This window comes from Mustelus asterias, chromosome 1 (assembly GCF_964213995.1).
Source record: "Mustelus asterias chromosome 1, sMusAst1.hap1.1, whole genome shotgun sequence".
NCBI classification, from domain to species: domain Eukaryota; kingdom Metazoa; phylum Chordata; class Chondrichthyes; order Carcharhiniformes; family Triakidae; genus Mustelus; species Mustelus asterias.
The window spans coordinates 92,244,474-92,316,562 of NC_135801.1; the positions used below are offsets into that span (position 1 = coordinate 92,244,474).

General features: G+C 42.1%; 1 pseudogene; it reads left to right on the plus strand.

The window, feature by feature from the left end:
- The first annotated feature begins 20,641 nt into the window (after positions 1–20,641).
- Positions 20,642–20,848, plus strand: LOC144501658 (U2 spliceosomal RNA; annotated as a pseudogene).
- The last annotated feature ends 51,241 nt before the right edge of the window (positions 20,849–72,089 follow it).

Below are 72,089 nucleotides of genomic sequence, written 5' to 3' on the forward strand. Positions count from 1 at the left end.
GGTTAATGGTTGTGATAATAAGATCATTATGTTTTTAATGATATAAGCATGACAATAGAGTCACATGACAAAGAAGCTCCAAGAGAGCAAGATGCAGAATAGAAACAAAAACAGAAAATCTCAGCAGGTTTGACAGCATCATTGGAGAGAGAATAGAGTTAACATTTCAAGCCTGGATGACCCTTCGTCAGAATTATCTGTGTCCTGAGTCTTTCTAAATAGCTCTTAATAAATAGTTTCCTATCTCAAATCTATCTTAGAATAAGCAAAGCCTCATCAAGTTATAAGATAATAAGGTAACAGTAAAACCTCATCAAAATATTGTGGCAGCATAGGAGGCCACAGTTTAAGAAACAGAGGCCACTGATTGGTAACCCATGGGGGAAAATCTTAGAATAGATTGACTGGGCAACAAGAAAGAGCAAAACTGAAACGTACCACAGTGAAGGGACAGAGAGACATGCACAATGTTGATAGCTACTAAACAGCCATTACCTCATTCACAACATTAACAACACATCAAGGCTCCACAGCAAGGACAATGATGGGAGCTCTGGAACAGACTGCTGCAAAGGAACTGAATGGCTTTGGATTTATAAAGGAAAACTCAGAAACATCAGGTCTGTGCCCTTTTACATGCAGCTGGGACCATAGTTGTTGATGTTCTGGCATGACAAGGCATTGAGGAGACCTCGACATTAAACAATGAGATTATGGAGGCCTTTGATAAATACTTCAGCCCTAGGAAGAATCTATTACAAAGAGCAAAATTCAACAAGGGAAACCAAAAGCTTGTTGAATCTGTTGATTCCTTTAATAATGATTTATATTGATTGGCTGTTATTTGTGGTTATAGAGTCTTAAAGCATGAATTTATTTGCAATTGCATTGTTGTCTGTGTGCACAACAACTCACTGATGTTGGTTAGAGGACTGACAGACTTTGAAACAACAGAAGCACTTGAGGTTCCCTCGTTATGCAGTGAGTCGCTCTTTATTGTAGACAACACCATTCACTGGAACAGAGGAAGAGGTTGCAGATCTCTCACTTCTTTTTGCAGACAAGCTAGACAGTGCAGAAATAAAAGAGATTGAAAAAGATGGCCGTTCTCCTGATGAGCTTCTAGACTTTGGTAGGCTCTTTCCTGAAAGAATTCATAAGAATGCAGTAGCAGATGATTCATTGGAAGAAGAAGACCTCGATCTTTGACCCTACTGCCAAAACGTTAAAATTTCTGTTGTCTTTTTTAAGGAGTTTCAGCCAATCGTTGAAGAAGGTATTGCAGAGCTAAATTTGCCTATTTGTCTCACTAATCCACCAATGATATGCATCAACAATTGCTGACTGATAGCAGCAAACTATCCAGAGGGAAAGAGGTGCTTGATTTCAAGTTGAATAAAACCAATAGGCGAAGTTTAAAGCTTATTAATTTGTTTGAATGTAAGCTACAGCTCATAATGCATGTCATGGATACATTCAAATCATCTTTCACTAACGAAACAGAGGCAGAGACCTAAACTACAGAGCATCTGCAGCTGAAGAGTACTTTGCAGTAATTTAATCAAATCCAGGTCTGGAGGTTTATTCACTAAGATAAAGGCAAAATACTACAGATGCTGAAATCTAAAACAAAAACAGAAAATGCTGGAAAAACTCAGCATGACTGACAACCTCAGTGGAGGGAGAATAGAGTCCATGTTTCGTCTGGATGATCCTTTGTAGCATAGTGGTTAGCACTGCTGCCTCACAGTGCCAGGGACCGGGTTTGATTTCTGGTTTGGGTCACTGCCTGTGCAAAGTCTGCACGTTCTCCCCATGTCTGCATGGGTTTTCTCTGGGTGCTCCAGTTTCCTCCCACAAGTCCAAAAGACGTGCTGGTTAGAGGCACTGGCATGCTAAATTCTCCCTCGGTGTACCTGGACAGGTGCCAGAGTGTGGCGACTAGGGGATTTTCACAGTAACTTCATAGCAGTGTTAATGTAAGTCTACTTGTAAGACACTAATAAATAAACTTTTTTAAAAACCCTTTCTCCTCCACCTTCATTCTATGTATTTTATTTCATTGCTTCTTTTCATCTTATTCGTCCAATTCTATTACTTCATATTCTTTTTTTTATTTTTCCACGTCTGAAATCTCGTTCTCCATCTCATCTTCCGAACCCCCCTCCCCACCCCCCCTCCGCGCCACTGTCACATTCCTCGGGTTGCCCTTTGATAATATGCACCTTTGTTCTGCCATTCACACATTGCAATCTCTTAATCTCATTCCAATCTCCCAGTCCAACTCCGGCATCTCCACATCATCTCTTAATGGACGCTCTCAGCACCTTTCTCAGCCTTTATCATCACCATTTATATTCCCTTTGTCCAATTACAGCCCTCCCCAAACCTCCCCCCACCCTCATTGTATAAATCTTGTCCGATTTTCTTTGTCTTCAGCTCTGACGAAGGGTCACCCTGACCCAAAACGTTGGTTCTATTCTCTCTCCACAGGTGCTGTCAGACTTGCTGAGTTTCTCCAGCATTTGTTTTTGTTGCTGGAGGTTAACTCCATTGTTGGAGATGATGCAGCCCTACTTTCTCATTCTGACATCCCATTATTTACAGCAGCACAGTCTCACACTGAAGTAAGAGTGGCAATGATACCACTACCTACAGAACATGTAGGTCCTATCCAAAGAGTAGTAGGGAAGTCGTCTTCACTACCAGATTCATTGCAAACTAAGATATTGAATCCTTTTTTCATCGTCGCTGTAGCAGTGAATTATACAGCTGTGAAATTCTTCATGAAAGTTGAAAATGGCTCATATTCTCAGGCCTTTCCCCAATGTGCAAAGCAGAAGCAGAAGATTACAGAGAGAATGTCAGTTTGTTCTCTTACTTTTCAAAGGGTTTGACGATCGATGTCTTGAAGGTTTCTCTCTTGAATCAGATTTTCATTGATTGGGTTTCACAACTTTTGCAGTCAGGTCATCATAAGGGCCACAGCCCAAAAGAAAAAAAACTGTTCGGGCTAGTATTCTTATTTCCCAGTTTTTACTGGTGTTCCAATTTAAGGTATATAAGACCAGTTTGGACCAGTATTCTTATTTCCCTACTTTTACTTCAGCTCTCCCAATATGTTTGCCTTCCAAGGAGAAGATAGGGGAATGCATACTCCCAAAATGATCTCCAAGAGTTTAGACACTGTTGGAAATTGAAGCCTTTGGTGACGGTGACTTGGCGGGATAGGGAAAAAGAGTAGGAGTTGGATAAATACTATAAACTGTACAGGAGGTTTACCAATATTGGAAACTTAACGTAAATAGTTTAGCAAAAGAATGTAATAGTTTGGGATTATACTTAGGAGAGATGTAGAGCTTGATGTTACCAATAATGTAAGCATGATATCAAGAGACAGATGACCAAGAGGCCCCAAGAGAACAAGACACAGAATAGCCTGTGTCCTCTGCTTATCCCAAGGTCTTTGTAAATAGTTCTTAATAAATAGTTTCAAGAAAAACTATATACTGATTATCTCAAGCCTATCTTAGGCAAAGTCTCATTAAAGTATGGTAAGACAATAATAGTTACAGTAAGGCCTCATCAGACAGGCAGCAGTTGCTATTTAATTGCAGGAAGTTGTTATTTTAAATATAATTGAAGATATGGAGGTAAAAGCAAACTATTACCATCTCTTCTATGCCTTGGCTAATAAAGGAAAGTATCAGAAGAAAAGGAGCACAGACTATGAAAGCAGGAAGGTTATGATAAAATTATATAAAAACTAGTTAGGCAACAGCTAGAGCACTGCATACCATTCTGATGACCACATTAGAGGATAGATATGACTGCACTATATAGAGAGTGCAAAGAAGACTTATGTGGATGCTGCGAGGAATAGAACATTTTTAGCTATGAGGAAAGATTGAATTGTGTGGAGTTGTTTCCTTTAGAAAAAAGTGGAGATTTGGCTGAGGTATACAAAATGATTAGGGGTCTGGATACAATGGATGGGAAAGATCCTTAGCAGAGAGGTCACTAACCAGGGGGCGCTGATTTAAAGTAATTGGCAGAAGGATTAGACGGAGGTTAAGGAGAATGTTTTACACTAAGGGTCACTGGGGTCTCGAAATCTCTGACTAAAGGGTAGAAGCAGAAACACTCATCATAGTTAAAAAATAGTTGGATATGCGCATGAAGTGTTGTAAGCTACAGGACTATAAACTAAGAGCTGAAAAGAGGCATTAGACTGAATTGCTCTTTTCCATCAGTATAAACATGATGAACGGAATTTTGTCTTTCTGTGCTGCAAATTTTCTATGTTTCTATGTTGTTATATTTTGACTTATAACCTTATTCGAAAACAGTGTGAAGATTTTGTCACATCCTTTCCCCCATTTGCACCTGATCTTTTTGTTTGGTTCTTGGACTGTTTGCCACATTAACTCCTTGGCTACATTTAACAATCTTTGACAAAATATTTCCAACCATTCAATTCCCCGTGGACCATAAGTCCATACCACAAATATTCGCTTAGTTTAACAGACTGAGCTCTGAGATACATGGGCTGCAAGTGAGGAGAATGGAAAGACCATCTGCTATAAGTAATCAGTTTCAACCCAGAGCTGATCCTGAATTGTTATGGAATAAAGGGCATCTGGCATTCCTGCTGAGTTATCTAAACTAGGAAAAAGAAATTCTCAGAGTTGTCCTGCCAATTATTCTGTAAGTACTGAAAATGTTTAAAAAGTCTGGTTTTACCCATTAACTTACAGGCATTGGACCTGGAACACTTAATTCTTTCAAGTATCCTGAACAAGAAAGTAAACTCCCAAGCTGAAAATCTCACAACAAAGGCTGTCACTGTCAGATTTTGTAGTGCATCCGTCATATATTACGTAATTCTTGCCACTTGCAGTGCTCGTGTTGGTTTAATGCAGTAACGATAGCAGCTTGTATCTCCACGTATCCCTGTGAAAATACTGTATAACTTTGTTCACACATTTCCCCCAGCTTAACACTGGCAAGATTGAAGCCATGCTGAGTGGATCCTGCCAAAATCTGCACATCCCAGACTTCAAATCCATTCCCAGGTCCAGCTGCTCATGTCAAACCTGTCGATGCATGTTGTTCTGAGTTTCAAACCTCAAATTCTATCCATTACAATGATTGTCAATTTCCCTTTCCGTAACCCTTCGCTACATTTCCTACTGCACCCCCACTGAATCTCACAAGCCTTTGTCAACTGCAGGCTCAACATTTTCAGTGATTCTCACTGGGCTCCTGATCCTGATTCAAGAAAACTCCAACGTATCAAATACCACGCACCTGCATCCTTTAACCATACAAAAAACTTCTCATTTATTACCCAAGTTCACATTAAACCCCATTGGTTTCATTTTTCTCAACACATTGATCTAAGAATTCATGTACTCATTAATATATCCTTCCACAGCCTCTCTCATTAAACAAAAATTCTTTGCATATGGGTGCTGGGCTTGCATTTGTTAACCATCCCTAATCACCTTTCAGAAGGTGGAGAGCCACATTATTGAACCACTGCAATCCATATAGTGTAGATACACTAACACTTGTTGTTAGGAAGGGATTTGATACAGTCAAGGGACGATGATATAGTTCCAATCAGAACGGCGTGTGGCTTAGAGGGGAATTTGCAGATGTATTACCTCTGTAAGTACATTTTGCACCCACTCATCTTTCAAACCAAGTCTAGTGTCCTTCTTTCCATCACTTCATCATCAATAGAAGCCTTCAAACATCATACCCACTTTCTGTATTATCTACTTAAATAGCTTATAAAATCATTTACCACACTAAATTTATTTCTATCTTCAAAAGCCTCCTTCAAAATCTACACCCACCTTCAGCTACTTCTTCTAAGTGTGCTCCTAATCCTTGCTTGGTTCCTGCTCTCTTCCTTTTGTTGTGAATTTTCAGATATTGTGCAAAGTTAAAAGTCTCTAATGAATATTGTAAATGGTTTTCTCTCCAGGAGTACTGTCTCACTTCCTTTCAAAACTGCGAGCATCACCCTCCTCCTCAAAACGACCACCGTGAATGTTTCCACTCTTATCTATCTAATCATACCCACAGGATCTCCATGGGCTGATTGTTTTCCAGCCCCCACACCATTAACTCCAGAGTCAGGAATTTAAACTTGGTCCCCTTCTCTTCCCTATTAACATGCTGTCTCTTGGCAATACCACTTGCAGAATGCATGTCACCTTTCCTATTATTTCCTTTGGCTCAGTGTCCATTTATTTCTGATTATGTCTCTGTAAAATGCCTTACAACATTTTTTTTAACAACAAAAGCACAATCTAACTGTAAGTTATTACTGCTGTTGTAGTCTAAACACAGGCTGGTATTTATTGCAACCCATGATTTTAACATGTGGTAGCTCCATGTTTATTAGATAGTATTATGTTATGGGTGGTACAGTGGTTAGCACTGCTGCCTCATGGTGCCAGGGACCCGGGTTCAATTCCGGCCTCAGGTGACTGACTGTCTGAATGGAGTTTGCACATTCTCCCTGTGTCTGCGTGGGTTTCCTCTGGGAGCTCTGGTTTCCTCCCACATTCCAAAGATGTGTGGGTTAGGTTGATTGGCCGTGCAAAATTGCCCCTTAGTGTCAGAGAGATTAGCAGGGTAAATACATAGGGTTATGGGGATAGGGCCTGAGTGGAATTGTTGTTGGTGCAGGTTCGATGGGCCAAATGGTCTCTTTCTGCACTGTAGGCATTCTATACCGTACCATTGTGCTGCACAGAATCCTACAACCCATCATACATTTAAGATGGTCTGTGGAGCTCCAAGATACAAAAAGAATGTTAACCAGAGGAATGAAGGAATATGGGGCAAAGGTGGATATGTGGAATGAGGTTGTGGATCAGCCATGGTCTCACTCAATGGCAAGAACAGGTTCAAGGGGCCAAATGGCCTGCTCATGTTCCAATGTTCCTCTGTTACAATGTATGAACTTTAAACCTCTGTTTAACATGAGCATTTTATCAAACTTTGCTTCTTTCCAGAAGAACTGAAATCATGGACTTTGGATAAAAGAAAAACTAAGTAATTCTTCCTCTATGTCTCTGATCTGTTTCTTATCCCAGGATTTATCTTGGAATCCATTTTCCTTGTGAGCTATATTGATCCATCAAAAAAAGTGGATAAGTTGTTCATAAAGAAAAGCAGGCCACACTTTTTATTTGCTGTATAAGAGAAAATATAAAAATTACTCAGGGGCCAGTGTAGGGTTCAATCAAAATTGGCGAAGCATGGTTACTGTGGAAAGCAAATCTAAGCTTAAATTTCCAGAAAGCTTAGTTTGAAGTGGCATTGACGAGTGGTCAGATGTCTCATAAGGCAGTTTACCAGATTATTAAACAGAGCAAAGTAAAACAGTATGATTGATGAAGTGACCACAACACGGAGCTTATTTTTTTGAAACTCAGCATTAAAAAAACCTACTGCATACATTTGTGGTGCAACAAATACTATGGTGTAAGGAAGGAATTTAATCCTAGAGTTCTACTGATGTTTGAAAACCACCGTGCTTTCTACCTCACTGCCCAATATTCAAAAGCCACATTTCCATATTATTACCAAAATTGTTAGTCACTCATACCTGGAAATACTCTTGTTGGCATCTGTAAAATTTAGCATCTTGCAATGTTTTGTTATAATTTTCTAAATTACAACAGAGACTACACTTCACATGTACCCTTATGGCTGTCAAGAACTTTCAGAGGGAGGTGATGGCCTCGTGGTATTATCACTAGACTACTTAATCCAGAAACGCAGCTAATATTCTGGGGACCCGGGTTTGAATCTTGCAGATAATGGAATTTGAATTCAATTTAAAAAATGGAATTAATGGAGGACCACAAAATGATTGTCGGAAAAACCCATCTGGTCCACTAATGCCCTTTGGGGAAGGAAATCTGCTGACCTTACCTGGTCTGTCCTACTTGTGACCCCAGAGCCACAGCAATGTGGCTGACTCTCAACTGCCCTCGGGCAACTAGGGATGGGCAATAAAGATCCAGTGGTCTCACTAAAATTGTTATAAAAATGCTAGTCTTTCTTTATCTTTTTATGTGAGAGGCAAGTTGGTGTTGATACCATTTTTCCAAAGGTCATTGCCCAGAAATGATGGATTTTAGTAACAGTAAGAAAGCCTAAGGCTCAGTCAATGTTTATACATTTCTGTTTCCATTGATTTTGGGAGACGATGATAACGTTCTTCTTAATAAAAGCTGACTACACACACCTTAGCAGCAAGACCTCTAATGCGCTGCATCAAGGAATGGTTAGCTGTGAGCATCAATATGTGATTCTTGTTCTTGATCTCATCCTGTACCCTGATGGGGTGCTTATGAACGAAAGAGCTGACATTTCCTCACAGAGAAAGAGAGAAAATTAATGACTTTTCCTTAAAGTTTCTGTCAAGCATTGGAAGAGACTCGGTACAAGGCTAAGCCTATTCCTTTCAACTGGGTTAGTGGCTAGCATGAGCACAAGGATGATGGGTGAATGGAACTTGCTGTGAATTAAGATACCGGTGGCAGGTTTCTGGGTGGACTCAGTTGTATAGAGGGTAGAAGGAGGTAGGCCAGCCGGAAGAACATTGGGGTAGTTGAGTCTGGAGGTAACAAAAACATGAATAATGTGCCATGCATTAAATTGCTTCATTTTACAGGCAGCAATTGAACATGTAGAGCAACAGATATTTGAACAATCAATAGAACTTGTTTTCATGTAATATTACAAAATAATCAAATATTTCCCCATACCTGTTGATCATCTTATTTTCATTTAAACAAAATAATGTCTAACTATTCTCCTGCACCCTAAAAATGTTAGTCTGGGCTAAAACTTTCTGTTGTAGTTCTGCGTTCAAATGTCTGACTGACAAGGCGGTATTTTCCCGTCCCACCCGCCATAGGAATCGTAGCAGGCGGGACACGGACCCTGCAAAGATCCATTGACCTGAGGCGGGATTTTCCAGCCTTGGGGCGAGCGCGGCTGGAAATCCCACCCACAGTGTTTCTAGCCATATTTTTATTCACTTACGGGATGTGGGTGTTACTGGCTGGGCCAACATTTACTACCCATCCCTAACTGTCCTTGAGAAAGTGATGATGATATGCCTTCTTGAACCACTGCATTTTAAGGGATGGGCAATAGATGGGACAATAAATGCTGGCCCTAGAAAGCAATGCCTATATCCCAATTAAAAAATGGGATAAAAATAAAACAGCTGGACCATTTCCCAGGATAATAAACAAAGGTATAATTTATATATATAGCACGTTACATTTCTTATCTAAATTGTGCTACTTGTTCTGCAACACCTTTTTCTAATATACAATACCAAAATGTTAAAATAGTACACAAGTACAGATAACTGTTGAATGGACAATATCCTGCACTAAAACAATCAAACATTACTGCTTGTCAAAAGTGAGAGTCAAGATCGAGACAATCATTTGTACTTACAGGGAATGAATGAGACAATTAATTCTTGGCCACTGATGAGTTATTTTGCATATACAACACAATATACTTTTCAGATGGAAGTAAGCTACCTTTTAATTAATGAAAGTTTGTAAATCAATGTCCAAATGTCATTTCAATTCAAATAAAGAGAAGTTTGGGTTTTGCAATTTGATTGATGTGGAAATATATTTCTGACTCATAACTTTTCTTTGTAAAATCTTCCCCACGCATTGTTTGACAGAAGTCAAAATTTGGGTGCATTCACCCTGTTCCTAATGTAATTTCATTTGCATCATATTGTTAATAAGCTCAATTTATCCTTAAGCATTCATTTAAATATTTAGACACCTTTCTACCCCATTTATTATGGGAGACAGCTTGGGAGTGGGTGGGGAGGATGTGAACTGGATGCTGACCTAATTCTACTTGCCACCTCACTAGAAACGAGGCTGATGGGGGAGGGGGGGGGGCGGTAGGGGGGTGCGGGGGGAGGGTGGGAGTGGGGGGGAATTAAAACTCAGCCTGTTAACTCTGTGGCCGGAATTTTCCAACTGTTCACGCCAGCAGGATTTTCCCATCCGGGTGCAGGGAACAGAGAATTGGATTGTCATCAAATTCTCCACCTTCGCTGCAGCGGGTGGGAGCTTGGAGTGAGCGGATGGTAAGATTGCGCCTGTTTCTCTCTCGACGAATGCTGCCTGACCAGCTGAGTATCTCCAGCATTTTATGTCTATCTAGATTTCAGGTTTGTTATTTTTATGAGATTACTGTCAGTTGCCTCATTATGTATATATATTATATGCAAAAGCATGTTTTTAAAGTTTTGCATTATCAATTTATAAATATTGATTTCTGCCACAAGCATAGGTATTGAACAATGTAGGCACAATTCAGAAAAAAAGATTCAACTTGAAGCTCATCTCATATTACAACCACTTTCAGGAATTGAAAAGATTTTCCTTTCTATCCTGATGAATTGAAAACAATCAAACGAAATGTGAGCTACGCTGCACCAGGATGCTCTGAGTTTTGTAATAAGTCACTGGTGGATTGCATCAAAAAGATTCAAATACAGAACTCCTGTTGTTGCAGCAGTAGCAATGCTGTGGTCCCTCAGTAGAAATTATTGCAAGCAGAGGAGGTTTTCAGGTTTTATGCACATCAAAGTATCTGATGTGTGTAAAACCTGAAAGCCTCCTCATTTCTTTTCCTTTAGGGTGCCTGTTTTGAGAACTTTTAGGGCAAAAATATCTTTGAAGTCTTTGCTGGCTGCAAAGTTTGCAGCTAAATTAATATTTATCAAGATAAACAAGGAAGAGCTGCACTTTTTAAATCAAAAATCTCGAGAAAGGGAAAAAATTCTAGGATTCACAAATGATTTGTGCTTTTCAGTGGAAAGGTATTTGAACACTCAAATATTCCCAGCAGTTAAAATACCATCGGAGCTGAATTTTAAAGTCAGTGTCATCCTTGATAAAATTGCAGTTCGCTCCTAAAGGATGCAAACAAACAGCATAGATTGCCAGACCTTCATAGAATACATGATGCTGTATATATCGATGGATATCACTCACAATTTTTAACAGTTGATCTATGTAAGAGAAGCTGCAAATAATTCTCATAATTCAACACCTTCTGCTTTCCTCTCACCAAAGCTGGTGTGAGATTTTGCAAAATAATGAATATGCCTCATTAACAAATGGTTTTGCATAGAAAACTCATAAGCAGCATACTGCTTATGAAAATGTTTCTCCTGTCAACTTTTATTCATCTGAAGATTTTGTCAAAATTTCATAGAATCATAGAATCCTACAGTGCAGAAGGAGGCCATTCGGCCCATCGAGTCTGCACTGACCAATATCCCACCAAGGCCCTATCCCCATAACCCCATGCATTTACCCTAGCTAGTCCCCCTGACACTAAGGGGCAATTTAGCATGGCCAATCCACCTAACCTGCACACATTTGGACTTTGGTGGAAACCCACTCAGACACGGGGGAAAATGTGCAAACTCCACACAGAGAGTGATCCAAGCCGAGAATTAAACCCGGGTCCCTGGCGCTGTGATGCAGCAGTGCGAACCACTGTGTCACCGTGCCACCCCAAAATATCTTTCATATAAAGACCTTCAGTGTCTTAAAACTTTCTGATTTGAATCCCGGGACCTGTGTCTGCGGGGTTATCAAGGAATGGTAAATTCTTTGGAAATTGTGTAAATATCAAGTATTTTAAAAATGTGCCAATCGCCCAGGGGGTGATGTAAGAGTGTGGCCCTTGGGCACAGCACCAATCTGAAACTCACTTTCAATTAGTCTATTTTTTTAGTTCAGAGACAGGTGTTAATAAAGACATTTCAGTTCCTTGGGGAGACAAGAGAAACTGTGAATGTTCTTCTTAGGGTAAAAAAGATCTGGAGGAGATTTAATAGAGGTGTTAAAAATTATAAAAGGTTTTGATAAGAGTCAAAGGGAAAGAAATGGGGGTGATTCTCCCACCCCAGGCCGGGAGATTCAACCATTTAGTGGGCTTCTCGCTGGGCACCACTACCTCCCTGAATCTCCGTTAACCGAATTTCTGGCGTCGTCAGCTCTACGCCAGAAATGGGCGCAGAGTTGCATAAATTGTTGAAACAAGTATTTAAATACAATTTAAATATCAATAGTGGGCCCGGGACTGAAATCCCCGGGCCCGCTAGTCTCTCCACCCCCTCCCCCCGCCCCCACCGCCAACCGCACCCCCCCACCCCACCCCCCGCCCAGGTGTGTTTCACTCCAGTGGGGTTTACAATAGCTCCCCACTAACAGGGAGTTGCCAGCCTGATCCTGCTGGAGTGAAGGGGAGGACATCAAAGACCCCAGAGGGTTGGAGTCTGAGGCATTGCCACCTTGGTGTACCAACCTGGTTCCCTGGCACTGCCCAAGGAGCAAAGTGCCAATTCCCAGAAGTCATCTTGGCACTGCCCACTGTGCAACTTACAGTGCCAAAGGGGTGGGGCCAATTGGGCAGGGCCTAATGGGACGGGTCCTCTGGGGATGGGGGGTCCCACTGCCACTCTGCACTTGAGATCACGTGCAAAGCGAAGGAGGCCAGCGATCGGGGCTGGGCATCGGGGTGGGGGGGTGATTGGGACTGTGGGGGGGGCTCGTGACTGCGGGGGGTGGGGGGGGCTGCCAGTTGGGGGGGGCGTCATGAGATCGGGGATGCTAGAGGTGAGGGGAGGAGATTGAGGCAGGTTGGGTGCGGAGGTGGGGGGGGGGGGGGGGTTCGGGGGGTGGGGGTTGAGACTGGCCTGGACATGCACAGTGGCCCGGTCAGTGCTATGCTGCCGGTCTCCCCAGTGGGAATAGGTCCAGCCCACTGATGCTTCACGAGATTTATGCTAGTGCACTCTGCAGTGCACAGAATGTGGGAGATTTATTTCAAAAGTCCCGCTGAAAAAACCAGCGTGATTTACTCCAGTTCTTATGCAAATTTGACACTTAGAATTTTTTTGGGAGAATCACCCCCCGTAGAACACTAAGAAGGGGATGGGGTGGGGGGGAGAGACAGCTAAAATCAGGACTGCAGCAAGATGCAGCAATAGTCTCCCCCAGAGAAGCAGCCATTTTTCATGTTTTCTGAACCGGAAGACTCTTTCCCAGGCCACCTTAAACCTGGTTGTGGTAATTATTTTGCTGGATTTAGCTCATAAAGTTATTTCACATTGGAAGTTGTTTGGGAAAAGGGGTGTCTCAGAGTTCAGGTAAATGTAGGCAGTTTTGGGGACCAAGGAAAAGTCACATGTACGATTATATGTGTACAGCCATCGGTATCCTTAAGTGTCGTAGATTTAGTCCTTCTTGTCATATGTGTTTTTCTTTTACTTGTTATTTTAATAAATATTCTTTATTCATTTTTCACACGACTGGACTGTTTCCTCACTGGGTTGTACATCGTTCCTCACATAGTACAAAAAAAGACACAATACAACACTATAAACCAGTGCATCCGTCAAGGTGGCATTGGAGCGTGGCAACTTCTTGCAAGCTGCCTCCAGCATGCCCTCTAATGCCATCTTTTACTCTTGTTCTATGCTCTTAAAACTGGACTCTTTAACTCTTTTAAACTTTCTCCCTGCTGGTATCAGACTTTTGAATGGTCCTATCACATATTAAGCTAATTTTTTTCTTCACCCTATCGGTAACTGCAACACAACATTCTGCAGCCTATCCTTTCCTCTTCCCCTTTGTACTCTATGAATAGTAGACTTCATCTGTATAGCACGCAAGAAATAATACTTTTCACTGTATCCCAATACTTGTGACAATAATAAATCTATCAATCAATTAAATCAATCAATCCCATTTATCTTCTGGGTTTTGGGATACCCTTGCGTTTAACATTAGCATGGTAAATGATGAGGTTTAGACTGGGAACACTGAATACTTTGGAGTTTGAGCAATGCATCAATGAGAAGTTGTTTGGTTTATTGGGTGAAGTTTTATAATTTAATAATTTCAGCATGGAATTTTGTACAATGGGAAATAGATTAAAAACTCAGACATTGACAATCAGTATGTTCAATTTGCAAATATTTCTGACAATGGAAATTAAATGTTTGCACCCGTTATTCCTTTCTATGCCTTGTATCATGCAAAACTCAAAGGTCTGCACAAAATATTAAATTACAACAGGAACTAATATTCAAAAATAGTAAATTGGTTGTAAAGAGCTTTGGGACATCTGGAGGATGTGAAGGATGCTATATAAATACAAATTCAAGTGCCCCTTTGGATTGGGGCCTGGGACACCTTTGAAATAAAGCACCCTATGGAAGAGGTAAGGCATTCTTTGAAATTGTTATAAATAAACATGATTATGCATAAAAATTACATTACCTCATTGGAACTGTCAAACTGCCAAACAATTGTCAAGCAGCTGTCAATCTGTCAGGGGAATGTCAAAGTTGTTTGATTTGATTTATTATTGTCACATATATTGGGATACAGTGAAAAGCATTGTTTCATGCACGCTATAGAGATAAAACATACCATTCATAGAGTACATAGGAGAGAAGAAAAGGAGGGTACAGACTGCACTGTGTTACGGTCACAGCTAGGCTGTAGAGAAAGATCAGCTTAATATATGGTATATCCATTCAAAAGTCTGATGGCAGCAGGAAAGAAGCTGTTCTTGAGTCGGTTGGTATAAAACATCCTTTCCACATCCAACTTGTGAATACCATTCAGATCCTATATACTTCAATCAAGTCACCCCTCACTTTTCTAAACGCTACTGGAAACAAGCCCAGCCTTTCCAACCTACCCTTGTAAGGCAACCCACTTCATCTAGGCATCAGTTGAATAAACCTCGTCTGAACCATCTTCAATGCAATGACATCCTCCTTTAAACAAGGAGATCAAAGCTGCAAACAATACTTGAGATGTGGGCTGGAATTTTCCAGCCATTCACACCAGCGGGATACTCTGATCCTGCTGCAGGCCACAGAGAATTGGCTGAGTGCCAGATTCTTCACTTGCAGCAGCAACAGGGCATGAACGGCCAGAAAATTCCAGCCACGATCTCACCAATACCCTGTAGAAATGAACCATAATATGCTTACTTTTGTGTTCAATTCCTCTCAGAATAAAGGAGAGCATACCATTAGCTTTCTTAATTACTTGCTGTACTTATTGCTCATGCACTAGAACGCCTAGATCCTTCTGCACCTCAACATTCCGCAGCCATTCTCCACTTAAATAATAATCTGTTTTTTTATTCTTCCTGCCGCAGTGAACAACTTCACATTTTCCAAAATTACACTCCATCTGCCAGATTTTTGCCCACTCACTCAACCTATCTATATATCTCTGCATAATCCTCATGCCCACTTCACAGCATACTTTCCACCTATGTCTGTGTTATCTGCACATTTAGCTCCCATACCTTCACTCATCGAAGTCATTAATATAAATTGTAAAAGTTTGAAGCCCCAGCACCGACACCTGCAGGACTCCACTTGTCACATCATGCGAATCTGAAAAAGGCCCATTTATGCATACTCTCTGTTTTCAGTCAGCCAGCCAATCTTCTATTCAAGCTAACATGTTACCCCCTACCCCATGAGCATTTGTTTTCTGCAATAACCTTTGATGCGGAATCTTTACAAATGCTTTCTAGAAACAAAGTGCAGCATGTCTACAGGCTCCCCTTTATGGACAGCACACATTACTGCTTCAAGGAATAAGATCAGATGATTTGTGGGTGGGTGGGAGTGTAGGGTACTAGATGGATCCGTGCAGGGGTAGGGTGGCAGGTGGGTGGGTGTGGGGGGGGGGGGGGTGGTGGTGGTAAGGTGACAGGTAAGTAGCTGAGGTGGTAGAGTGGAAAGTGGGTGGGTGATGGTGTAGGGTAGCAAGCAGGTAGCTGGGGGGGTAAGGTGGCAAGTAAGTGGGTGAGGTGGTGGGGTGGAAAGTGGGTAGGGTGGCAAGACATTGGGGATATCGGGCATGGGGTAGAAGGCAAGTGGGTAAGGGGATATGGTGGGTCGGGATATAGTCATGTGGTCAGGAGAGTGTGAATCAAGGTGTCCAGTGGGGAAGTTGAGGGCCAGTAGCATTGTTACCTTGGAGTTAGAACTGGTTTTAATCCTTTTCACATTTCGTGGGTCGCTATTCAGATAAGTGAATCGAAATTATCCAAAGTCTCCGACTTTCAGAATTTCAGACAACTCCGAATGAAAAGGCATTGCTCATCAGAAGTCCAAACTTCCCGGGCAATTCCAGCATGGGCAGTGCATTATGGTTTCTGAGGGATCTGCCAACGTATCCTCTGGGGTATCTTCAGGGTAGAAGCATCTGGAGATCAAAATTCAAGGGCCAATGCCTGAGGATTTCTTAAAGTTATGCCGACAAATGTAATAGGTATATTGGAAAAAACACTTCAATATACTTGATATTTACTTTATTGATTCAATATAACTCGCAGAAAAATAATGCATCATGGCATCTCAATATGTGGTACGGTGTCAAGTGGTTAGAACTGCTGCCTCACAGCACCAGGGACCTTGGTTCAATTCCCAGCTTAGGCCACTGTCTGTGCGGAGTCTGCACATTCTCCCCGTGTCTGCCTGGGTTTCCTCCGGGTGCTCCAGTTTCCTCCCACAGTCAGAAAGATGTGCTGGTTAAGTGCATTGGCCATGCTAAATTCTTCCTCAGTGTACCCAAAACAGGTGCTGGAGTGTGGCAACGAGGGGATTTTCACAATAATTCAATTGCAGTGTTAATGTAAGCCTACTTGTGACACTAATAAATAAATTTTAAACTTTATGGGACAAACCTACTTAGTCACATGACCTAACTGCCACAAGTGGAATATCAGGCTGTGAAGGGATGAATTCCATTACGTTGATGTCTATTGTGCACAGTTATTTGATTTGATTTGATTTGATTTTTTATTGTCACATGTATTAACATACAGTGAAAAATATTGTTTCTTGCGCACTATACAGACAAAGCATACCGTTCATAGAGAAGGAAAGGAGTGAGTGCAGAATGTAGTGTTACAGTCATAGCTAGGGTGTAGAGAAAGATCAACTTAATGCAAGGTAAGTCCATTCAAAAGTCTGATGGCAGCAGGGATGAAGCTTTTCTTGAGTCGGTTGGTACGTGACCTCAGGCTTTTGTATCTTTTTCCTGAAGGAAGAAGGTAAAAGAGAGAATGTCCGGGGTGTGTGGGATACTTAATTATGCTGGCTCTTTTGCTGAAGCAGCGGGAAGTGTAGACAGAGTCAATGGATAGGAGGCTGGTTTGCATGATGGATTGGGCTACATTCACAACCTTTGGTAGTTCCTTGCGGTCTTGGGCAGAGCAGGAGCCATACCAAGCTGTGATACAACCAGAAAGAATGCTTTCTATGGTGCATCTGTAAAAGTGGGTGAGAGTCGTAGCTGACATGCCAAACTTCCTTAGTCTTCTGAGAAAGTAGAGACGTTGGTGGGCTTTCTTAACTATAGTGTTGGCATTGGGGGACCAGGACAGGTTGTTGGTGACCTGAACACCTAAAAACTTGAAGCTCTCAACCCTTTCTACTTCGTCCCCATTGATGTAGACAGGAGCATGTTCTCCTTTATGCTTCCTGAAGTCAATGACAATCTTCTTCATTTTGTTGACATTCAGATGGAGATTACTGTTGCCGCACCAGTTCACCAGATTCTCTATCTCATTCCTGTACTCTGTCTCGTCATTGTTTGAGATCCGACCCACTATGGTAGTGTCGAGAGCAAACTTAAAAATTGATTTGGAGGGGAATTTGGCCACACAATCATGGGTGTATTAGGAGTATAGTAGGGGGCTGAGAACACAGCCTTGTGGGGCACCGGTGTTAAGGATGATCTTGGAGGAGGTGTTGTTGCTTATCTTTACTGATTGTGGTCTGTGAGTTAGGAAGTCCAGGATCCAGTTGCAGAGGGAGCTGCCGAGGCCCAGGCCACAGAGTTTGGAGATGAGTTTCGTGGGAATAATTGTGTTGAAGGCCAAACTATAGTCAATAAATAGGAGTCTGACATAGGTGTCCTTGTTATCTAGGTGTTCCAGGGTTGAGTGCAGGGCCAGGGACATGGCGTCTGCTGTGGACCTGTTGCGGCGATAGGCAAACTGTAGCAGATCCAGGTAGTCCGGGAGGCTGGAATTGATTTGTGTCAATGACTAACCTTTCGAAGCACTTCATAATGATGGACGTCAGAGCCACCAGACGATAGCCATTAAGGCACGCTGCTTCGTTTTTCTTAGGTACCGCGATGATGGTCGTCTTCTTGAAGCAGACAGGGAACTCAGATTGTTGTAAAGAGAGGTTGAAGATGTCTGCGAATACCCCACCAGCTGATCCACGGAGGATCTGAGTGCTCATACGGGTACTCCATCCGGGCCAGTCGCTTTCCGTGGGTTGACCTTCGAGAAAGCTGCTCTGACATCTGCAATGGTGACCCCAGATACAGGTTCATCCAGGGCTTCCAGGGTGGAGGGCATGCTCTCGCTGACCTCTTGCTCAAAATGGGCGTAGAATGCATTGAGCTCATGAAGGAGGGGTGCGTTGGAGCTGGCGATTTTACATGCCTTCATCTTGTAGCCTGTTATGTCTTGCAGACCTTGCCATAACGAGGGTCGGTGTGGCTAGCCTGGGACTCTAGCTTGGTGCGGTACTGTCTTTTGGCATCTTTGATGGATCTCTTTAGATTGTATCTGGTTTTCTTGTATAGGCCAGGTTCGCCTGATTTGGATGCCTCAGACCTGGACTTCAGCAGTGGATATCCCTGTTCACCCATGGTTTCCGGTTGGGAAACATGCAGATTTGCTTCTTTGGCACACAGTCTTCCACACACTTACTAATGAAGTCAGTTACTGTAGTGGTGTCCTCATTCAGGCTGGTTGCAGAGTTTTTACATACTGTCCAGTCCACTGACTCCAAGCAGTCCCATAGGAGATCAACCGATTCCTCAGGCCAACATTGCATGACTTTCTTTGATGGATTTTCCCGCTTCTGTTTTTGCTTGTAAGCTGGGAGAAGGAGCACAGCCTTGTGGTCTGATTTGCCAAAGTGTGGGCGGGCGATAGAGCGGTAGATATGTTTGATATTTGTGTAGCAGTGGTCTAGGATGTTTGGGCCTCTGGTGGAACAGGAGACATGTTGGTGGTAACTTGGTAGTATGCTCTTGAGCTTTGCCTGAGTGAAGTCCCTGGCCATGATGAACAAGGCCACGGGATGTTTCATCTCAAGTCTATTTGTAGTGGTGTATATTTCGTCCAGCGCAATCTTCACGTCCGCATGGGAGGGGATGTAAACTGCCATCAGAATAACAGAGGTGAACTCCCGTGGAAGGTATTAGGGGCGGCATTTTAGCATCAGGTATTCTAGGTGTGGGGAGCAGAAAGTTGCCAGTGTTGCTCCATCTAGGCACCACAGTGTGTTGATTAGGAAGCAGACCCCACCTCCCCTAGCCTTGCCTGAGGCCACTGTGCGGCCATTCGATGGATTGAGAAGCCCTCTGGTTGTAGGGCACAGTCCGGTGAAGCAGGAGTGAGCCACATCTCCGTGAAACAGAGAACACAGCAGTCCCTCGGTTCTCTTTGGAGAGTGAGTCTGGCTCTAAGTTCGTCTAGCTTGTTTTCCAGAGATTGGACATTTGCAAGGAGTAAGCTGGGGGGGGGGGGGGCCTTGGGACCACATTGTTTCACTCTCACCTGCAGGTCTGCATGTTTTCCACACTTCCTGGAGTGACTGCTTCTTTTCGAGCCTGGGAGACGGTGAGAGAGGTTTGCGGTGTTAAGGGTATGGTTGTATGCAATGAGGTTCTCCGCTCTGGTCGGTATGTGGATAGAGGATTTGTTGCCTTGCTTGCAGTTCCTGCGTCGGTAGTTTGGTCCGCACGGTCGGGGGTTCCAGGTCACTGTCAGGCTGTGTTTTGGCTTCGCCGGTTGTTATATATCCAGACCACGCTCCGGTGTGGACGGGTCGAAGGCCGGTAAGTGGATGATGTCCCTGGGGTCGCGATCGCGGATGAGTCCATGTATCGGGGTCCACTGGGTCACAGCCAGTTCGGGGTCTTTCTTCAGATGTCGGAGGATCTTTAAACCTGCAAGTAAATTTAAAAGAACAGTGTTAGTGAACAGTTTCTCAATAAAACCTATTCATTAAATTACTGTTGAATAACCAAACTTATCAAAAAATAGCAAGATTGAATTCAATGTTTGCATATTTGCAAAGATGTAAGTCCAAAGATGTGCGGGTTAGGTTGATTGGCCAGGTTAAAAATTGCCCCTTAGAGTCCTGAGATGCATAGGTTGGAGGGATTAGCGGGTAAATATGTGGGGGTAGGGCCTGGGTGGGATTGTGGTCGGTGCAGACTCGATGGGCCGAATGGCCTCCTTCTGCACTGTAGGGTTTCTATGATTCTATGTAAGCTTAGAAATTAATACCAGTAATATTAATGTATGAAATCCTTAGTCATTGTTTTAACAAAAGCATTAACGTGTTTTTTTCCATAAAGGAATATCGTTTAAATGCAAGTTGCTGCATTTGTTACAATGGTAAAATGAGGCTCCTGTGCATGGCAGGATGTCTAAAATAGTTTTGTCCTTGTTGGAATTTCTACTGTTTAACTTCGCTTCTCGGCCTTTTGGCTAAGATCAAGTGTAGTCTGCTGATGCTGCGCTTGGCAATGGCCACTGGGTTGCTTTTAAGCTTCATTTTCATATGAAGCAATTTTTTAAAAGCGGCATCTCGGCCTTTTGGCTAAGATGCAAATGAGATCAAGCCTTGGAGGAGGAAGACCTGCGCCTCCTCCAGTCAGCTTGCCTCATGCAGATTAGGCCCAAGACAGGGTAAAGGGTCGCATGCCCTGTCTTGTCAGCCTGGATCGGAAATGTCTCAACTTGTTGAGACTCTGAATTGAACTTGATTTGATTGAATTGGAAAAGTATTAAAAAAAACTTTAGATTACAGAAATTAATAACATCTAGTCCTATAGATTTCAATCAAATTAGTTAATTTTCTATCTATTGATTAAGGTGGCAGGATGCACATTCTAAGTGTGATACAACTTTCCGAATAATAGCATAAGCGAATACATACCAATTCAGTCCAATTATCATTAGCGGTGATTAGAAATAAGATAATCAAATATTCCAAGCTATTTCAACCAGCAGAAAATAATGCCTAACATTAGATGTGATTCTGCGATTGGACAAGACTTGCTGAACAATCTTGAGTGTGCTTTGAATTACATTAACAACTAATTTACGATTGTCAGTAGGTTTGCAATGTAACTCACTTACACATGCTAGAAGCTGTAGGCAAAAGGAATATATCCAGAATTTGCACCATTCTTGAATAAACAAAAGCATGGGAGGACAACAGCTCCCTGGTGCATTCATTACGGCAATGTCTCAGCCAATCAGAGCTGAATTTCCAACCAATCCGCATCCCTTTTCTCATGCAGTATAAACTGTTGTTCCCTTTGAAATTTTGCATTCTTGCGTCTGTCCTGGCGAGTGCAAGATGAAATTCAACAGCATGTCTCTTTTTCCAACAATCCTCAAAACTATTGACTGTCTTTCACTATGATCCAACGAGGAAATTGAAAATAAATTGTCAATAATGACAATGCCAATTCCCAGATAAAGGTATCAGGCAAAGCTTATTTTAGGTATTGAAACAGAAGCATTGGAAGGAATGCATGGAGAACAAAGAAAAAAGGCAAAGATGTAAAACCTTTTCCATTATTAAATAGTATCTGGACACTAATTTTGATGTTGATTAGTGAAGACAACATTTTAGGATGGCGCCTTTTATACATTAAAGGACAATTCAGGTAGGAAGGCGTAAATAATAGAATTTAAGATGGGTGACGTTTTCTTAATCGTTTTCAGGTGACTGTCACTGAAAGAATGGATACTTCTTCAATGTATCCTGAAACTGAACAGAATTCAGGCTGGATTGCTTCTCCATCAGAACCCTGCCAAGCTTTAACCCAGTTAGAAATTCCTGACTCCACAACTGTGTAATTGTCAATTTATGCCATCCCCAGTTCAGGAACTTTGGACCAAACAGACCTATATGGAGCGTTCTGTGTTGTTATCCTTGGTCTATGCAGAGTCTGCTTGTCTCAGCTAAAGTAGCAGTGTTAATTTCAGTGTTCCTGGACCAGGGACAGAAAGTAAAATCACCCAAACAGCCCTGCCACTGATTTATTTCTCGTGAAATTTGAAAGCAAATAAATTGGTAATGTTTTCAGGTTTATTTGAAGGGAGTTCAGTAGACGGGATAGAAAATAAAAATAGATGTTACAATTTTTGTAATTTGCAAACATTTGCTAAGTAACTAAATTAGCTGATTTGTGGATAATATTAATTCATGCATTGACATTGCTGTGGAAGGAGAACAATTGAACGGCACTGCATTTGGTTAGAAGTAAAAAATGGAAAGCCATATCACCAGAAAAAACAAATTAAAATCATCCAATTATGCTCGTTCGTCTAGAGTGAGTAAAATACATAATTTTTATTACATTTCTGTCATTGTGCCATAATAAATAAATAAAGCTAATTCAGTAGTAGAATCTAACCATCAGGAAAATTACATGTCACAAATCTGACTAAATATGGCAGTTTGGCACATCTTGAGTTATGTAAATTGGTTGACTTTATGCACAACCTCAGCATTCCAGTTCAGCATCGTCTGAAGGCTGGTGGAGTTAATTGCAGCATACTGAATGATTTGTTTCCAATCTATGACCCATTAACACTTAAGGCAACACTGTTTTGGATGCATGCCATTCCTCTAATAACTCCTTTAAAAATAACTTAATGCCTTCCTTTTATCTCTTTCCCAACAATCCAGGTGGCCGTGGGTGGGAAGATCAGAGAAAAATGTTCTCAATGTGCATTTAATGAATTGAAAACTGAATGTATTAAATTAATATATTAAATTAAATAAACTTCTAAAGATTAGACAGCATTTCAAAACAGCTTAACATTTTCTTACCATAGTGGACTTTTCAGTTGCATCTAAAAATGCTCTGAGATTTCAATATTCCCTGTTAGAAATTAAGTAACACAAAGTTACACTCAGACACTATTCGAATCATTGAACTTGATCACTTAATGCTAATTTAATATTGATATGAATTTCTAACTCTGCTGTCTTAAAATTACTTTGAGCACCCTTGGCTTATTGAAAATTAAAAAGGTAATTATTTCCAAGGAAGCGATATATTTTTCCAGCTAAAGGAATGAATAATGAAAATTCATGGATAAAATGAGGTAGTTTAGATTAATTCTCGGCTTGGTATGTACCTTCCTAAATTTGCCTGCCATTAGGTGAAATTACAGACCCACTACACACTTAGGGTAGAGGATTAGCATGAACATGTTCAAAATAGGAAACTCTTAAGAATAATGCCAACTAATTTGTATATGCTACTTGGTTTTTTTGGAAAGCTTTCTCCTTTCTTAGCCTTCATTTCTGTTTTTTTCGGAACACGGATTATCTGCTGCTCCCTGATATGTTTGACATGTTGGCAGGCTGCTGTTAAACATTCAAATAAAGATTCAAAGACATTGCATCAGATGAATCTTTAATGCAAAGTGGTGTTATTAAAATTAGCTTTGAGACATGAGCACTGATATAATAAATGTCCTTAAATTGTTGCGGTGAGAAGGCCATTAGCTGAAGACTCAGATGCTTACTTCATGTTCTTCTGGCCCTGGATAGCAGTCCTTAGGTAGATGACACCCCAACCAGCCATGGTTCATAAGTTCATAAGATATAGGAGCAGAATTAGGCCATTCAGCCCAAGGAGTCTGCTTCGCCATTCGATCATGACTGATATGTTCTCATCCCCATTTTCCTGCCTTACCCCCATAACTCTTCAATCTATTACCAATTAAAAATCTGTCTAACTCCTCCTTAAATTTACTCACTGTCCCAGCATCCACCGCACTTTGGGGTAGCGAATTCCATAGATTCACAACCCTTTGGGAGAAGTAGTTTCTCCTCAACTCTGTTTTAAATTTGCTACCCCTTATCCTAAGCCTCTGACCTCTCATCCTAGAATGCCCCACAAGAGGAAGCATCCGCTCCACATCTACTTTATCCATACCTTTTATCATCCTGTATTCCTCCATTTGATCTCCCCTCATTCTTCTAAATTCCAGATAGTATTGGCGTAAACTGTTCAATCTCTCTTCATATGACAAACCCCTCATCTCTGGAATCAATCTAGTGAACCTTCTCTGAACTGCCTCCAATGCCACTACATCTTTCCTCAAATACGGGGACGAAAACTGTGCACAATACTCCAGGTGCAGCCTCGCCAATGCCTTGTATAGTTGCAACAATACTCCCTTACCTTTATATTCTATTCATTCAGCTATAAATGCCAACATTCCATTTGCTTTCTTTATTATCTGCTGTACCTGCATGCTAGTTTTGACAACCTTCAGTCCCATTAATTTCTCCACCACAACCTTCTTACTAATTCAAATTTTCTTCATTTCCTCATTCTCCCCAGTTCCTTGGATCTCTAATTCTGAGAGATTTCCTGTATGTTCCTCAGTGAAGAAAGACACAAAATAATCATTTAGCTTCTCTGCCATTTCTCTATTCCCCATTATAAATTCTCCTGACTCTACCTGTAATGGACCCACATTTCTCTTAGCCAAACATTTCTTTTTTGCATGCCTGTAGAAGCTTTTACTGCCCGTTTTTATGTTTTTTGATAGTTTACATTGATAGAGTATACCTATCATAGTGTATAACTACTGAGAACATAGCTGAACCAGCAGGGGACAGATCCACGCTGATCTCCTGAGGCCCTCTTACTTGAGGCAGCACGGTGGCACAGTGGTTAGCACTGCTACCTCACAGGGACTCGGGTTCAATTCAGGCCTCAGGTGGCTGGGTGAAGTTTGCAGGCTCTCCCGTTGTCTGCGTGGGTTTCCTCCAGATGCTCTGGTTTCATCCCACAGTCCAAAGGATGTGCAGGTTAGATGCATTGGCCATGCTAAATTCTTTCTCAGTGTACTCAAACAGGTGCCGGAGTGTGGCGACTAGGGGATTTTCACAGTAACTTCATTGCAGTGTTAATGTAAGCCTACTTGTGACACTAATAAATAAACTTTAAAACTAAACTTTAAAAAAAACTGATCTGACACTTGCAGCCATCAGCTCCCATACTGACGCTGCATGAAACTTAGAGGTCAGTATAGATTGGGATCTACATGTGAGGAGTCACTGGGCACAAGTGAGCTACAGTCTGTCTAGTGAGACAGGAAAGCTTGTGTGCCAAGTTCCTGGAGCATGAGGTTCTACTGAAGAGGTCTCAGGAGGGGACTTTGATGGGGTTCTCAGACTGTCTCTTATCACTATCAAATGTCATGCAAGTGTCGGCTTTAACATAGCAGAGGGCTTTGACAGAGCTCGGAAACCCATCCTTTCCATCATGGAAGTGATGGCCAAATTCATACAGCACTTGCAGAGCCACCGCACTGCACGGATGAAAGCCATCCACATCTCACTGTTGCAATGGAAGCTCAGATTGAGGTCTTGTGACAATATTTGCTGAAATGCTGATCACATGCAGACTCTCGCAGCAGCCCAGCTGTCTTTACCCTACCAGGTGGGTAGGATTGGTGTCCTGCGGGTGACAGCAGTGATCTAATGGAGCAAGAACTCCTTGTCCTCCAGCATGGTGACAGCATTCATGCTTTCACCACTGCCACTCTACCAGTGCCCTTGCTGTTGCCTCTCAGCCAGCCAGCCAAGCTTCTTGTTGCTCATGTCAAAATGGTGCAGTCTGAAACCAGGCTTCCAAGGCCCAAGGAGCTCAAGATTGTCCTGCAAAGCCATCTGCAGTCCAGAAAGTTGAAAGTCAGCAACCTTCTACTATCCTGCATCCACTGGGGTAGCAGTACATAGGAGCACTAAGACCGGCAAATTCACATGCCAGACAGGCACTAGGGAAATGTACAAGTGAATGATTCACATTTGTTTGTATCATTAAATGTGTTGTTAGATAATGATCTTTAATGATAAAGGTCTTTGTTGGTGTCTTTAACAGCAGAGTTTTGACCAAAAGCACACTGTGAAGGGATGTTGCAGAGGAATGGGAAAGTGGGATGTAGTGATGCAATGATGCTGAAAGGATACCATCATAAGTTAATTAGAATTTAAGTGGTGCTCAGAGGCAGCCCATCTGGAGCAAAGGCATCTTCCAAAGATTCTCCTTGCCTCTTCTTCTCTCTCCTCCTCCTTCCTCCACACAAAACACTCCCTCTCTGCAGCCTCTGCTCCATCCTCCTGTTATGTTACCTCTCACTACTGAGCCCCTCACTACTGAGCGCCTCTCACTACTGAGCTTCACTCACTACTGAGCGCCTCTCATTACTTAGCCTCCCTCACTCCTGGCCACTTGCTCAATGAAACAACAAAACCATCCACTGTTTGTTAACTACTCTATTCCTATTCTCCCTCGCTGCCTGACAATACATTTACGTCTGGAGAAACATTATGTGAAGCTCTGTGAAATCAGGGTTGGCCTTCAGAAGCAGCACTCTAATTGTTCTCAAAAGTCTCTCAGGTAATCTGGTGACACCGAGGATGCTAACTGAAGAACCTTGTTTTGTTTAGCTGGCAGTTGGCAGTTTTTACATGGTGCATGAATGATGTGGAGATGCTGGCGTTGGACTGGGGTAAACACAGTAAGAAGTCTATTTTGGTATCTTGTCTGCTTTCTTGCATCTTTGTTTCGGTATCTAGACTTCTTACTTCTGGTGCATGAATGACAGACAACACTAAATGGCTGCCAAAGAAGCTTTGAAATATGCAATTTTAGCAAAAGCTGTCTGGAAGCTGTTCTCCTGGCTCTACAGAGAATGTGTTGGTCTTGATTACTAACAGTTTTAAACATCAAGTCTAGAAAGAATCATAGAAATCATAGAAACCCTACAGTGCAGAAGGAGGCCATTCGGCCCATCAAATCTGCACCGACCACAATCCCACCCAGGCCTATCCCCACATATTTACCCACTAATCCCTCTAACCTACGCATCTCAGGACTCGAAGGGGCAATTTTTAACCTGGCCAATCAACCTAACCCGCACATCTTTGGACTGTGGGAGGAAACCGGAGCACCTGGAGAAAACCCACGCAGACACGAGGAGAATGTGCAAACTCCACACAGACAGTGACCCGAGCCGGGAATCGAACCCGGGAGCTGTGAAGCAGCAGTGCTAACCACTGTGCTACCGTGCCGCCCAATCTATTTTCAAAAGATTGTGCATTTGGTTTATTACGGCACACATTTTATATCATGTGGCAAATATAATGTCCTGATCACCATAAGTTTGACAAAATTGAAATCCTATTGGACAGCATTGATCTAAATCACTTTATCTGGGAGTTGGATGGCTGGCCCTTTAGATAATGCCAGTGAGAGTCCAGCTGGGACAGCTGCTTGACATCACAATCTGGTGAATGAGGATGCTTCCAATGCACACAAGTCATGCTTGGGATACTACCCTTGTCAGCATGGGGCACTGACCATGTCAGAGCATCCAGAAGCGCTGCTGTAATCTTTCTGAGGGTCACTAGCTTCCATTGAGCCAATTCCAGTAGCACTATTGAGCCTAATTTCTATCTCAAACTGTCAATCAATTTTGAAATACAACCCTGACTATCAGGAGGGATTAGTCAGGATACCTTTAGCAACATTTCATGAGTTTGCCTAGGACACATCTAAATCAGTGGAAAAGATAACCAGGTAGATAAAACTGGCTACCGATTCACTATTGTCCATGTTGTTCTATCATCCAAAATGAGTTGCCCTGCAATGATACCTAATGGTCGTGGTCATTGATTCCTTATACTATTAAAATAATTATTAAAGTTCTACTCTGCATTACTCTTTGATCAATTTGGCTATCTTGAGTGACAACTAGCCCACTGGCTTCACAGAGAGATTTGTTTTTAAAGCACTACCACATCCTCAAATATTGATATTCTTTGAATGGATGAAGAAATGATAACGCGGAAGAGTACTCTAGACTGTAATTGAAGCAAGCAGTCTGATTGTTCGACTCAGCCGGTGGTCTTGTCCTTCAATGAAACTGTCTGCCTTCAATTCTAACCTGCACTCCGACACAGCCAGGATTGCTCATTCTGTTAAATGTTTCACTTTCAGAAGAGACAGAGGAGATGAGATTCATCTTGTAATGGAACTAAGTATAAAGTTGGATGGGAACAAATCAGGATTCCAAGTGAGGATGGCATATTCATCTCGGCGGCACAAAGTGGAAAAGTTATTGTGGGACTTTCTAACATCATCATTTTACAGATGAAAGACATAGCAGAGTCAGGTGAAGCCATTGGCACTAAGAACAAAGTGCACTGGACATCAAACTGAAAACCAGACATGTGATTCTGATCTGTCTTTTTAATTACCGTGGCACGCATGATATTATTTTAACTATATGAAAACTAACAAAATGCAATTTGATCACAGCCAATTTAACAAAGATTAGAATGTGATTTCTATGCTGTCATTTAATGTGGCATGAATAATATCTGAAGGGTAATGGCCCTATAAACAGAATAATGCAACTGTAATTTCGCAAGTGGCAAGAAATCAATCATTTGTTTGGTGCCCTACCAGATGTTGATCCCTAATTGAATAAAAATGTGTTACCACTGACAAAGAGTGTCTTTAAATAGCCGGGAAAACTGTTCACACATATTCTCACATTTGCAAACAAGGGGCACATGTGCAAGAAGCATACTTCAAAGTGATAATGGATCAGGAGGCACTCAAGTGACCACAGCAAATGCAAAACTCCCGGTGGGGATTAAAAAGAAAGGGTTGCGTGGAATTCAACTTCAAAGTGATGCCCAGGACAAAAAAAGGAAAATGAACTTCCATGCCAGCTATCTTAGCATCAAGTTCTCTGAAGTTAGAAGAGGGAAATTTCAGACGAGTTAAGCGATTGTGGCAGGAATAAAAGAAAAGAAAACATAAAGAGTAGCCAAAGACCACATGTGTGCAAGTACACTGCAGCAGTCTTGCAGAAGCAGATTTGTGTTGGCATATCTAGGCTGCATGGAAGCACAGATGATTATATTGGGAATTTTTAGTGAAGTATGATAAAATTGCTATAACTACCTTGCTGACATGTTTTAAAACTGTCAGCTAAGTAAGGCTGCTTAGGATAGGGCCTAATTTGGTCACTGCTGTTATAACACTTGTCAGCAATGGGTGGAACACCTTACCTCCTGTTCTGTTTATGGGTGATGCTTCACTGTTTTATCAACAAAGTACACCCTGATACAACTAATCGAGCAATGAAAGGATAGGAGACACTGGGCTGAGTTCTGCTTTCAAACAAACTTAATGTTTTTAGTTACAACACAAAAAGACCCAGAAAACACCAGACATTAAATATACGGCCGAATAAACAAAATCAGATTTTCCTTCCGGCATTCAGTTCCAGTCACTTAGCCCGTAACAACTACCCAATTAATATAATACCTGCTGCTCCCCAAGCACCGCCTGATTCAGCCTGTGACTGCCTCCTACATACTGTACCAAGCATTAATTAAAATGAATTGGTTGATAAATGCAAATGGAAATTCCTACAAACAAAAATGTGCAGACCAGGTGAGACAACTGCGAAAAATCTAGCAGACCTCAAGGTTTGAAAAACATAATTTTATGTTTTCATATCGTTTCAGTGCCTTATTTACTTTGCTTCTTACAGGAAAAACATGCCCACAAAAATCTCACATTTCTTGTAAACCGTTTACAAGGTGGCTAGACTGTAGCTGTTACGGATATGCTGTTTTTCTGAAGTCTTATTTTTGATTTGGTATCTTTATTACCTTTATTGTCGTGGCATGGTGGGATGGAGGGATGAGGCAGGAGGGCAGGCCTGGGTTGAATGCTCTTCAGAGGGTCAGTGCAGACTCGATGGGCCAAATGGCCTCCTTCTGCACTGTAGGGATTCTATGATTCAAGAAGGGCAACAGTGATAAACCAGTTCATTACAGGCCAGTTAGTCTAACGTCAATAGTAGGGAAATTATTAGAAAAAAGCCTGAGAGACAGGATTAATCAACACCTGGAAAAACAGGGATTGATCAGGGATAGTCAGCATGGATTTGTTGGTGAGAGATCCTGTCTAACTAATTTAATTGAGTTTTTTGAAAAGGTAACTAAATATATTGATGAGGGTAGTGCAGTTGATGTGGTTTACATGGACTTCAGTAAGTCCATTTACAATGTCCCATATGGAAGGCTGGTCCAAAAGGTTATATGGGTTCCAAGGTAAATTGGCAAATTGGATCCAAAATTGACTTGTCAATTGGAGGGAAAGTATAATGGTAGAGGACTGTTTTTGTGATTGGAAGCCTGTGACCAGCGGTGTACCATAGGGATTAGTGCTGGGACCTTGCTGTTTGTTATATGATATATATATATTATTAACGACTTGGATGTGAATGTAGAATGTATAATTAGTAGGGTTGCAAATGACACAAAAATTTAAGGTGTTGTTGATAGTCAGAATGATATTGATCAGTTGGTAAGTTGGGCAGAACAATGGCAGATGGAATTTAATCCTAATAAGTGTGAGGTGATACATTTTGGGAGGTCTAATAAAGATAGGATATACACAATGAACAGTAGATCCGTAGGGAGTATTGAGGAACAAAGGAACCTTGGTGAAAAGGAAGAGGGAAGCTTATGTAGGGATGAGGAAACAAGGTTCAGATGGCTCGACTGAGGGTTACAAGTTAGCAAGGAATGAGCTGAAAAAGGGGCTTAGGAGAGCTAGGAGGGGACACGAGAAGTCCTTGGCGAGTCGGATCAAGGAAAACCCCAAGGCTTTTTACTCTTATGTGAGGAATAAAAGAATGACCAGGGTGAGGTTAGGGCCGGTCAAGGACAGTAGTGGGAACTTGTGTATGGAGTCAGTAAAGATAGGCGAGGTGATGAATGAATACTTTTCTTCAGTGTTCACCAAGGAGAGGGGCCATGTTTTTGAGGAAGAGAAGGTGTTACAGGCTAATAGGCTGGAGGAAATAGATGTTCGGAGGGAGGATGTCCTGGCAGTTTTGAATAAACTGAAGGTCGATAAGTCCCCTGGGCCTGATGAAATGTATCCTAGGATTCTTTGGGAGGCAAGGGATGAGATTGCAGAGCCTTTGGCTTTGATCTTTGGGTCCTCGCTGTCCACGGGGATGGTGCCAGAGGACTGGAGAATGGCGAATGTTGTTCCTCTGTTTAAGAAAGGGAATAGAAATGACCCTGGTAATTATAGACCGGTTAGTCTTACTTCGGTGGTTGGTAAATTGATGGAAAAGGTCCTTAGAGATGGGATTTACGACCATTTAGAAAGATGCGGATTAATCCGGGATAGTCAGCACGGATTCGTGAAGGGCAAGTCGTGCCTCACAAATTTGATAGAATTTTTTGAGGAGGTAACTAAGTGTGTTGATGAAGGTAGGGCAGTTGATGTCATATACATGGATTTTAGTAAGGTGTTTGATAAGGTCCCCCATGGTCGGCTTATGATGAAAGTGAGGAGGTGTGGGATAGAGGGAAAGTTGGCCGATTGGATAGGTAACTGGCTGTCTGATCGAAGACAGCGGGTGGTGGTCGATGGAAATTTTTCGGATTGGAGGCAGGTTGCTAGCGGAGTGCCGCAGGGATCAGTGCTTGGTCCTCTGCTCTTTGTGATTTTTATTAATGACTTAGAGGAGGGGGCTGAAGGGTGGATCAGTAAATTTGCTGATGACACCAAGATTGGTGGAGTAGTGGATGAGGTGGAGGGCTGTTGTAGGCTGCAAACAGACATAGATAGGATGCAAAGCTGGGCTGAAAAATGGCAAATGGAGTTTAACCCTGATAAATGTGAGGTGATTCATTTTGGTAGGACTAATTTAAATGTGGATGACAGGGTCAAAGGTAGGGTTCTGAAGACTGTGGAGGAACAGAGAGATCTTGGGGTCCATATCCACAGATCTCTAAAGGTTGCCACTCAAGTGGATAGAGCTGTGAAGAAGGCCTATAGTGTGTTAGCTTTTATTAACAGGGGGTTGGAGTTTAAGAGCCGTGGGGTTATGCTGCAACTGTACAGGACCTTGGTGAGACCACATTTGGAATATTGTATGCAGTTCTGGTCACCTCACTATAAGAAGGATGTGGAAGCGCTGGAAAGAGTGCAGAGGAGATTTACCAGGATGCTGCCTGGTTTGGAGGGTAGGTCTTATGAGGAAAGGTTGAGGGAGCTAGGGCTGTTCTCTCTGGAACGGAGGAGGCTGAGGGGAGACTTAATAGAGGTTTATAAAATGATGAAGGGGATAGATAGAGTGAACATTCAAAGACTATTTCCTCGGGTGGATGGAGCTATTACAAGGGGGCATAACTATAGGGTTTGTGGTGGGAGATATAGGAAGGATATCAGAGGTAGGTTCTTTACGCAGAGAGTGGTTGGGGTGTGGAATGGACTGCCTGCAGTGATAGTGGAGTCAGACACTTTAGGAACATTTAAGCGGTTATTGGATAGGCACATGGAGCACACCAGGATGATAGGGAGTGGGATAGCTTGATCTTGGTTTCAGATAAAGCTCGGCACAACATCGTGGGCCGAAGGGCCTGTTCTGTGCTGTACTGTTCTATGTTCTTGGTGTAGAAGTCCATAAATCCCTGAAGGTGACAGCATAGGTAGATAGAGTGGTGGAGAAGGCACATGGGATACTTGGCTTCATCAGCCGGGTCATAGAATATAGGAGCAGGAAGGTCTTGGTACAATTTTATTTAAAAATTGTCAGGCCACAGATGGAGTATTGTGTGCAGTTCTGGTCACTACACTATGGGAAAGACGTGACTTTACCGAAGAAGGTGCAGAGGAGATTCACCAGGAAGTTGCCTGGGATGGTAAGCTTCAGTTATGAGGAGAGATTGGATAGGCTGGGTTTGTTTCCCCTGGAGCAGAGGAGGCTGAGGGAGTATCTGATAAAGGTGTACAAAATTATGAGATATATATAGGGTAGAACATAAGAATCTTTTTCCCATGGCAGAGGTTTCTAAGACAGAGGGCATGGTTTTAAGGTGAGCAGTAAGTGGTTTAGAGGGGATCAGAGGAAGATCTTTTCACCCAGAGCATGGTGGAAATATCAAATGCCCTTCCTGAGAGGGTGGTGAAGGCAGGTGCTCTCTCAACATTTAAGAAGCATCTGGAAAAGCACTTAAATTGCAAAGACATGGTAGGCTCTGGTCCAAGTTCTGGTAAATGGGATTAGTGTAGATTGGTATTTGATGGTCGGCATAGACATGTTGGGCCAAAGGGCTGTTTCTTTGCTGTATGACTCTATGAATCTATAAAGTCCGGCTTGTTAAGGAAACTAGAGAAATGAAGAGAAGTTTCAAGAAGTCTGGAGTTAACGGAAGAGAGGAAACTGAAAACCAGAACAGATAACTTTTCAGTAAAGTCACAGAGAGTTGAAAAGACATTGGATCGTGAGAGGCCAGAAAGACACCTGCAGTAGTGTTAAATTTTGAGAGACATTCCTATAATTTGAGGCTTTATTTGAAATAATTGTGGAACCCGGTTGTTGGATCTTGGAGTTTGTATAAAAATCTTTAAGACAAAGGAAACCTTAAGGGAGAAGTGCAAACCCTGAAAGTGAAACCTTGATGGAAGCTGTGGAGGGAAAGTATAATTTAAAAGAAGATTTGAAAGTGTGATTTTGAAAATTGAGATGCCAGGCAACTCTTCCAGGCAAGGCTTACAATTTTTATATTCTGTCCTCCACCCATTTAGCATCCAGTATTAAACCCATGTAGTTTTTTAATGAACAAATTCATTTTTTTTCCAAACCACGCAGCTTCACTTATTTAAACTTGTTTAAACCTACCTCGATACAGAGAAAAATCTTCTTTTGCTCATAAAGATTTGTTATCAGCGGAACCCTGTACACACTGCAAAACTGCTTTTCCCCAATACTTTGTCCCTTTCTTTCAGTTCCAAAACCAGTATTTGTTCATAGAATCCCTACAGTGCAGAAGGAGGCCATTTGGCCCATCAAGTCTGCACCGACTCTCTGACAGAGTATTTTACCCAGGCACTATCCCTACCTTATCCCCACAAACCCCCACATTTACCATGGTTACTCCATCTAACCTACACACCTTGGGACACTAAGGGGCAATTTACCTCGACCAACCCACCTAACTTGCACATCTTTGGACTGTGGGAGAAAACCGGAGCACCCGGAGGAAACCCACACAGACACGGGGAGAACGTGCAAACTCCGCACAGTCACCCAAGGCCAGAATCGAACCAGGGTTCCTGGCAATGTGAGGCATCAGTGCTAACCACTGTGCCACCATGCCGCCCCATTTGATGTTTCCTGATGTGAGGGTTTCCGTTCTTGCTGCTTTTGCTCCTCTTTGTCAAACTCATGGAGGTTATTTGCTTTTACTCGCTGTCGGTATGTGGACATCACTGGGAAAATTGGCATTTATTGCCTATCCACGGTTGTTCTGAGATGATGATCGTGGGCCACCTTTTACAACACTGTGGGATTTCGATACAACTGTGCCACTTCAGAGGACAGCTAAGAGTCATGCATATTAGTGTGGATAGAACAAGTAAGGACACTAGGTTTCCTTCCCTAAAAAAATACATTAGTGAGCCAGTTGAGTTTTTATAAACATTTGACATGTCATTGCACCAGCTCCTGTAATTACATGGGACCCTTGAAATACCTTAAGAAAAGAGCCTCCCTGCATTAACAAGATGCATCTTTAGCTCCTGTTTAAAAAGATAATTTCTCTTCATAAAATGTAGCTGGTTTCATAATTACAATAAATAAAAAAATTCCCAAACATACTCATCATAGAATTGTTTTGGTGAATTAATAATCCCCAATGCCATTGCTCAAGATTCATTGCTGCCCCACATGTAAAGTTCATTATTTCTTATATGATACCCTTCCAGGAGAATTAATCAGCGCACCATTATTTATTTTTCACCTTATCTGCAATGCACCTCGAGACCAGTGTGTCACTGCTGTTCTCCTGCATTATGTCAGCACCATGTTTGACAGGGTCAAACATTATTTCTGATTGATGGTCTGAACCTGAAGTAATGACCTGGACAGAATGCATTGCTTACTCCATGAATCTGGATCCCATCGACCAGCATTTAATTTTATGCACAGTTGATCATGAAAGAAATACATTATAATGACATTACCATGTCTTGGGACCAGTGTAGTGCATTGTAGCACTGATTTCTGAATAATAAAGAAAAGAGATGTACAGATATGTGCTGAGTACACTGTTGCAACGATGAGAAAACAAGGGCAATCAGTAAAACGTGCCCCATGAGTTTGAAAAGGCACAACTTGAGTTCAAATGACTTAATTTAGTAATCCATAGAATTACATCATCTTTTTGAAAATAACAATTATCTCTGACAGTCACTGAGATACCAATGAGACACACTGTCTGGTTGAAAAGTAGCAGAGGAGACCTGTGAAATGAAGAAGGCAGCCTTGTGGCCTGCTTCCCACGAGAATCAGGGTAGTCACCATTTAGTTACTCAGTGCTGTTAACAGGCTGAAGGACCTGCTGGAAATGAGTAGGAACTTCAAAGATTAATGCAAGTGAGGATTTAACTAAATCAATAGGACCCAAATTGCATTTGAACCCAGAAAAAGCAGGAAACTGCTACAGCTTTCCTATCAGGTAAAGGTAATTTCCTGTCTGGATGATACAAATACTCTCCAGTGGAAAATAATTTTTCTGTGGAATCAGACAGAGCAGGAGGGTTACCCCGGGGAGGGACCAACCACCCCTGCCTTGTACTAACTGTCCTTTTTGCTCCCACAAGACCCACAGAAACAGTGACTCCCCCTCCCCATGAATTACACGCTTGTCACAAGCTTTAATTTAGTGTAGGACAATCCAATTTTCTGCTCATGACGTAGGTTAACTGACACTTACTTACCGTTTCAGATAGGCAACTCACTGGCAGCATGTAGCTAAGTGCCCAACAGTTAAAATTCAAGCATGAATATTCTTTCCTCAGCTTTGCCAGCCCAAATTCCACTGGAGTTAAAATCAACCCCAAATGTATTTTGTATTTTATTGATGTGGAATTGCCAGCGTTGGAAAGGGGTAGGCACAGTAAGTAGTCTCACAACACCAAGTTAAAGACCAACAGGTTTATTTGGTAGTACGAGCTTTCGGAGCACTGCTCCTTCATCAGGTGGGGGACAATGCAACCTCCTCACCTGATGAAGGGGCATTGCTCCAAAAGCTCATGCTACCAAATAAACCTGTTGGACTTTAACTTGGTGTTGTGAAACTATTTCTTGTATTTTATTGTATTTTGTTTCCATTGTCACAATTGTGCCTTACAAACCTATGAGCTAAATATGAACTTATTAGTAGAAACCCAAAGTGGACATCTTTCTGTCAATCAAAATGGAGTTGAGAGGTCAGGTAACCTTTATTCTGCCAATACACAAAAAGCTGCAAGGACCCTGAGTTATTCTCCAAGTCTGTATCTATCTTGATGAAATCATTAAACTGAAAATGACCTTTCTGAGAAGTCATCAAAATGCAAACAACCCTTCCCGTAGTTATTGAATACAGTTCTCAAACTAATTAGAAGATCGGTTTTATAATACTATTTGCAGACTCTTCAATTCCAAATGTGAAGTCCAGAAAATGGGTGTGAAAAACTCTTATCGAATCAAGATGGTATATGAGTGATTCTCAAACTTCATTATCTGGAAATAGTCCAACCATCGGAAACTATGGGTGAAATTTTACCGCCACATCTGCCCTGGAATCGGGGCGGGCACGGCTCGCAGAACGGAATTCTCTGCTGGCCTCGGGCAGGTTTCTACGAGTCACGCCCAAGCGAGGTCATAAAATCCCAGCCTATTTATGCACTCAATGGAAAGAGGTGTTCTTGTCCTATAACAGAAACTAGGGCGGGGGGAGGATTCTCCCATTGCGACCCACAAATTTTCTGGTGGGTCAGGTCGGGAGATGCGCGTGTCGGCCATTTTGTGAGATTCGCGTATGCGTTTCTGGTGCATGTGCATCTCCCAGAGCGAGAACAGGTGCAGTCGGGACCACGCTAGAAATCAGAGGGAAGAGAGGCAAGTGGGGGATTTTAATCTGTTTTTAATGTCATTATCGGGCCCGGCATGGAACGTACTAGGCCCAATAGCATTTCACACCCCGCCAGGAGTATTTCACTCCAGCAGTGTTTAGAGTAGCTCCTCGCGTTTGGGGAACTAGCGGGAGACCCCACCGGAGTGAAGTGGGGGGGCAATTGGGGCCCTCCAGGTAGTCAGACGGTGGGGAGGTGGTGCCCCCTGGCAGTGCCAGCCTGTGTCCCTGGCACTGCCCAAGGAGCAAAGTGCCCATGCCTACGGGCACCTTGGCAATGCCCTGCGGGCATCAGACAGTGCCAAGCGGCCTATTGTGGGCGGGGCCTAGGGCGATCAGTGGGGGTAGGGGGTCCTGCTGCCACTCTGCATTGGGATTTGGTCTGGGCTGGAGGGAGGCCAACGATCCAGGCAGCCTGGGAGGTTGTGCTCTGTTGAGGGGGGGTTCTGCCTCCTGTTGGGGGGGATCTGTCTCTGGGGGAGGCTGGTCTGCCGGGGGGGGGGGGGGGGGTCAGCGGGGATGAGGTCTGCTGTGGTGGGAGGGTGCAGGGGGAAATCGCCACTGTTGCGGGGGGGGCTTGGAGATCGGGGCGCTCCGGGGCGGGGAGGTTGGGCCTGGCTGGGGAATTGTCGTGGGGGCCGCGATCAGGCCATGGTGGTGTCGGGAGGGATCGAGCGATCAAGCTGGCCAGCAAACGGGGAGACTGACAGATCGGGGCCACTGTACTTGCACGGAATTCCGGAGCTGTCAGACTCCGGCGTGACTAGGCTCCGCCTCCCCGGGTTTTGAATGATATTCATGACTGGGACCTCTGCATTGCACAGAGTGTGGAGATTTGGGTCTGAAGTTGCACTGAAAAAATAGTCGTGATCTAGACCAGTTTTCTCGCCAATTCAGCACTTTTGGGAGAATCGTCCCCCAGGTTTCTTTTGGGCGGCACGGTGGTACAGTGATTAGCACTGCTGCCTCACAGTGCCAGGGACCCAAGTTCAATTCCAGCCTCGGGTCACTGTCTGTGTGAAGTTTGCATGTTTTCCCTGTGTCTGCGTGGGTGTCCTCCGCATGCTCCAGTTTCCTCCCAAAGCCCAAAGGTGTGTGGGTTAGTTTGATTGGCCATGCTAAATTACCCCGAGTATCAGGTGGGGTTATGGGGATAGGGCCTGGGTGGGATTGTGGTCGGTACGAATGGCCTTCTTCTGCACTGAAGGGATTCTATGATACGGAGGTATAGTAAGATATATTCTTCTCAGAGAGAAACAGAAACTTGTAGACCAGCGAAGGAAAAAGACCCTGTTTAAGAAAAACCAGTAAGCAGAGACTCAAGGTTGACCTTGAACTCTCTACCTGAGAAACCATACCAGCACTACACTACTGCTCTTTGACTGAAGTGGAACAAGAGAAATCTGCTGATCTGAACATCAAACAACAACAAATCCGTCTTCCTGAACCATCAGACATTTTTGACCAATAAAAAAATTATTAGAAGCTTGCATTGTTTCAAAGCTTCACCCCAGGGGAAAACAAGTATAACAGAAAATTCTTGAAACCCAAAGACCTAAATGTATGCTGCTTCTGTAACCAAAATCTTTTCTTCAGCGTGTTTGTGTCTGTATATGTGAGATTTTGGATGTAGTGGCAGATATATTTGGGTGTTGGGCAATAAATATTTATTTTTCTTTAAAAACTTGCAAGAATGGCCTCCTGCACTGTAGGGATTCTATAATTCTATAAAAACCTGTCATTTGTCTGTTCATGACAGTAGCAGAAGTCAGGGATTAAAACATTGTTTTTAAAAAATCATGCTGCCTTTGGTTAGTTGAGAGGTGGAGGAAAAGGGGAATCTTTGGTATCATCTCACCCCTGTAGATAGCACGATCATTTCATTTTACTAACAGCTGAACACAACAATATACATCATTAAATAGCCCTGTTTTAGTCAGATTTAAATATTTCCCATCATAAAGCAATGTCAAAAGCCAGTTTTCATGACTTAAATACTACATTCATGCTTGTCTTGACACAATGTCATTGATAGTACACAATTTGAGCATTCCTGAAAAAAGACTCATCTTGTCGAAGCTTTCCACCTTGCACTCATCAGGCCAATCACAAGAATACCAGGAGAAATAATAACTTCCTACTGTATGAGAAGACGGTGCTAATTGGTTGGCAAGTGGACTCTGACTGTCAGTTACCATTAACTGGTGCATTCTTCATAGTAACATCTCTACCAATCAGAGTACATGTGCCAACCAATTATCACCTCAACTTTCCCTCAACTCCTTGATGCCCCCCCCCCAACCTTCCAACTACCCGAATACTGCCCCGATCTGATCCAACCTTACTATCCCCCCACCGTCCAACTACCCCAATACTACCCCGATCCGATCCAACCTTACTACCCCCCCCACCCAGCCTGACTATCCCACACCATCCAACTACCCTCCAACCCAATCTAACTAGCCTCCAACCTGACAACACCTCCCACCCCGATCTGACTACCTCTTCACTCAACTACCCAGTTACCCACTACTGAACTCATACACCTCAGCCAGCTTCCACCCTGCCTATCTTCCAATCTACCCACATGCCCACCCTGCCCACTTAGTTCTCCTATCTACCCATCCTACTCCTTCATCACTAACATGCATATGGACATTTAAACTTACAATACAGCAGCCAGTGCCCTAAAAATGTGGTGTGCCATGCTAATTCTCTTTGCTGCTGTCTGTATGGATTCCTGCACTGAGGGAGTTCTCCTGCATCGTGACTTGGAAGTCTGGACTTTTTTTTTTACATATCCAGATATGTGGGTCTGAGCAGCGTCCAGTGAAGTGGTTCCCACATTGACTGGAAGATTTGAGCCCTTGACCTTTTTACTCATTTGGACATTACGTGGGTAATTTTGTCCGGCCTTCAATTCCTGACTGTATGCAGGTAAGTAAGATAGACTATAATCTGCGACCGCTCATAAACAAGGTCAATTAGATAAAATTATACAGAAATTTCAGCAACGCAATCTGCCATTCAGCCAAGCTAGTCTCCGACAATGTTTACACTCCAAAGATGCCTCTCCCATTATACTTAATAAACACTGTCAGCATACTGTTCGACTCATTTCTCCCTCATGTATACATCTAGCTTCCCCAAAAATGCATCCGTGCTATTTGCCTTAATATTCCTTTGGTAGCAAGTTTCACATCCTAACCACTCTCTGAGTCGAACGTTTCTCCTGAATTCCTTCTCAGATTTGTTCGTAACCATCTTATATTTATGACTCTTTATTTTGGACTCTTGCACAAGTGGAAACATAGTTTGTTTAGCTATTCTATATAGTGCGAGCTGCTGTTGCTCTTAAGCAAAATAAGTAGGAGATAATACGATCTGATATTGTTCATAAACAAATTATGGCATTGAAGTGCTGTATAATTGTATGTTTAAACGATAGCACCAATGAGCTGTAATACATATCCCCTTTACCTTAGATCTTTTTCTTCCTGTCACAGCGAACTCTCTGCGGACATGTTCACTGTCCCTTCAGAATGAAGGTTCACATTTTTGTAAAGTCTTTTTCCAGCTGTGAATTGCTTTTCTTGCTGACGGTGCTGTCTGTTGCCTTTTAGGCCAGATGCCAATATGAGGGATTTGTACCATTTATGTTTTTGTTGATATAATCAGAATTCCCACAGCAGGAATAATCCTTCCATAAAGAATACTTTGTCACTAGAGCTTTGTTGTTCCACGAAGAACCTATCGCACAACTACCTTTTATCAAGCCCTACAGAGGCAATGTAAGTAATCATTTTGGAAAATATATTAATCCTGTACATTAAACATAATAGTTTAGAGAGTCTTCCTGTCTGACAATTGACAAAAAGATGGGCTATGAATGATTCAGAAGGAGGTAACACTGAGAATATTAAAGCTGTATGCACTAAATTTAATTCACCTCTCTTCCTGAAATTGTGTTACTTTACTAGAAATTGCAATGTGCACTGCACCATATATGTTAACTTAAAGCAGTCAAATGTTATTTCATTATGAGCTATTCATTATGGTTTGCCACATCATGAACCGATTGTGCCAATGTTATTCCAATGGAATCTGATATTCGTAATGTTACAAATCACAACACAAACCCAAATGTTAACTGTCTCTGTCAAATCTTTGAAAAAAGAGATGCATAGTGACCAAGCACAAGTAGGGAGGGATAGCATTGGGAGGTGAAAATAATCCAATCCAACCTGATTAGATTAATTTGGTATGATCTAATTCACTCCATTTATATGGTTTCTATGATCTAAAATGGAGCGGGGGTATTGTCACATATGGGAATCAAAATTATTTCTAGCCATTCTGCAGCTAGGGGAGGATGGAGATTGCCTCCAGCCTTTCCAAAAGATTAAAGGCTGAGACTGACTAACAAAAACGAACAGTAAAGCAAGTAGAATGTGTGGGTAAGTGATGCAGTGATGCAGCACCCTTCGTTTGAAGGCTAAGGTGATGGTCAAGGTCTAAATGCACCTCTCAGTGAGAGGAATAAGGCCTGAAATTAAGATAAGTTTTAAATGCAAATTCTGCTTCTTGTCAGAAGCACTTCCAGCAGTCACAGAACTCGGAACTGCCATACTCAAACTGAACCCTTCAAGCCCACCCTAACAAACTGCCTAACAAAAGAAAACCGGAAACACACTTGGCCTGAAACACACTCAGGAGCAAGCATTTTATAGCTCGCATTATGTATTATTCCAGTCAATTGCCTGATTAATGAGCTTAGATACCCCCATTAATGGCATTTGAATAATGCAGACGCGCTCCTGATTTTTAGCCCCACCAGCCGGTCATGTTATCCAGAACTGGTGTGATGATGTCCAGAGGAATGTCAGGGCCAGAGCAGCATTTTGAGTCACATGAGGGCCATCAGAGTGTGGGCGCGAGGGAGATGAGTGAAGCCCTGATAATGAGGTGTTTCAGCTAACCGTTTCGAGACCTCTCACAACCAACTTTACGGAGACACTATCTAACGCCTGCCCAACTCTATTAAAGAAACACTTGCGACCTCTGAAAGCCAAGAATCAACACACTCCATCAATGAAAGAAGCCACACACCCAATAGACAGGGAGATAGCAGCACTTGTGGCATGGATGGACTCCTCCACTGTCCTTACTAGGGTATGAATACTCTCGGAAAGCTCCACCAGACCTTCACACACCTCCATTTGGACATCCACCATCGGCTGCCTCTCAGGCAGCTCCAGACACTTATCATCTGCCTGCGGGCCAGCATCAAGTTGGGTTCCCACCCTTCTTTGAGTGTCAAAATCCTGGACTACTCCAGCCTCCTGGTCTGGTGATTGTGCAATGCTCAAACCATTGGGTTCTATGGAGTCAGCTGATGCACACATCTCCACAGGTGCTGGTATCTGAGCCAGTGCTAGCTATGGAAAAAGAATGAGAACCCTCAGAGTTCCCCTCTTTTTCCTCAGATGTTACATCAGATCCTGGCTGATGGTATCTGCTGGGGCTGTTGCCTGACCTACTTGGATATGCATGGATAGATTTAATTCAACAATGAGGAGGAAGATTGAGTAAAAATAGCTGCAGCTCAAACAGGAACCTGCAACATATCATGGAGATCACAGAAATGATCATCTCCACCCATTGTAACACATATACTCAACCGATCCCCCTATTCATGCCACACTCCGTCACCCCTGATGCTGAGAGAGGATACCCAGGAAATTCAACAGCCCCACCATTACCTCCAAACTTTCCTCTTCCAGCTGATTTGACCCCCTGATAACTGGTCGGAAACTGAATGTCATCCTCCATCTTTGTAAACACTGTCAAATTCAGTACTTCCCCATCAATCATTGACTTTTGACCGATGCTGTGGATCCTCTCCTCCTGTAAAGGCAATTGGTTAATATCTAGATGGATTAACTCCTCAGGTAGGTACAGAGATTCTCTGCTTCTTCTGCGCTGCAATTCGCGGCACTGCTCCCTTGTAGGTAAGCTTCCCAGCCAACAGGTCCCTGCCCACAAAAACCTTGCAGGGTTTCAAGACACCTTCAGTCACATTGTGGCCATCCAGACACCAGTCATACACCTCCCACATTCACCACATACATAGCCTCCACAATTGCGCAGATACATTGAGAGCTTGGATCCTCGCTCACCCTTGCAGGTTGTAGCCAGGTCCTGCTTTCTTTGTCAGAAGAGGAGGTCACCTCTTGCCATCCCACGGGAGGAGACAGCCTGGAGGTGAGCACACAGGGAGTCATCAATAAACTGTGGGGATGTCCGTACTGCATGGCTGCCAGTGGTTGGATGGTGAAGTATAAATGGTTAACAGATGGGATAGCTAATGTATGAAATAGATGATGATGTATCACTGACACTACTCAGTCATGTTTTGGACTCTGAGAGAAGTTGGAATCTTGCCTGAGAGCTATGTGTCTACTCTGTAATCTGTTTAGAAGTAGTACTAATAAACAAGTGTTCAGCAGATATCAGAATATATCTACAATTTGTCTAAGAACCAAGTCCCACATCTGGAGGACAAGACTGAAGGACCTAATATCAGAATAGATGACCTTTCTCCATGCCCTTGTGATTTGTGAGAATTTGTCCTCAATGACCAGTGATTTTAAATGTTCCAGGAAGTCCAAAGCTGACAGGATCACCTTAGCCCATGTACCTGCAGCTGAATATCAGTGCTTGCCCATGCATTGCTCTTGCTGTTCTCCGCAAGGACGTGTCTTGCGCTGCATCCACTTGTTGACATTGAGGGAGAGATTATTGCCACCAAGTTTTCTATCCCCTTCCTGTACTCCGTCTCATCATTGTTTGAGAACACATCCATTACGGTGGTGTCATCAGCAAACTTGAAAATCGAGTTGGAGGGGAATTTGGCCACACAGTCACAGGTGTATAAAGAGTATACCTGCTTCTGGTTTAGTTCAAGTCACCCACTTCCACAATGTAAAGGAATTAAAAAATTGAAGACACGAGCACCTATGGGAAGGCAAAGGAAGTGGAGGATAAAGTGAGGCCAGATTTAAGGCACAGAAAGGGTTACAGAGCTGGAGAAGCTTACCGAGAATGGAGGGTTAAGGCCAGGACAGGATTTGAACATGTTGGTAAATATTTAAATCGATGTGTTGGTGGATCAAGAACCATTGTAGCAACAATTTGTATTTATATAACGTATAATCACAGGAGATTGTACAACTGCTTAAGTTGATATTAGGACAGATGTTCAAAAGATATGGTCAAAGAGGTTGACTCTCTGGAGTGTCTTAAAGGAGGAAAGAAACTTACAGAGTTACAGAGGTTAGTGCAGCAACTCCAGAGTTTAAGCTCTTCATAATTGAAGGCATGGCCACCAATGGTGAAGCAATTAAAAACTGGGGATGCTAAAAAGGCCAAAATTGGATGAGCACAGATATCTCAGAGGGTGATAGGGCTGGAGGAGAACAAGGACAGTGGAAAGACAATGAATCTGTGAAAGTTAGGAGAGAGTAGCAGAATTTTACTTGGCCCTCAATTATGGACAGTGGAAGATGGGAAACCAGCCCGAGTGTATTGGAATAGCCAAGTCTTTTGATAACAAAAGCATATTTGAGGGTTTCAGCCAGAGACAGGCTAAGGTAGGGCTGGAGTACAAGGAAAAAAAGACTTGGACTTCTATAATACTTTTTATGACCACAAGACATCTATTCTAGGGCTAGGCGGGATTTTCCAGTCGTGCTCGCCCCGAAACCGGAAAATCCCGCCTGAGGTCAACAGACCTCTGCATGGTCTGCCCCCTGCCCACTACGATTCCTGTGACGGGAGGGACGGGAAAACTCCCCCCTTGGACAAGTAAAAGTTACACACTGAAAGCAGGTGAGAAACTTTGCATCAGGCGTGGAAAAGTGGGCAAAAACATTATAAGCCTCACTGCAGTTGGTAGAACTTGCCCCCATCTCTGAAATCAAGCAGTGAAGAAGTGTTCAACTGAATAGTCTTGAAGATTCACTTGTGAGCCAAATGGTGATGCATATGAGTGTCATTGGGACTGATGATTTGAAAAAGTATTATGTATAAGCCTATACAAATAAGTTAACAACAAAAATCCTTATTAATCTTATTCAGACTTGTGTCCTGAAGGAGAAATAAATGTCGAAGCATGTGTGTCATGGAGCATCAAGGTGATTGAAAAATCAGTGTGAGCTGTGATATACTTCACAGTTTGCAGCAGTCTGAGGGTTAATTTGAAATTGGGACATATCAGACAACGAGGAATTATCATATAACTTTCATGGGATCTGCAAGGGTCATGATCTCCCTAAAATTAAAAATAAGATCAATGTTTCCAATCCATTTACCCTCAGGATAGGAATCAAATTATGACTCCCACCCCTCAGGAAATCTGAATTATGAGTCGCCCAACCATCAAGAAATGTCTGTGCCAAATACATTATTTTACTTTCATTTTGAAATCTTTGCAAATGATGATATTAAATTTTAAGTGTCCAGTATATATGGAATAACACAGAATTATGAAACAATAATCCAATCAATGATTCAGGTGTCGTTATAAATGCAACTTTATGTTCAACATTTGAACCCACAGATTGGATTACAGCCTTTTAATTCAATTGTAATATACATTACAGCTTCTAAATGGTCTGCAACTTCACTTTACCATTCTTCTCATCATTTCAGTTCTGTATTATCACTATCTTTTTCAATTAAAGACACCCCACGAAAGCAACCTGCAGGTCTGCTGTAAGCCCTGAACAAATATTACATTTTGTGGCATAGGACCTAAGTGTGGACTGAATTTACAAGGCAGGATTAGGTGGAATGTTGAATTTGTGATAAGGATTTGAAGGTATTATCTTGGCATGGTGACACAGTGGTTAGCACTGCTATCTCTCAGCGCCAGGGACCAGGGTTCAATTCCCGGCTTGGGTCACTGTCTGTGCAGAGTTTGTACGTTCTCCCTGTGTGTGCATGGGTTTCTTCTGGGTGCTCCAGTTTCCTCCCACAGTCCAAAAGACGTGCTGGTTAGGTACATTGGCTATGCGAAATTCTCCCTTGGTGTACCAGAACAGGCACCGGAGTTTGCCGACAAGGGGATTTTCACAGTAACTTCATTGCAGTGTTAATGTAAGCCTACTTGTGACAAATAATTTCTTTTTTAAGGTGTTATGATTTTTTTCCTATAGATTCACAATGTTTTATATTTTAAACTTGTAGCTCATTGTTAAAAACAGTATTGCAAGTTCCTGTAATATTTAATGCGTATTTCACATTCAATATGAAACACGGAACTAGAAATTGTTAACCATACTAGCAAATTATTAAATTAAGCAAATAGACAGGTTAATATTCCTGTTAAAAAAATAACTCGAGGAATGTCATACAAGCATGCAACAACAAATAAAATATCACTATATGTAATTATATAGCACCTTAAACATCATAAAACATTCTTAAACATTCACATGAGTAAGATGAAGTAAAATTAGCCATCAATCCACATTAGGCATTATTGTCAAAATCTTTGTCAAAGAGATTGGTTTTAAGTGGTGTCTCACAGGGAAGAGGAGAGGTAGAGAGGCAAAGATTAGGGAGGAAATTCCAGAGGTTGGGACTTAAGCTTGCAGCAACTCTAATTTCTAGTTTAAATGTTATTTGTCCATGTTTTGAATTCACACATGTGAAAATGAAGGAATATATTCAGGACATATATTTACCAAGAGAAGTACATCAAAAAAAACAACCAAAACTTTCCATTTGCTAAACACACCTTTTTTATTTATTACTCTTAAACTCCCAGCTCAGGTACTATTTTTCTGCAGTCCAACCAGTCCAAAGGTATGCAGGTTAGGTTGATTGGCCATGCTAAATTGCCCCTTAGTGTCCCAAGATGTGTAGGTTAGGTGGATTAGTGGGGTAAATATGTGGAGTTACGAGGATAGGGCAGTGGGTGGGTTTGGGTAAGATGCTCTGTTGGAGAGTCAGTGCAGACTCAATGGGCTGAATGGCCTCCTTCAGACTGTAGGGATTCTATGATTCTATGTGGAGCTGCTCACTGGTTTATTTTGCAGATTTCATCAGCTCCCAGTATATAGGGAGGGAGGCCCAAAAAGGCATGTGGAAAGTTAAGAAAGAAGATAAAAATAGGAATATCTTATTGGTAATAGAACAGGAAATGCATTTATGACTTCAACATGCTGGCAATGGATGCTATAATGGCTCTCAATATTAAATTTACTTATCACTTGAATAATATTACCTGTTTTTAATAAACTAACGGATATGAGATTTTTATGTGGCTCAGGATCACAAGATGAGCCTGAGATAATGGCATCATATGTCAAAGGGACCGCTGGAAGCCACAAATAAAACAGCCTAGGGAATTTGGAGTTTCTATTTTTCTGGGCCCAATTTAAGAAGAAATGCTTAACCCAAATTTTCACAATGACAGAAGGCTGCACCCCTGAGTCAAAATGGTGCCAAAGCCCAAATTCCAGAGGTCCTGCCCCCAAACCCAGCAGCTGCCTTCAAACAGATACAATTTTTGTTATTGGGATGTCCAAAACATAACTCGTGGGCTCAAGTACCCTTAATAACACCAGCCATTAGGTGATGTAATGTGTTACTGGATTTTTAACCTAAGCGACCAGTCCAGCCAATAAGGGTTCAAGTCTCACAATAGTTTTAGGTTAACAAATCTGAAAATAAAAATCAGTGACCATGAAAATTGTTGTCAAAAACCCATTTGGTTCATTAACATTCTTTAGGAAAGGAAGGTTGATGTTCTCATCCAATGTGGCACCCTCTAAAATAGCCTAGCCAGTGATACCCACATACTGAGTATAACAGTAACAATGTAATTCTCATAGGAAGATCCATTCCTAAGTTGCAGTTTTTAAAAGTTTTGGTTTTATTTCTATCAAGTTGTCCCTATTGTGTCACTGACTATCTCAGTAATCTTGCAACTTCACATTGTAAAGTTATCCAGCAGGATATGCTGCCTGAATTATACAGAGCCCTGTTTCCAAAAATAACATATGGTAAACATGTTAGTCTGCCTATATTCTAATACCTACATGCCCTCCCTGATTTAGACTTTTTATTTCCCAGTGTTCCCTATCAGAGGTAACCACATCTGCTGGCTCATATGGGGGATGAAGTGGAAATGGTCGAGAACTTCAAGTTTTTAAGTGTCCAGCTTGGTATGGCTCCTGCTCTGCCCAACACCACAAGAAACTACAAAGGGTCGTGAACAAAGCTCAGTCCATCATGCAAACCAGCCTCCCATCCATTGACTCTGTCTATACTTCCCGATGCCACGGAAAAGCAGCCAGCATAATCAAGGACCACATCACACCGGACATACTCTCTTCCACCTTCTTCCGTCAGGAAAAAGGTACAAAAGTATGAGGACATGCACCAACCGACTCAAGAACAGCTTCTTCCCTGCTGCCATCAGATTTTTGAATGGATCTACCTCACATTAAATTGATCTTTCTCTACACCCTAGCTATGACTGTAACACTACATTCTGCACTCTCTCCTTCCCTTCTCTATGTGTGCTATGCTTTGTCTGTATAGCGTGCAGGAAACAATACTTTTCACTGTATACCAATGCATGTGACAATAATAAATCAAATCAAATCAGTTCCTCATCAGAGATAATCGCACTGGCTGGTTCATAGTGATCGCAGCTCTATCGGCTCTTGGTACTTGCGCCTCCACTCCACTCATCTATCTCTTGAATGTTGGCAACTGGACCTCCCTGCTCATATTCTTACCACTAGGCATTACCACTCAGATCAATATCTCCAATTCATTAGCTCAGAAATATATCATGAAAATCCATTCATATTTTAAGACCTTAACACCACTTTAATTAAGCTCTCCAGGGAAACTCAGTGTAACATAAATGATCCACGTTCAAAGTGCAATAAAAGGAGATGGCATTGATCATGAATACTTCTGTGTCATGTTTTCTCACTTGCAAATGAAAAGAAAGATAACCAAGATGTGATGACACCATTTTGAGAATCAATAATCTCATTTTGTCTTCCACAATTGTCCATCATAGTTTCCTACATTACAAGAGTGACACTTCAAAATTATTTTAATGGTGGTGAAGGAATTTGGGACGTCAGGTGGTCATAAAGGGCTCCTTCTATCCGTATATTTGCAATGATAACCCTACTGGAAAAGTGCCAGAAGTTTGGTAACTCTGAATTTGGTTTTGGCATGGTTGGTTTTGAGTCAGAATGCTGTGGGTTCAAGTCTCCTTGAGCACAAAATTCTGAGGTGCAATACTGAGGCCGTGTTGCACTGTTGAAGATGCTGTTGTTTGGATGAGATGTTGAACTGAGGTCTCGTCCACCCTCCTGAATGGATTTTGAAGAAGAGCAGGCAAGTCATTCCTGGTGTCCTGGCCAACATTTAGTCCTCAATCAACATCACACAAGCAGATTATCTGGTCATTATCACAGTGCTGTTTTGGGAACTTGCAGAAATTGGCTGCAGTTCCTTCCTGACAGCAGTGCAAGTGCTTTGCTGAAAAGCACTTTGAGATGTCCAGTGGTTGTGAAAAGTGCTGTATAATCCATGTCTTTCTGGGGTTTTTTATTTCACTTGTCTTTCTCCTGTAAAAGATGTACCTTATTAAAAGTGAATGAGGAAGCTGCTCTTACTTAGTTCTGACATTGATGTAAGGGTTGGAACCAGAGGAAACCATTTACCTTTTAGCTCTGAGGAAGAGTCATGCAGATTCAAAACATTAACTCTGTTTTTCTCTGCACTGACACTGCCAGATCTGTTTAGTTTTTCCAGCATTTCAGATTTCCAGCATGGGCAGTATTTTGCTTTTATTTTATGACAAACGAATCAACAGCAGCATGAGGAAATGTTTTTTTACTCAGCGAATGATTAGGATCTGGAATGCACTACTTGAGAGTGTGGTGGAGGGAGATTCAATCCTAGCTTTCCAAATGGAATTGGATGAACACCCCGGACATTCTCTCTTCCATCTTCTTCCGTCGGGAGAAAGATACAAAAATCTGAGGTCACGTACCAACCAAATCAAGAACAGCTTCTTCCCTGCTGCTGTCAGACTTTTGATCAACTCGCACTAAGTTGATCTTTCTCTACACCCTAGCTATGACTGTAACACTACATTCTGCACCCCCTTGTTTCCTTCTCTATAAACGGTATGCTTTGTCTGTACAGCGCACAAGAAACACTACTTTTCACCATATACTAATACATGTGACAATGATAAATCAAATCAAATAAAAACCTAAAGAAAGAACATTTTGCAGGCTTACAGGGATGGATGGGGATGACACTTGGCAAATTGTTCTCGCAGAGAGCTGGTATGGGTATCACAGGCCGTACAGCTTTACTTCTGTAATAAAAATAAAAGCAAAATTCTGCAGATGCTGAAACCTGAAACAAAAGCAGAAAATGCTGGAAATTCTCAGCAGGTCTGACAACATCTGGGGTAAAAGAATAAACCTAACATTTTGATGTTGGCTCTATTCTTTCCCCACAGATGCTGTCAGAACTGCTGAGATTTTCCAGCATTTTCAGCTTTTCTTCTGTGCTGCAATTATTCTAGGATTCGATGATTCCATGATTTACTGAATGTGGAGAATTGGGGTCCAGCCAGGAAAACATTGGAATATCCAAATCTGGAGGTGGCAATGGCATCGATGAGGGCTTCAGCAGTTGTGGGCTGAGGTGGGGTGGAGACAGATAACATCACACAAGAGAAATGAATGGTCGTTGTGATAGACAGCCAAAAAGGTCAGTAACTCAGCTCAGGGTCAAATAGTAGGCAAGTATTATCTAATGCCTCCCCCCCACTCTACGCCCCCACCCCTCCCCCCATCCCCTCACCAGGAGTGGTTCACCCCAGCGGTTTTTACAACAGCTCCCCAATAACAAGGAGCTGGCGACAATGTGAGACCACTGCACATGCACCGATCTCAGCACTGACAGATTGGCGCATGCGCAGTGGCCCGCTCAGTGCTATGCTGCCACCCTCTCCAGCGGGAATAGACCCCACCCATTGATTTTCAATGTGAATCTTGCTCGGGCACTCTGCAGTGCTCATAGTGTTCATTTTGAAACTCACGCTAAAAAATATCAGTGGAAGTTACTCGCACATTCGACACTTAAAATTTTGGGGGGAGAATCGCCCCCGTGGTTTCTGCTTTTGCATTCTGTGGGGCAAGTGTGGGTGGGATCAGGAGGGACGTGAGGTCAGGAAGACCCAGAAATGATGGTAAGCACGGGTCTCCAGGAAGAGTATTGTCAAGATGATGTGGTATATGCTTGTGTAATATTAACCTTTATTTAATCGGCCAGTCAAATATACGTTTAACTTCTTTAAAGATATTGACTTAAGATGGCTGCCACAGATCACCTGAAATGTCTGGTATCACAAGTTGGTCAGTTTCTGGAAGTATCCAATGTGAATTACAATTAAGACAGGGCAAGGCAACTTCCTTTGGAATCTCACACCTGCTGATATCAAGAATTATTTCAAAGATCAACTGCAAATTGTAACTGGCTCTCATTATTTATATTTCTATCACAACACCTTTCAGGCAGCGACAGAAAGTCTATTTGGACAATGGCTGTATGGAAGGTATTGATGTGTCTGTCCTTCCTCTTTCATCAGAAGGAAGAATAGTACATTCAGAAGTGATAGCTGAAACATTAAATAAACCAATCACCTCGGCTATTACAATAGCCAAGGTCTGACCAGGCTAGAGTTAATCAATTACCTTCTGTACAATACCCAACTTGCAATGGAGAAAGAGGTAATCAGGCCAGAATAACCAATTGATATCTTTTATTATAACACCCATGTTGCTAAAAAAAAACAGTCTAGTATTAATATCTCTCCCTTCTATCTCAAATTCAGATCATGGGTGGGATTTTATGCACCTCCACGGTGTGTTTTACAGCAGGATCATCCAGTCCCACCCCTGTCAATGGGGTTTCCCATTGTTCATAACCATGGCAGAGGGTCGCCATTGATGGGACTGGAAATCCTGCCGGCAGGAACAGCCAGGTGGAACACAAAGGAATAAATAATTAGAGCTTATCAGAAAGTTATGGCGATTGCCATGGAAGATTTTACTTTACATATTGTTGCGAAGTTGGGTAGAGGAATTTTAGATTGGGAGGTCGGTAGTTAGGATTTGGTATTTGTAAAAATTGTAAAATGCTAGGGGGGAAAGCATTGCGTGGTCCCGTTAAAAGGTGCTGTTTTTTCTGTGCTTCGAGATTTAAAATGCAAGTACATAGAGAGCCCAAGCAGCAGTTTTTACCAAGGCAACAGGCTTTTGAATTTAGCCAATCAACTTGAATCAGGCACTTACATATCCAAAACCTATTAAATTTAATTCTGATGGTTTTGACAACCTAGGACCAATCCTATTGTGGGAAATGTTGATATATCATCACGGGTATAAAAGAAGGGGGACAGTGGGACAAAGGGGAAAGTACCTGCCACCTGCCAGAGATAACAGCTCTCAGCTTTCAGCTCTCGAGACAGACAGAATCGCTGACTCTCATAGCTTCATCTATGTTTTAGAGAAAGCACCATCAAGATAGCGAAGGTACCAAAGAAGAAAGAAGTTCCAGTCAGAAGAATCAACAGAGAAAGCCCAGAATATTCCGGAAGACACAAAGCCTGGTTGTAATTTAGAGAGTGACTAAATTATTTTTTTGTTAATGAGTGGGAATTGTGTTTATTTGGAGAGCATACCATTAGAATCCTGTTTTATTCGGGGATAGTTAATGGCTAGAAGGGAGTTATTCAGTTTGTTAATAGTTTCGTTAATTTGTTCACTGTTAGTTAGATAAATTAAATTGTTATTTGTTGATTTTAGAGTGAGTGTCAGGGATTTATTTTTTTATTTAACCACTAGAAGTTACTGAAGAACAGGTCACACCACTTCACGCACACGTTTTACACATTATAGGGCAAGGTACTCCTCTTTGGGTGTTAGTTCTCAGAGGGGGGATCCATCTCCGCTTTGTAACAGATTGGGGGCTCAGGTCCAGGATTTGAACAGCCCGAGGTCTTTAAAAGGTGGGCCGGTGAGTGGGGGGTGGGGCTGGCCCAGAGACATTCAGAATGCCAGCGATAAGGGGGTGGGGTGGATCGAAGGGGCAGCAATGTGCTGTGCTGGTCAGTGATCAGGAGGCCAGCAGTGTGGGGCTACGGCGCATGTGCTGATTCCGCTTTGACAGATCGGCGCACGTGCAGTAGCTCGCTCAGCGCTATGTTGCCAGCCGCTTGGGCATAGATACGTCCCACCCCCTAATTTTTATTGTGATTCACGTTAGGGCACTCTGTGATGCTCAGAGTGTGGGAGATTCATTTTGAAAATCCTGCTAAAACAACCAGATGGATTTACTCCAGTTTTTCCACGAATCCAACACTTAAAATATTTTTGGGAGAATCCCGGCCTATGTTTTAAAATAAGGACAATTGTGAGGGCATGAAATCTGAGCTGACTAAAGTGAATTGGCTAACCAGGTTAAGGGACATGTCAATAGAGGAGGCGATGGCCTAGTGGTATTATTGCTCGACTATTAATCCAGAAACTCAGCTAATGTTCTGGGTCCTGGATTCGAATCTCGCCATGGTAGATGGTGGAATTTGAATTCAATAAAAAGTATCTGGAATTAAAAAGCCTAGTGATGACCATGAAATGATTGTTGATTGTCAGAAAAACCCATCTAGTTCACTAATGTCCTTTAGGGAAGGGAATCTGCCATCGTTACCTGGTCTGGCCTACATGTAACTCCAGACCCACAGCAATGTGGTTGACTCTCAACTGCTCTCCAAAGGCAATTAGTGACAGCCAGCAACGCCCATTTCCCATGAATGAATTTTTTAAAAAGTGATGCCGTGGAAAACATTTAAGGGGATATTTCATAATGCATGGAGTAGATACATTCCAATGAGTAAGAAAATGTCCAAGGACCATCTGTCTAATCGCCATCTGTGGTTAACTAGAAAGGTTAAAGACAGTATCAAATCGAAAGAAAAGGTATATAATTGTGCAAAGACATGTGGCAGGTCAGAAAATTGGACAGAATATAAGGAACAGCAAATAACGGCCAAAAGATTTATAAGGAAATTAGAGTATGAGAGAAATTTAGTTAGGAATTTAAAAAGTAAGTAATAGTTGTTTTATATATTTTAAAAAGTAAAGTATGAACAAAGTGAGCATTGATCATATAGAAAGTGCATCTGGAGAATTGATAATGGAAAACAAAAAGATGGAAGATGAACAGGTATTTTGTATCAGTCTTCACTCGGAGATACAAGTAACATCACAAAAGCAGTTATAAACCAGGAAATGGAAGGGAGGGAGGAACTCAGAAAAATTACAGTCATCAGAGAAGTATTACTGAGTGAATTGTTAGAACTGTGGGCTGACAAGAGCTCAGATCCTGATGCGCTTCATCCGCGGGTCTTAAAATAAGTGGCTAGTGAAATAGTTGATACATTGGTTGTAATTTTTGAAAACTTCCTAGATTCAGGGAAGGTTCCATTAAGTTCGAAGATCCTCTTGTGGGAGAATCTAGATCTATGGGTCACTATTTAAAAATAAGGGTCACCCATTTAAAACGGAGATGAGGTAATTTTTTTTTCACTCAGAGGATCATGAGTCTTTGGAACTCTCTTCCTGAAAACATAGTGGAAGCAGCGTCTTTGAATATTTTTAAGGCAGAGGTGGATAGATTCTTGGTAAGCAAGGAGGTGATAGATTATTGGGAGTAGGCGCAATGCAGATTTGAGGTTACTATCAGGTCAGCCATGATTTTATTAAATGGCAAAACAGGCTTGAGTGGCTGAATGGCCTACTCCTGCTCTTTGTTCATATGTTCGTAACAGTACCTTTAGACTTTTGAGAATCAGTATTCAAATCATAATAGAATTGTATAAACCAAACAGCGCAGGAGAGGCCCTTCAGCCCATCAAGTCTGCACCAACACCTTAGAAACACCTGACCTCCCACCTAATCCCATCTGTCAGTACTTGGCCCACAGCCCTGAATGTTATGATGTGCCAAGTGTTAACCCAGGTACTTTTTAAAGGAGTGAGGCAACCTGCCTCTACCATCCTCCCAGGCAGTGCATTCCAGACCATCACTACTCTCTAGGTAAAAACGTTTTTCCTCACATACCTCCAAACCTCTTGCCACTCACATTGAACCAATGTCCCCTTGTGACTGACCCTTCAACGAAGAGGAACAGCTGCTCCTTATCCATTCTGTCCATGGTGTCTCTCCAGGAAAACACTGGAGCTGCTGTATTCTTGAAGGCCATTGTGTTGGAGAGGGCCAGTTAGTTCAGTTGGCTAACCAGTTCGCATATAGATCAGATTAATACCAACAGCACAGGAGTGGATCACTGTTCCATCTGAAGTAGATTTGGTGTCTCCTCTGCATCCTACACACAGTAAAAATGGCAGCACGTTTCCATGTCTTAGCATATAATTACCAAGGATCTGCCTTCAGGCAGAGAACTCGAAAAGAAGATCCAGCTGGAGATAACTTGCAATTGGTTGGTAGTGACTGAGCTGCAGGTTGAATCTACTTTAATGCTTATGCAAATGAATCAATAAGCTAAAGGGGATCTGAGACACCTCCGAACTGCAAGGCAGGTATAAATGATTTAACAAAACCTGGAATTTAATTGGAAAATGTTGTGTGTGGGAAACAGTTCATTTTAAATGAGATGAGAAAACTAACTTCTATCTTTGCCAACAGGATTTGCACATGTTCACAGAAATGTGAAGGATGACAATAGTGAAAATGTAATCGATCAACTAATGGTTTCCATTTGTTTCATCAAATATTCATTTCCTAAGGAAACATTGATCTAATTGCAAAGTTATACCCGTGGTGCGGTCATTTAAGCTGCCAAAGTTTGAATTCATTTGCAAAATGTTTGAAAACCTGTCCTATATTTTAAATTAAATTTGGGTTGATGACTTTGTCCAACAATGTTTGGCAGAATTCGTATACATTTGACCAGGCACATTACACTTCCAAATTTAGGATATTAGAATCTTTGACAAATGATTTTACGTTAAATTGGTTACAGCAGCTTTCATAAGTCCATAGAGTGCATTATACTGCTATTAAACATGCAGAGTGAAAATAGAATAAAAGGAAGTTAGAGAATTATAAGTTACAGTTACAGAATGGAATCCTGTTTTAAACAAATGAAATCTAAGATTTAAATCAATTCGAACTTTTCATATCACCGCCTGCTTCTTGAAATCTGTTTTGCAATGTGATGATTTTCCTTATAGTTTTACTATTAAACAAATGGAGTAAAGTCCATTTGAACAGATGAATATAGATTGATGTACAATGTTAACATGTGTAGATAGACCTGAAAAATTCTATCAGGCCTGCAAATGCTCAGGTTAGTGTTGGAGGGTGGTGCATGGGAGCTGTTCGGGGAAGTGGCAGGGTTGCCATTAGGAATGCTAAAGTTATTCACAACTCCCCAGATATTGAAGTAGACAACAAGATCTGGCCAACAATCAGGCTTGAGTTGATAAGTGGCCTGGAACTCTCTCTCAAGACCACCTTCTCAAATAAATGCAGGCCTTGCCAGCAACCCTCACATTCTGGATTTACGTAAGGGAAATCATGCTTGACAAATCTAATGGAATTCTTTGAGGTAGTGATTAGTGGAGTTGACCAGGGAGACCCGGTGGATGTGGTTTATTTAGACTTTCAGACGGCTTTCGACAAGGTCTCACACAGCAGATTACTATGTAAAGTTAAAGCACATGGGATTGTGGGTAGTGTCTTGAGATGGATAGAAAGCTGGATAGGAAGTAAAGAATTGGAATTAATGGGTTTTTTCCAATTGACAGGCAGTGACTAGTGGGGTAACACAGGGATTTGTGCTCGGACCCCAACTATTCACATTATTTATTAAAGAATTCATCTCATGTTTAATTTTCCATTTGATCGTGAAAAGAAAATTGTTGCAAAATTTGTTGAAATGGGAAATATCTGTGGAATGTCACATGATAGCCCAAATCACCAAGGCCCCTTTGAAAGGCTGTCTTTCTACAAGATAGCCTGGTGCCATTCTAAAAGGTACATCTATCTGTTTGAGGGCAAAGTATTTTCTGTACATTTAAGAACAGAAAGAGCCATGGTGTGCAATGCTGAGCTGACATAATGTAGACCAAAACTGGAGGTTATGGAGGAGATATACTTTAATAATTTGCTGATGACACCAAGATTGGTGGAGTAGTGGATGAGGTGGAGGGCTGTTGTAGGCTGCAAAGAGATATAGATAGGATGCAGAACTGGGCTGAAAAATGGCAAACCGAGTTTAACTCTGACAAATGCGAGGTGATTCATTTTGGTAGGACAAATTTAAATGTGGATTACAGGGTCAAAGATAGGGTTCTGAAGAATGTGGAGGAACAGAGAGATCTTGGGGTTCATATCCATAGATCTCTGAAGGTTGCCACTCAAGTGGATAGAGCCGTGAAGAAGGCCTATGGTGTATTGGCGTTCATTAACAGGGGGTTTGAGTTTAAGAGCCGTGGGGTTATGCTGCAACTGTACAGGACCTTGGTGAGACCACATTTGGAATATTGTGTGCAGTTCTGGTCACCTCACTACAAGAAGGATGTGGAGACACTGGAAAAAGTGCAAAGGAGATTTATCAGGATGCTACCTGGTTTGGAGGGTAGGTCTTATGAGGATAGGTTGAGGGAACTTGGGCTTTTCTCTTTGGAGCAGAGGAGGTTGAGAGGAGACTTGATAGAGGTTTATAAGATGATGAGGGGAATAGATAGAGTGAACGTTCAAAGACTATTTCCTCGGGTGAATGGAGCGGTAACTAGGGGGCATAACTATAGGGTTCATGGTGGGAGATATAGGAAGGATGTCCGAGGTAGGTTTTTTACTCAGAGAGTGGTTGGGGTGTGGAATGGATTGCCTGCAGGGATAGTGGAGTCAGAAACTTTAGAAACATTTAAGAAGCTATTGGATAGGCACATGGAGTACTTCGGGATGATAGGGAGGAAATAGCTTGATCTGGGTTTCAGACAAAGCTCGGCACAACATCGTGGGCCGAAGGGCCTGTTCTGTGCTGTACTGTTCTATGTTCTATGTTCTATAACCATTCAACTAAGGATAAAATTGAGATCATGGTGAAAAAAAAATTAGGGAAGACCCAGGTACTGATATTGTGACTGAGCTCAGCAACTGTAACAGGGGTGTCCATAGCCTTCATATTATTGGATGTGTTGAGCGTGAATAAAATTCCTCCCCCCCAACCACCCCTCGCTCCAACCCCCATCACCCAACCCTAGGTAAAATCTATTTACAGAGACTATGCACTTAGAACTTTAATTCCTTGCACAGAGACAGCAACCTGGTATCTCTTGCAACTTTAATTAATATTCAAACCCAATCATAGACGAGGGTCCTATACTTTAGCATTCATAGTTCCATTTTTCACATGTAATTATGTAAAGGTTTCCCTATGGCATTGCCATTCACAACTCCCCAGATACTGAAGCAGACAACAAGACTTGGACAACAGTCAGGGCTTGAGTTGATAAGTGGCCTGGAACCATCTCTCAGGATCACCTTCACAAATAAATGCCTTGGTTAGAAAGCTGGATAGGAAGTAAAGAATTGGAATTAATGGCCTTGCTAGCAACCCTCACATTCTGGATTCATGTAAGGGAAATCATGCTTGACAAATCTACTGGTATTCTTTGAGGATATAGCTAGTGGAGTTGACTAGGGAGACCTGGTGGATGTGGTTTATTTAGACTTTCAGAAGGCTTACGACAAGAGCTCACACAGCAGATTACTATGTAAAGTTAAAGCACATGGGATTGTGGGCAATGTCTTGGGATGGATAGAAAGCTGGTTAGCAGATAGGAAGCAAAGAGTTGGAATTAATGGGTCTTTAGCGATTGGCAGGCAATGACTATTCAGATCTGTGCTAGGACCCCAACTGTTCACATCATATATTCATGATTTGGACAAGGGAACTAAATATACTATCTCCAAATTTGCAGATGATACAAAGTTGGGTGGGAGAGTGAGCTGTGGGGAGGATGTCGAGATGTTTCAGTGTGATTTGGACAGGCTGAGTGAGTGGATATATGCCTGGTGGATGCAGTATAATGTGAATAAATGTGAGGTTATCCACTTTGGTGCAAAATAGGAAGGCAAGTTATTAGTTCAATGGGTGTAAATTGAGAGATGTGGACACTCAGCGAGACTTTGGTGGCCTCATGCATCAGTCGCTGAAAGTCATCGCAAAGGTCGAGCAGGCAGTAAAGAAGGCAAATGAAATGTTAGTCTTCATAGCGAGAGGATTTGAGTATGGGATTAGGGATGTTTTACTGCAATTATATAGAGCACTGGTGAGGCCATACCTGGAGTATTGTGTGCAGTTCTGGTGTTCTTATCTGAGGAAGGGTGTTCTTGCTATAGAGGGAATGCAGCAAAGCTGATTTCTGGGATGGCAGGTCTGTCATGTGAGGAGAGACTATGTCAGTTAGGATTATATTCACTGGAGTTTAGAAGAGTGAGAGGGGATCTCAGAGAAACTTAAAAATTCTAACAGGGTTAGACAGGGTAGATTCAGAAACAATGTTCCCAATGGTGGGGGAGTCCAGAACCAGGGTTCATAGTTTGAGGATAAGCGGTAAACCTTTTAGGACTGAGGTGAGGAGAAATTTCTTCACCCAGAGAGTGCTGAATCTGTGGAATTCACTACCCCAGAAAGTAGTTGAGGCCAAAATGTTGTGTGATTTCAAGAAGGAATTAGATATAGCTTTTGGGGCTAAAGGGATCAAGGGATTATGGGGGTAGGCGGGATCAGGGTATTGAATTTGCTGATCAGCCATGATTGTAATGAATGGTGAAGCAGGCTCGAAGAGCGGAATGACCTACTTCCGCTTCTATTTTCTATGCATATATATTTCTATTCCAAGAACAAATAATAAAACAAAATCCCAATCAATACAGAATTAGGGCCAGTTTTTTTGTACTGTAAGCATTATACCCGTCTGAACTGTGTTATGCTACAACAAAGGAGATTGTCATCCTGTTCATGCAATAAGCCCAAATTCTAAAGGTGATAGTCCATTATCTAGGCCAGTGGTGCATCACAGAGTTTCTATAGCCTGAAGACTCTCGCGCAATGGAGCTGTTAATGAGTTTAAAGAAGGACTTATAGCTTACGAAGATAATTAGAGAAGAGGGATGTCATTAGTTCATTTGATGCTTACCTCCATGGAAACCATGGTCCTGCTATTCCAACAAAGAGTTCTTCCTGATCTAAGCTTTGATCTTGACTTTAACTTGTTTGTGCCCATTGCCTTTGTCTTCAAATAATTCTCCAGATCAAACTCTTCTATCCCACTGATAATCTTGTACATCTTCATACCTCTACAATAATTCCTCTTATTCAAGACAAAAGAATCCAAGTTTCCTAACATTTTCTCATAATTCAGTTCTCTGGCACACAGTTCCGCTTGATAGCCCTTCACAGCATTGCTGCCAGAGCTGGGATGCTTTTCTTATGCCTCAATGAGCAGAAGTGATTGCAGTGCTACTACAGAACTTCAGTGATTATAATGCCTGTCCTACATTGATCTGATAACACAGCTCAACATTTTGTTTACTGTGTTAAAGGCTACTCTACAATGGGTAGAGTACTGATTATACTCTACAGATTGTACTCTACAATCTAGCAGATTGAGTAACAACTGATTAGTTTACTGTTATTCAAAGATCTCTTTCAGCCTCCAGCAAGTCCAATGTCACTCATTGAGTAAATAGCCTGCACAACCAAAAATAGATGATTTGGTCATTCATTCTTATGCTATATGTTGGATCTTCTATGCACTACTTGGATATTGCATTTATCTACATAACAACAGCCTATTGCTAACAGCTACCCCTAACCCCTAACCACCAACAACCCCCCTACTCACGCCACCGCCATCCAATTTATCATGATCACCACATCTAACCAATTTGCATTATGTTTTTGAATGCAGGTCGTTGATATGGATTAGAAACAATATTCAGGCCAGCAACAACAGAAGATCAGATTATTGTTGTACTTCTCCCCTGTCTGGTATCACTCCGCTGCTACTTCCTTTCTTTCAGACAACTCTTTATCCATGCCCAAATTTTACTACCTTACTTATCCACTTTATTGTCTTAAGATGTTGGAACAAACTGTCAGATAAAACTTGACTGAAGTCCCCAGGAAATTCAGAAATTGTACAGAATAAACTTTCACTTGTGGTATCACCTCCTAATTGTCCACGCTCTTTCCTCTTTCCCTTAGAGTTGCCCCTTTTAAAGTTGTACGGCTGGGTCTTGTCAAATGTAATCATGTTTTGGTCGCTGTCACCCAGGGATGTCACTACTTCGATTTCCAGTGTGTTATCTGGGTCATTTATCATTGTGCAGTTGGACATTAGTTACTTATTGTATTGTTCCCAAAGCACGGGGCTGGAAAGCAGTCATACATTGCATTTTCCAACTTCGATTCTTAATCATCTAAACCAGAAAGCAACTTACTGAAGATTACCTACCAGCAATGAAACTGTGACTGCGACAAAGTAGTTAGACACAACTCAGAGTTAATTCAAACAGCCACTATGAGCTATTTGGTGGGGATATTGAAAGCAGATTGAGTTTAAATAAACAAGTTTGTCCAATTTAAACAAACCAGAACATAATAAACCTCATGCCAGGTTTGATTTTTTTCAAATCTGCACCCACGTCAATTCTTACATTAAACTGCTTCAAAATCATAATACTCCCATTGCTTTTGTGTTTAATATAATGCTTACATGGATGCTGATACTATCTACCCAAGTATCAAAATAGGTACATATGTATCAGAATAGTAGAGTGAGATATTGACTCAGGCACTGGTAGTTTACAGAGGGAACAAGATAATGGGAGCGATTTTCATATGTGATTGGTAAATGAGCAGGCATTAGGCAGGGTAAACATGCCACTCATTAAAATCAGCAGGGGATGAGTGTGATTTTCCCTCTCACCCATCATATAAATGTATTAGGTAAGCTATCAGAACTGAGCACAATTCCTGTGGACAATTCACTGTTTTGGAGTAATGTGTTGCTTCGAATGGGTTTGCTGCAGCAACTAAAAGGAAGTACATTTTTGGTGTGGCATAGAGAGAACGACTGTGGAGTAAGATGTAACACGGGTTCAGGACCTACAGCAGCAACTGCAAGTTCTTTCAAATTGAACACCCACAGGTTACAAGAACTTTTTTTCAAAAGGCACTAGACAGCTGTAACCGATGGCAACTGTGAATTCCCTGAAATAGCAATCTAAATGGCTGCTTCCAGATTTGTCCTGTGAGTGGCTGAGTAACTGGCAGTAGTCAGCTGGTGAGGACAGAAACTAACATCAGGATGTAAAGATATCACGAGAGCCTTATTCACGTGCATTGATAAAGTTCCTGAAGATCTGGCTACCAGGTTTTCAGACATCTGTCTGAAAACCTGATCACAAATGAAAATAATAGAAAATAGGTAGCATTAGCAGCTTGTTTATATCCAAATCATTAGCACTTAATATTTTGATTGTAAATATGGTAGTCACTGGACTAGTAATCCAGATACCCCAGGGTGATGCTCTGGGGATCGGGGTTCAAATTTCACTACAGCAGATGGCGGAAATTGAATTCAATCAATAAAAATCTGGAACTAAAAGTCTACTGGTGACCATGAAACAACTGTAAATTGTTGTAAAAACATGTCTGGTTCACTAATGTCCATCAGGGAAGGAAATCTGCCATCCTTACCTGGTTTGGTCTACATGTGACTCCAGAGCACAGCAATGTGGTTGACTTTTAAATGCTCTCTGAAGTGGTCTAACAAGCTACTCAGTTGTATCAAACTGTGAGAAAGTCAATAAGGCATGAAACCAGACTGACCATCTGACACCGCCATTACCATCCCTGGGTATGTCCTGTCCCACTGGCTGGACGGGCACAGCTGAGGTGGCAGTGGCACAATGTATACAATCAGGGGGGAATTACCCTGGGAGTCTTCAACATCCACTCCAGACCCCATGAAGTCTCATGGTACCAGGTCAAACATGGAAAAGGAATCTCCTGCTGATTACCATGTACCATTCTCCCCCTCAGCTGATGAATCAGTACTCTACCATGTTGAACACCACTTAGAGGAAGCACTGAAGGTGGCAAGGGTGCAGAATGTAGTCTGGGCAGGGGACTTTAAAGGCCATCACCAAGGATGGCTTGGTAGTACCGCTGCACACCAGGCTAGCTGGGTCCTAAAGGACATAGCTGCGAGACTGGGTCTATGGAAGGTGCTGAGGGAATAAGCAAGAGGGAAAAACTTACTTGACTCATTCTCACCAACCTGTCTGCTACAGAAGCATCTATCTATGACAATATCGGTAGGAGTGAACACCATATAGTCCTTGTAGAGACAAAGTCCCATCTTCACATTTAGGATACCGTCCATTGAGTTGTGAGGCACTGCCACTAGATTTTGAACAACTCCATGAAGCACTGTGGGCCATCAGCAGCAGCAGAATTGTGTAGAACTACAATCCATAACCTCATGGTATATCCCCCACTCTATCATTACCTCCAAGCCAGGGGATCAACCCTGGTTCAATGAACAGTGCTGGAAGGCATGCCAGGAGCAGCACCAGGCGCATCTAAAAATAAAGTATTAACTTAGTGAACTTACAACACTGGACTAATTGACTACTTGCATGCCAAAATGCATAAGCAGCAAGTGATTGACAGAGCTAAGCAATCCCACAACCAATGGATCAGATCTAAGCTCTGTAGTCCTTTCACAACCAGCCATGGATGGTGGGGGACAATTAAACAGTTTATTGGAGGAGGAGGCTCCACAAATATCCCCATCTTCAATGATGGAGGAGCCCAGAATATCATTGCAAAAAAAAAGGCTGAAACATTGGCAAGAATCTTCAGCCAGAAGTGTCAAGTGGGTGATCCATCTCGGCCTCCTCTGGAGGTCCCCAGCATCACAGATGTCAGTCTTCAGCCAATTTAGTTCACTCCACATCATATCAAGGAATGCTAAAGACACTGCATACTGCAAAGACCTGACAATATTCCAGCAACAGTACTGAAGACTTGTCCTCCATAACTTGCCACACCCCTAGCCAAATTGTTCCAGTACAGCTACTACACTAGCATCAACCTGCCAGTGTGGAAAATTGTCCTGGTACGTCTCATACACATAGAGCAGGACAAATCCAACCTGGCCAATTACTGCCCTACCAATTTCCTCTTGGTCATCAGTGAAGAGATGGAAGGGAGGATCATCCTTCCAAGCAGCACTTGCTTTGCTATAACCTGCTCACTGACGTTGGGCCCCACCAGGGATGCTCAGCTCCTGAGAGCATTACAGCCTTGCTTTAAACATGGATAAAAGAGCCAACCTGCAGAAGTGAGTTGAGAGTTACTGCCCTTGATATCAAGGCAGCATTTGACTCTATATGGCATCAAGGAGCTCTAGCAAAACTGGAGTCAATGGGAATCAGGGGGAAATCTCTCCGCTGGTTGGAGTCGTACATGGCACAAAGGAAGATGGCTATGGTGATTGGAGGTCAATCATCTCAGCTCCAGGTCATCACTGCAGGAGTTCCTTAGGGCAGTGTCCTGGGCCCAACCATCTTCAGCAGCTTCATCAATGACCTTCCTTCTGTCATAAGATCAGAAGAGGGGATGTTCGCCAATGATTTCACAATGTTCAGCACCGTTCGCGACTCCTCAGATACTGAAGCAGTCCATGTCCAAATGCAGCAAGAGCAGGACAATATCCACGCTTGGGCTGACAAGTGGCAAGTAAAATTCACACCACACAAGTGCCAAGCAATAAGCATCTACAACAAGAGAGAATCTAACCATTCCCCTTTAATATTCAATATCGTTGGGGTTACCATTGACCAGAAATTGAACTGGTTTAGCCATATAAATATAATGGCTAAAAAAGCAGGTCAGAGGTTAGAAATCTTGCAGTGAGTAACTTTTGACTCCCTAAAGCTAGTCCAGCATCTACAAGGCATAATCCAGGAGTGTGATGGAATACCTTTCACTTGCCTGAATGAATGCAGCTCCAACAAGAAGCTTGACACCATCCAGGACAAAGCAGTCAGCTTGATTGGCACCTCACCCCAAACATTCACTTCCTCCACCAACGATGCACAGTGACAACAGTGTATCCCATCAACAAGATGCACTGCAGCAATTCACGGCCACAACCATCTAGAAGGCCAAGGGCAGCAGACACATGTGATCACCACCTTCTGAAATTTCCCTTCCAAGCCACTCATCATCCTGACTTGGAAATATATCACTGTTCCAGTGGACTGTGGACTGCAGTGATTCAGAAAGCAGCTCAACACCATCTTCTCAAGGGCAATTAGGGATGGGCAATAAATGCTGACATTGCCAGCAACACCTACATCCCATGAATGAATAAACAAAATAAAAATTTCCGCTGGAAAAACCCGACCAAAGCATAACATCTAACATTGATTTTTGTTAAAAGTTTGCTGCAAAATTCCAAGCAAAATTTAATTTATCTTTCTAATTGAACAAATATACATCTCTTGCGATGCCTGGACAGCAGTTGCATAAAGAAAAGAAAGTTTCAATATACTATTATTAGGTAAGGTAATTAACTTCAGTCATGCCATTATGTCGTGAGCGGGAGTTCTTCACAGCGTCAGGGACCTGGTTCGATTCCAGATTTGGGTGACTGTCTGTGTGGAGTTTGCACATTCTCCCCGTGTCTGCATGGGGTTCCTCTGGGTGCTGTGGTTTCCTCCCACAGTCCAAAGGTGTGTGGGTCAGGTGGATTCGCGGGGCAAACGTGTGGGATTATTGGGATTGGGCGGAGCGGGAGGTGGGCCTGGGTGGGATGCACTTTTGGAGAGTTGATGCAGAATCGATGGGCCGAATGGGCTCCTTCTGCATTGTAGAGATTCTATGATTTGCTTCAGAAAACAGAACCAGTATTAATATATGGCAGGTGTACGTTTTACTTAGTGTTGCTGTAGAGTCCATTCAATTGGTGGCTGGAAATTTTAACTACATTGAAGAGACAGAAATGGGTGTCATATCATTGCTTAGGTAACAAAGTAACATCAGACTGAATGATGCTATGCTTGCAAAGGATAGCTGCAACTTTTCAAATTTATGTAGTGATGAACAAATCCGATGTCATTAAGGATCATTTTCATAGTTCAATTATTGAATTTCACAGTTGCGCATTGGTTAAGCTCTGCACTGCAGGACCTTTTATCAAATCAGACAAATTAAAAATATTCTATTAAAACAAATTATGTTTGAGAGGAAGGTATTCCTTTCCCTTATAAAATATATAGAGCTCAGAGTATTTCTGGTACCTCATGAGTGGATTTGAACATTATTATTCATCTGCTACTCAGTAGTAGTTTAGTACTCTACCAGAAGAATGTGGAGGCTTTGGAGAGGGTACAGAAAAGATTTACCAGGATGTTGCCTGGTATGGAGGCCATTAGCTATGAGGAAAGGTTGGAGGAACTTGGTTTATTCACACTGGAATGACAGACGTTGAGGGGCGACCTGATAAAAGTCTACAAGATTATGAGAGGCATGGACAGAGTAGATAGTCAGAAGCTTTTTCCCAGGGTGGAAGAGTCAATTGCTAGGGGGTGTAGGTTTAAGGTGCGAGGAGCAAGGTTTAGAGGAGATGTACAAGGCAAGTTTTTTACACAGAGTGTGGCGGATGTCTGGAACTTGCTGCCGGGGGAGGTATTGGAAGCAGATACGATAGTGACTTTTAAGGGGCGTCTTGACAAATACATGAATCAGATTGGAATAGAGGGATATGGTCCCCGGAAGGGACTATGAAAACATGAAGTTTTAGTTCAGACGGGCAGCATGGTCGGTGCAGGCTTGGAAGGCCGAGAGGCCTGTTCCTGTGCTGTAATTTTCTTTGTTCTTTGTTCTATTCCCATTGATTGTAAAACCTACATTATTAATTATATCACATTTAACATAGGTGCAATATTTCCACTTCTGAACAGCAAAGAATGTTAATTTCTTTAAAATTAAACGAGTTAATGCTAAACTCGTGAAAGAAAAGAACAAGCTTGTCTAATTATTTTCCTTTGCTTAAAAACCTGCAGCTATTTTCACATTTATCCGGCTCTGTATAATTAGGCAATTTTGTATGTGGTTGAGAAAGCAACATGGATCAAATGTGTCCAGAAGCCGACTGAACCTCCAGATCCATCACTTTCACTCTTTGCCTTGAATGATCTAAATAAGATGGAACACAGTTTACGATGGCTGTGAGAAATTGAAATGCATCCACTTTTTGAACAGAAGTGGATACACAGGGTAGACTGTGGCATTATGGTGATGTTACTGGATAAATAATGTGTTCATTTCCCACCTTGGCAGCTCGTGGAGTTTAAACCTGGAATTATAAAGTTAGTCTCTGTAATGGTGACCATGAAACTGTCATAGGATGTTATAAAAACTCATCTGTTTAACTAATGCCCCTTCAGGTAGGAAAATATGTCATCCTTACCTGGTCCTGATCTCACCTACATGTGACTCTGGATTACAGCAATCTGGTTGATTGTGAAAGGTACAAGGCACTCAGTTCAAGGGCAATTAGGGATGGGCAACAAATGCTGGCCTTGCCAATGATGCCCACTTCCTAAAAAGACAGGATTATGCCAAAAGCAAAATACTGCAGATGCTGGAAAAATGGAAGGAGAAAGCAAATATGTTAGAAATACTCGGCAAACCTGGCAGCATCTGTGGAGAGAGAAAAACACTTCCAGTTTCAGGTCAATGACCTTTTTTCCGAATTGGGAAAGGTTAAACGTGTATCAATTTTGAAAAAGGTACAGGGACAGGGAAAGGGGAAAGGTGATATGTGGAAGACAGGAGAGATTAAATGATATGAAGGATGGAAGCCGAAAGGGATAATAATAAACAAGAAAATAAACCAAAAGAGGAGTTGTAATTGGGAACAGCAGAGCCATTACCAGTACCTGCTATCTGGAAAATTGGGAGCAACGGTTGTGACATTAAAATTTTTGAACTCAATGTTTTGTCTCGAAGGGTATATTGTACTGATTGAAAGTTGAGGTGTTAACCTTTAGCTTCTATTAACTTTCGTTGGAACAGTGTATAAGGTAAGTCAGCGAGTGGGAGTAGGATGCAGACCAAGTACGGGTGTTCAGCAAAGTATGGCCTCCTCAACATCGATGGAACTGCATCGTGAGCAGAATACACAGCATACCTCATTGAAAGAAATACGAGTTCATTGTTACATCAACTGTAAAGTGTGTTTGGATTCCTGGATGATGGGAAAAGGTGAGGTGAAAAGGCAAATGTTGCACCATGCATGGGAAGTTGCAGTGAGTATGTTAGGGTTATGAGTTTGACTGCATCAAATAGTTTTAAAGCTCAATCTATGAGCCTTTATTAATTACTGATTTATGTGCATCATAAAAATGCATCACAGCAGTCATGCGTGGGCTCAGAATAAAGATTGGGACCTGTTAAGGAATATCACCGAGTCCAAGCACATTCCACATTACTTAGAGTTGGAGTTAATGGTAAATCTAATTATAGAGGAAGTCACCAACACACCTGTATGAAAAGAATACAGAAATTTTCCAGTTTGCAACTGACACCACACCACCTCCCCCCGTAGCCCCCGACCACCCCCCCCCCCCCCCACCCACTCTCCCTCCCCGCCCAATTTTAACAGTTGCATCCAGAAACTCAGCATTAAGGTATTCACATTTTAACGAGGTGGAATAATGGATTGAAACTGCTTGAACATCCAACTTTACCTGAAATCAGGTAATGAGTAAAGACCAAGTACTTGTTGAACTGCCTGAAATAATGCGCTTGGTGCATTAAACATACTGTCACTGTGATTGAAGCCTTGAGTAAAGGCAAATGGTTAGTGCTGTTTTCCCCAGAAACTGTCATAGAGTTAACAATTTATGCAAGTCCCAAGTTACTTTCCTATTCATTATTTGTTAACAACATGCCTGCAGTATTTTGTACTGTCAACCTAACACTATGCAAAATATTTGTGAGTAGAATTTTTGCACACAAAAAAATGTAAAGGGAATAGTCAAATGTAAATCTGCTCCCAATGCCACATTTTTCAAGAAAACTGAAAAGGGGAACTGGAAGTAATACTCAACCATAATGATGGCTACTGGTTATCCAACCACAGCAAAGATTCAGCAGGAGAGGCCATTAAGGACAGCCTGCTTTGAGATGCTATGTCTGCCAAAAAGAACATTCCCAGTTCTGTCTGGAAGACATCATTAATAGTATTTTCACCTTGAACACATGTGGTGTAACCAATGACCCATAGTTATTAATCTTGCACAGCACTAAATGCTTTGTCACTAATCAAGTTTGAAACATTTGCATGATTTAAAGGATAGAAGTTACTCTGAATGATATTTTAATGAATTAGTTAACATTGTGGGTCAAAGTTCTCTGCTAGTTATTTCAGTAAACTCATTATGCATTTAAATAAATAAAAAGGTCTAGTGAAGTGCCAAACTGGACTTCCACTGTAATGTATTAAGCAATTTGTTAAACATGGTCCACAGGGGCATTCCCACCTTCAGAAAATATTAACTGATCAAAGTAAAATTTACATTCTGCCTGCAAGCTGGTAGTTGCAGCAAGATGAAACTTGTGGCCTATCATTGCATTTTTCTGATTAAATGTTCCTGTAGATAAGATCAGAACAGAAATCAAATATATGTTTTACTTATTAGACCTGGTTGTCCTGTACTGCTGGCAGTGTTCGATGCACCGGAATACCAGCAAGAGGACATTCAAACCTTTTGCCCTGAAAACTGTCACACTCAGGTGTAAGTGTAAAAAACATTGACCAAAACGTATCTCCATCATGCCCTTTTCTTCAATAGAACCTGCCTTCACTCCTCTATGTTTTACTTAGATCTAATTTAGAGGCTTTCTAGTTACAGAGCATGTTACAGTCATTCCATGCAACACCCACCCCCCCCCCCCGCCCCCCCGCCTTCTCCATCCCCATTCAGCTTACCATTTGGACAGTGTTCAGTGGTGATTTTATTTCTGCTAGTTTTAAATATATGAATGTAGAGCTTGAGTGATTTTCTTTGATTTACCTGTAGGATCAAAATGTTATGACAGGCTACGGTCAGAATAATGAGGAACGCATATTGGAATGATAGACTAATTTTCTCTCGATTATCTGTAGGGCCAAGGAAGGAGTGCAGAATTTTATTATCATGGACATCTTAACTTGGAATGAGTGAGCTTAAAGCACTGAATGCCTTTTTTCTAATCCATATTTCATTATGTGCCGACGTACTTTTAAAGGATCAATAGGAATCCTGACTAAGGATAGCATAAATTCATCAATTGCGGGCCCTGGGATTAGTTCCCGCAAAGAGCATACCAACACCTAAATGTATTCCACAAAGGCAACCTATGAGATAATAATAAAGTGCTTAAAGCAATACGTTCACAAACTCCTAACAAGAAAAGACGTGAAGTGTGGTTTTCCAACTTCAGATTCCTGTGGGGTGCCTTGCCTGCCAGCAGTACATATCCACTCAGGCATGCACTCGCAATCATTTCCATCTCTATTTTTAATCTGTTATAGATATAAAATAATGAGGAAAGCATGTCTAAATTCCCAATATTCACTTTTACTGGAAGAGGCTCTCTGCTCGGAGTGCACTTGTATGGAGTGACCCTTACAGTGGCTGGAAAGGATCATCGCACATTTAGGTATTGAAATTTCCCAGTTGTACTCTGTTAATCATTACAGCTCACTAGTTGTCTGCTTAAATTGTTTAGGCTGTATCCTAAACCAACATGTATCCAAACGATCTATAAACAAAATACCAAACATGGGAAAATAATTGATAACTTGAAAATGGTAAAAGGTTCCGCCAGGGCCACTTAGCTCCTGATCTCAATACAGCCTTAGTCCAAATATGGAGCTGAATTCCAGTGGTGAGGTGAGAGTGACAGCCCTTGACATCAAGGTAGCATTTGACCAAGTATGACATCGAGGAGCCCGAGCAAAACTGGAGTCAATGAGAATTGAGGGGGTGGGGCGGACTCTCCGCTGGTTGGAGTCACATTTAGTACAAGGAAGTTAGCTGTAATGGTTGGAGGTCAATCAGCTCAATCCCAGGACATCATTGCAGGAGCTCATCAGGGTAGTGTCCTAAGCCCAACCATCTTCTGCTGCTTTATCAAAAGCCTCCCTTCCATCATAAAGTCAGAATTGGGATTGTTTTGCTGATTGTACAATGTTCATCACCATTCATGACTCCTCAGATATTGAAAGAGTCCCTGCCCATATGCAGCAAGACGTGGACAACATTTAAGCTTGGACTGATAAGTGACCATTGACCAGAAACTGAACTGGAATAGTCATATAAATGTTGCGACTACAAGAGCAGGTCAGGAGCTAGGAATCGTCTGGTGAGTAACACACCTCCTGCCTCCCCATAGCCTGTCCACCATCTACAAGGCACAAGTCAGGAGTATGATGGAATTCTCCCAACTTTCCTGGATAACTGCAGCTCCAACAACTCTCAAAAAGCTCAACATCATCCAGGACAAAGTAGCCACTTGATTGGAACCCCATATGCCACTTCCAACATCTACTCCCTCCACATTGATGCACAGTGGCAGCAGT